Genomic DNA, 60,948 nt, shown 5'->3' with positions numbered 1-60,948 from the left:
GATCTTGCATCCTGGGCCTGAAATGAATGCCTGGTATTTTGCCTGGCAGTGCTCGGTTCTCATCAACAAGGTGGCATGGGTTCAGATATATCCTGTCGCTGGCAATTAATCACTCTTCTGACCCACTATAAATAGATTTAACTTTGTAATCAGTGTATATGGTAGATTTGAAAAGAATCCTACTTTACCGACTGTGATGTTGGCGTTCACATTGCCCGTGAAAATAGTGTGGTTATTGCCGTGACCTCTGGTAGGGCTCATTGGTATACTTCCGCAGGGTATCTACTAACAAGGCAGACACTGTATTTCCTGCATTTTCCTTTAAGGCTGCTCAAAGGTTTGGTTACTTGCATGACCTGTATTCAGTGATATAACACAGAGCTTCCTTATCCTGTTTGCCCAATAGAGTGTATAAAGCTTGTAGATAAATATGCATTTAATTTGCATGAATTATTAGTTTGCCAGAGAATTGTGATTTTTCTCAAAGATTCTGGAATGAAAGTTTATTGTTGCAGACATTGCTTGGGCAATTCATCAGGATGATAAGTTTGCATATAGCTGGAATACTTACAAATGTCATTCATCGAATTAGGGTTAATTAGGGAATTCATGTTAATTAGGGTCAAGTCACCAGAAAAGATAGATTCCTCTACGTAATATCATTCATCAGTGAAATTAATGCAGGGAATAGGAAGGAGAAATGCTTTTGACTTTACAGCCAGAGTTTATCAAGTGCTTTCATTAAAAAAATCTAGCTAGAGAAGGAAACAGAACATCAAAATTTCTGTCCACTTTGACAGAAAAAAATAATTATTTCACCAGGGTGCTACCTATTATTTAACGCAAAGTACTACTGAACAATGACAGAAGTGTTTATTTCCCATACGTGAAGAAATAGATTGCTCCAGACACCAGCGACGTTACAGAAAAATTCTTTGACATTCCTTCAAAACGCAGGCCGGGTTAGCACAGGATTGTCACCATCCGACGCTCTGAATGGTGCCCATTCTCAATAGCTGCCACACAGTTTCACAGAGGACAGAGGCTTCCCTATTTGCATTTTTACTGCGTTCCCGCTACTTATGAAGGGAAGACTAAGGAATGAATGGGCATGGACTGCTGATTTATCCCCAAGTACAAGGCACATTGGCAGGATTATGGAGCTGGTGGTGCTGCTGCCTTACTGTCATACACATAAAAAAGAATGAGTAGCAGGCAAGAATGAAAATCCGTCTCATAATTTTCATCTTTTCCTCTTCAAACCTGCCCCTGATTTTGAAAGATCAGATAAAAGATTATGCTGTGGAATACACACATCTACATGCACATACATATTTTCTGTGCTTGACAAATTACTGTAACCAAGAGGGAACCAGCAGGCACAGCGCCACTGCCGTCACTGGAAGGTGGCAGTGCTCGGTCTGTCAGAGGGCCAGGCCTGGAGCTCTTTTTTTCCTTAAGCCTATGATAAAGCACACAAACGGATTTTTTCTGCATCTATTAATCACCTGAATCTTTCTAATTTAAATGTCAGCTGCATAAATTACTTCTCATGGATTAATGAAAATGAAACATGCTCTTTGTATTGGAAAGTACAAGCACAACACGTTCTCTATAGTTTTTATTCTAATTTCAAATCGTTTGTGTGACTATAGAATAGATAAGGCCTCATGATGTAAATGCCAGGTGTTTGTTTGGTGGAACTAGGATGACAGAGGAGGGAGGAAGCAGTCATTTCTGCCCTTGTATTTGTAGGGCTAGGTCACTCTGGTACTTGGCAGTACCCAGTGAGGTGCTACCTTCTACTCCAGAAGTTCAGCTTTTGTTTTCCTTTATTAAAGGATAAATCTCTACCTGGAATGGCTTCCAGAAAACTTAAAAAAAAAAACCCATGCAATGACAGTAACCCTCCTTGAGCTCTATGCATGAATATGCTGCCAGTCCACTGTAATTAGGTTGGAAATTGTGAACATTATTCCCTTTCATTTTTGTGAAGTATCATTTCAGATGGCCACTGGAGATAACGCAAGCGCCAGCTCCATTTGCTCATTATCTCCTTACGTAGCACCAGCAGGAGGGATCACTTGTGTTAACAACTTGCTCTCATGTCTCCCCACGTCTCGTGTCAGTGCTATCAGCAGCCGGCAGCTGGGGAACACCTCCCTCCCTTTAGATAGCTCACCTCCCGGAGAAGTTGCCTGGCTGACGTACCTGCTCGGGAAACGAAACCCCACCGCGGGTATATACTGAGCTCCATTTCTGGAGCCCAGGGAGTTCAAAGAGCAGGCATAGCGCTGGTGCCAACGCCAGCCCCGTGCTGGCCAGGCCTGGCCACGGTGACTTGCACAGGCTACGTTCGGGGCCAGAGGGAGGACGCCCTGCTCGAGGTGCTGTTGGAGAACCTCCATGCCCAGGGAGCCCTCGAGGCTCACCCTCAGGCGCTCAGACCCGCACTGGGCAGCAGCGGTGAGGTTTGGGCTGGAGCCTGGCCACCATGTCCTTTTCTGTCAGCCCCTTGTCGGTGACAACCTGTTGGAGCTCGGGCGGGCGGCGCAGTGAGGAAACGGCGGCCAAAGCCGGGGGAGGAGGGCTGATGGCGGCACCGAGCCCCTCAGCCTCAGGCAGTGTGAGCTGCCTCCTCCCCAGGGTGCCCGCCCAGAGGGACGGGTGACGCGGGCATGAACCTTGCTTCAGTGCTGGTGCTGGGGGGGTGAGCAGGGGGGAAGGCGGGGGGGAAAGAAGAGGAATATATATGTGGAGGTGTCACCTTAAAACACAGCCGCCCTTCCCCCACACCCTGAAGCAGGAAGCGCAACAAGCGCGTGCACAGCGCCCGAAGTGTGTCCCTCTCGGCTCCCCTCCCCGGCGGCCCGCCCGGCAGGAGACTACACTTCCCGGGAACGCCGCGGGAAGGTGCAGCCGGCCCGCCCCGCCCCGCCCCGCCCTCCCCCTGCCGCCCGGCATCACGGTTCCTGCAGTCTTCGCGCGCCCACCACTCCCGTCCCCGCGCTGGGCCTTCGCGGCGGAGAAGACTACAGTTCCCGACTGCCCTCGCGGCGCCGCGCCTGCGCCGTAAGCCTGGAAGTGCGAGAGGCCGTTGCGTTGCGGGCAACGACTGAGGCGGCGAAGAGGCAGTAAGCGGCGGCGCCGGCGGCTTCCGCGTTTGCCGGGGGGGCAGGCGGGCGGGGGGGCGAGGAGCGGCGGCGCCGGCGGCAGCAGCGGGAGGGCGCTCGGTGGATGGGCTGCATCGGTTGGCGGACGGCACCGGCGGCGGCATCTGTCAGGCGCCGGTCGTTAGCCGGGGCGCAGGGGATGAGCCTGTGAGGGCGGAGAAGCGCGGGTGGGGGCGAAGCCCGGCCGGAGCAGAGCGATGTCCCAGCCTCAGCAGCAGCAGCAGCCGCCGCCGCCGCCGCCACCGTCTCCTCAGCAGCAGCCGCAGCCGCCGCCTCCGGCCGCCTCCAAGAAGCGGGACCGGCGCATCTTCTCGGGCACCTGCCCCGACCCCAAATGCCAGGCGCGGCTCTTCTTCCCGGCCCACGGGCCGCAGAGCAGCGGCAGCATCGAGTGCACGGACTGCGGGCAGCGCCACGAGCAGCGGCAGCTGCTGGCCGTGGAGGAGGTGACGGACCCCGACCTGGTGCTGCACAACCTGCTGCGAAACGCGCTGCTGGGCGTCAGCGGCGCCGGCCCGCCCCGCAGGAACACCGAGCTCGTGAAAGTCATGGGCCTCTCCAACTACCACTGCAAGCTCCTGGCCCCCATCTTGGCCCGCTACGGGATGGATAAGCAGACTGGCAAAGCCAAGCTCCTCACGGAGATGAACCAGGGAGACATCTTTGACTGCTCCCTCTTGGGTGACCGCGCCTTCCTCATCGAGCCAGAGCACGTTGAAACCATCGGTTATGGAAAGGACCGCTCTGGCAGCCTCATCTACCTGCACGACACCCTGGAAGACATCAAGAAGGCCAACAACAGTCAGGAGTGCCTCATTCCTGTCCACGTGGACGGAGATGGTCACTGCCTTGTCCACGCAGTCTCACGGGCACTTGTTGGCAGGGAACTATTCTGGCATGCTCTGCGAGAGAATCTAAAGAAGCATTTTGAGGAGAATCTGAGTCACTACAAGGCACTTTTCCATGACTTTATTGATGCAGCAGAGTGGGAGGACATTATCAATGAATGTGACCCTTTGTTTGTTCCTCCAGAAGGTGTGCCAATGGGCCTTAGGAATATTCACATCTTTGGTCTAGCCAACGTGCTTCACCGGCCTATCATCCTGTTAGACTCCTTGAGCGGAATGCGAAGCTCTGGAGATTACTCAGCAACGTTCCTCCCTGGTCTGGTACCTTTAGAAAAATGCATGGGAAAAGACGGCATGTTGAACAAGCCGATCTGCATTGCATGGAGTAGCTCAGGACGTAACCATTATATTCCTCTAGTTGGAATAAAAGGTGCTGCATTACCTAAACTGCCTAGGAAGCTGCTTCCTAAAGCCTGGGGCGTTCCTCAAGACCTCATCAAAAAGTACATCAAGTTAGAGGAGGACGGTGGTTGTGTTATTGGAGGAGACAGAAGTTTGCAAGACAAGTACTTGATGAGGCTGGTTGCTGCAATGGAGGAGGTTTTCATGAGTAAACACGGTATCCATCCCAGTCTTGTAGCTGATGTTCATCAGTATTTCTACAGAAGGACTGGTGTAATAGGAGTCCAGCCTGAAGAAGTCACTGCAGCTGCCAAAAAAGCAGTGATGGACAACCGCCTTCACAGGTGCCTCATCTGCGGGGCCCTTTCAGAGCATCATGTTCCTCCGGAGTGGCTGGCCCCTGGGGGAAAACTCTATAACCTGGCAAAAAGTACCCACGGCCAACTAAGGTCTGACAAAAATTACAGTTTTCCCCTCAACAGTTTGGTGTGTTCTTACAACCCTGCAAAGGATGTGCTGGTACCAGACTATAGCCTGAGTAGTTTGACTGCTTGTAACTGGTGTCACGGTAACTCAGTGCGTCGTGTCAGAGAAGATGGATCTGTTTCTTATTTGGATGGAGACAGAACTAACACTAGGTCTACAGGTGGCAAATGTGGCTGTGGATTCAAGCACTACTGGGAAGGCAAGGAATATGATAATCTCCCTGAGGCTTTTCCTATTACTCTAGAGTGGGGTGGAAGAGTGGTGAGAGAGACAGTCTACTGGTTCCAGTATGAAAGTGACACATCTCTGAACAGCAATGTGTATGATGTCGCCATGAAACTTGTTACCAAGCACTTCCCTGGTGAATTTGGTAGTGAGATTCTTGTTCAGAAAGTTGTCAACACGATATTGCATCAAACTGCCAAAAAGAACCCTGATGATTATACCCCTGTAAATATCGATGGTGCTCATGCCCAAAGAGCTGACGATGTACAGCAAGGACAAGAGTTAGAGTCACAACTTCCAACCAAAATTATTTTGACTGGGCAGAAGACAAAAACTTTGCACAAGGAGGAGTTGAATATGAGCAAAGCTGAAAGAACTATTCAGCAGAACATTGCAGACCAGGCTTCTGTAATGCAAAAACGGAAAAGTGAAAAATTGAAACAAGAGCATAAAGGGCAACCTAGGACTGCTTCTCCGGGGGCTGTTCGTGAGGGGCCCTCATCTGCACCTGCTACACCAACAAAAACCCCGTATTCTCCAACATCTACAAAAGAAAAGAAAATTAGAATAACCACAAATGATGGAAGGCAGTCAATGCTTACCCTGAAGTGCACGACCACCTTCTTGGAACTACAGGAAAGCATAGCGCGAGAATTCAATATTCCTCCCTATTTGCAGTGCATTCGCTATGGCTTTCCTCCTAAAGAGCTTCTGCCTCCCAAAGAAGGCATGGAAAACGAGCCCGTTCCTTTGCAGCATGGTGACAGGATTGCGATAGAAATCCTGAAAGGTAAAGAGGAGGGCAGGCAGTCTGCTTCAGCACACTCGGCCCATGCCGTGAAGCATGAAGACGTTGCTGTGACTAGTAAAATCTCATCGAAGGAACTGCAAGAGCAAGTCGACAAGGAGATGTATTCTCTCTGTCTTCTAGCAACATTAATGGGTAAGGCTGACTTCAAGTTATGCTTTCAAATTGTATTTTTAAGTGGAAGATCACGTTTTACAAACTGTAGTTACATACATATCTTTTTTTTCTTTTTTTCCTTTTCTGTAACCATGGAGAATGCTGGTTCCTCTGTTCCTCTATTAGAACATTTAACATGCTGTCAGTGGTTTGTTGAGTGTTGTGACTTTTAAAAATGTGTACGTGAGATACTTGTTCTTTCTTTGCTGTAAGGTCCGCTTTTAAAAATTGCTGTTTAGAAGTTGCTGCATTTCCTCTTCTGTCTCTCTGTTTGTTTTTCCTGTCTGTCGTTAGGCGTGCATCTGATGTGTATGTGTGTGGGCCACATGCTCTCTTTTTTCCTACATCTCCCTCAGGTTTCAGGAAATAAATTCAGAGCAGAGGTGAGAAGGGGACACTGACTGCCTGCTCATTGGAAGTTTGAGGACCAAAGTGCCACTTTTGTAGTAGGATAAAGCTCTGGCCTTTCTCTCCACAGGGAGTTATGTTGGTTTAAGCAAATCAACACAACACTGTATCCTTAGCTATCTGGCCTTTCTAAAGAGCTATGAAAAAAGTATTAGTTCAGAATGTAAGCAGAGGAGAAACTGAAGCCAACTAAATGCACATTTGAATTCCAAAGGTGACATAGTTGCAAAGCTATGCTTATAAATCGTCAGTCACGTAAGTCTTGACTGTCATCTTTGGACTCAAGAGACTTGGACCTTCATTTGTGTTCTTCATCAGGTTTCACAGTTCTTGCTGTTTACTGGCAGGAGGTAGAGCAGTAATCATCATGCATTTAGCTCTATGAACCATTTGAATAGTAATGTTAACAGTTTTTTCTGTGGGAGCCTTCTCTTTTGCTGGAGGGATTTGGTGTGGCTAAAGCATGTGATGTTTTAGAAACGAAACAATTACATAAGCCCAGAGTGGTATGTCAGAAGTTCATCATGCAGAACTCTGAATCTTTTCCAAGCCTGATTATTTATTTCTGTGTCTCTTGCAAGATAGAGTGCTGAATCACTACCCACTTCGTCACACAGACGTTTACACCGCAGTTCCAAAGTGCAGGAAAAGGTTAGGTTTAAAAACTGTCTTAATTTTGAGATGAAGCTTAAAGGAGTGCTTTCCTATTTTCTGAAAAGGTAGTTACTGGCTTAGAAAAAGCTCTGAGGCGCTTTAAAAGTATCTCAGTGACTTCAGCATTTTTTTACGAGTGTTTATCTATAAACTGTGAGCTGATCTTGTATTCAAGAATCAATTTTTGTCTGAGTCTCACTGCTGTTAGACGCTACTTTCAAAGCACAGGTTAGAATAGAATTTACCTCACCCTGCCCTGACTGCATCCATTTCGCATTACTAATAGGAGCAGCAGTGTCAGCAAATGATAAACCAACCAGTTTTAATAACTTAGGCAGCTACTGAATAAGACACTATTTTTATATAATCAGTTTTCTCATCAGGGCTTCATTTTCTTTCAAAGATACTTGTGCAAAACATCTAGACGGTTGACTACTTACAATTGTGATTTTTCAATGGGGAAACAGACTCTGAGAAACTTAAATCCTTGCACTTTCGTAAGAGCATTGGGGTGGCAGTTCCTCAAGGTGGTATGTTCAGCCTTTCTGAAGCCTCCGTGTTCCTCAATTATGTTTCTGTATTGCTAAAAACCAATGCTGCAAAGTTGTGAGTCAGCTTATCCTGCATGCTCTTGCTGTAACTTTGTTCTGCTAAAAGCATTCATCTAATACAGTCAGATTAGAATGTGTAGAGGGGAGATGCTGTTGAAATAGCTCTCTGAGCCAAACACGCTTTGCTTCCCCCCCTCCCCATGCCTATAGTGAAAGTGTGTCTTGAAACATGTATAACTATTCATTCTCGATGTTTAAAAGCTTTTCTTTCACACAGGATCTCCTGTAGGCAGACTTGATGCTTCTTTCATATTTCAGTCACTAGAATTTTTCTTTTCTATTCTCAGCTAACTTACTAAATTTTTTGGCCATGTTCTTTAATTTTTATGTATATCTTAAAAATAACCCTTGGGAAATTAGATACTGAAATTTCTGGACTTCATAGCTTTACAAAAAATCAAGCATGATATGTTTTCTCCCTTATTTTTGTTTAGCTCAAAATACAGAATTCTGTAACAAAATGACAAACTATTTTAATTTTATATTAACATAGTTAAAACATTATATTTTTAAACTGATTTTATATACATCCGTGCAGAAGCACTCTGGAAACATGCAGGCCAAGTATGAATCTATTTTGATTGTTTTGCATTGATGAATTTGTCAGTGCACAAGAAATCAAAATAGCCAGCTTTAAATGAAATGTATTAATTGATACCAGGATTTGCCTGGATTTGAACAGCTTGTTTTTAAGCCAACTGCAGTTCCCTGTAACCTGTGTTTATCAACTGAGCTTTCAGTTTGTTTTGCACTCCTGCACATCCTCTCTGCTATACAAAGTGATGGTCTTGGGCTTCCACTGGCGTAGGTTAGTCTGCACCTGCTCTTTTTCAGCAGTGTGTGGGGCATGCTTGTGGATAGGATAGTCTTCATTTGTTGCCATACCTTAGTGTTGTGGGGCTGAGGTCTGGTCTGAGGGAGCGTGTACTGGAGCGGGACTAGTGCGGAGAACATCATCTCTTTGATAAATGCAGTGTCTTGAGAGAGTTTTTAATCTAACTAAACGATCACCCAAATTTCACTTGTGACCTGTAAACATCTTACTGCCATGGTAAACAAACCCAAAGCAAACAGTAAAACCCAACTAGCAACAAAAATGTGCAAACCTCAGAACATAGTTTAGTTGAATCACACGCACACTAGCCTCTGATCTGGGAAAGTCCAGTTGTAATTGCGGGTTTTTTTGGTGTTCCAATCTGAGAACAGATCCAATCTCTTTATCAAAACAGCATGGTTAGTTTGCATTTCTTTCAGTGGCTGTTGCTTTTGTTTTGTGAGCCCTGTTCTCCGTACTTTTCTGCATGTAGGCCTTGTTAGTGTTGCATAAAAGGCTATCTAAACAGCAATGCTTCTCTGGTGCAAGGCTTGAAAAATCGTGCCCGGAGTGAACAGGAGGTCTTTCCTCAGAGAATGCCACTAATGTGTAAAACTGGGCGTCTTCTAAAAGCCTGGTGGTTGTCTTGTGGAAGGGAAGAGAATCCTTCAAATAAGAATGGATTGCTAGGTGCAGCTGTATGTCCTTAGTGTGGAATCAGCCACTGTGTGGCTGCTGGCTGTGGCCTCCCCAGGCTTCAGTAAACTGACGACTGTATTCTGTTACTTATCAGTGTAGTGGTTGTTTTGATTCCTGCGGGCAGTATTTAAACCATCAGGAAGAGTTCAGCTTGCTGCTGCTTGGGGGAAATGATGAGCCACAGCAGTGGTGTTCTGGAGCCCTTGTGTATAGGGATGTGCATTTCAAAACGTAAGTGAGAAAAGGGATGCCGGGTAGCAGTGAACAGCTACTGAAATAACAAAAACATGAGAGAGTGTTATCAGCTGTGATTGTCCTCCCTCCATGCAGCTGTTCGAAGACGCAGGAAAGCAGTGGCTGAAGTGGGGAGGAAAAGAGAATGCTCCTTTTAATGTATTTTTTTTTTTAACTGGATCAGTGAGAGCTGTAGGAGAGCTTCAAATTTATTAGCAAGTCAGTAGCGTGGAGTTACCAGGATAAAGTAAAAAGACAAGACCTCCTTCTTCAGCAGATCATGGAAAATAAGAAAGATGAGAGTTGGTTTTACTTGGATGTTCTTGCTAGGAAGTGAAGGCCAAATCTGTGAGCTTGATGTGCAAATGAATGCAATGAACCAGAGCATATATGGTTCAAGGGAATGCGTATAAAATTAATCAGATTGTGTAGATCTCCTGTCTGTAAAATGTCTAAAGACAAAACACGATGAAGATATGCTGCACCTTTTTGTAGAGAATAGGGACTTGAATTAACACCTGAAGTGGAGAGGTGAGCAACAGAATCCTTCTGGTGGGGGGACAGGTGAGCAGGGGAGTGTACAGAGTCCCATCCCTGTTGAGGAAGGGAAACAAAAGTTGAAGAGTGGCTTGAAGGGTTTCAAAGCATAATGTAGCAAGTAATGCTACTGTCACGAGGGTGATATGTTGTCTTACCTGAGGTGAGTGGGATAGGAGAGTAGCCACAGTTACCTTATGGAATATGCAAGAAGGGATTTAGACGTGCCCTATGTTCAGTACGTGAAAGCTATTAAAAAGAACTTTTTACTCTTATTTTGCTCTTAACAGCAAGCAAAGAATTATTGGTGGGTAATGTTTTACAGCATCACACATTCCAACTGTCTATTCCAAATAGTGAGTGCATCCAGTTAACTTTAGTTGATGATTTACATTCTCCAGTTTTAACAGAAAATTGAGACACATGGTTATTGAGATTTTGATGGCTAAAGAAGGGTTCAGTTTCTATTTAAAGTATCTTAGTATGTTCCCTGAATGTTTGATACAAAGTGGGAAGAAGCAATTTTTTTGTGAAAACGTATACAGGCTGTAGTTATTTCTGCATCAGGAGAAAGGAATTTATCAGTACTTTTTGTTTGCACTACTTTGACAGCTGCATCACATGTCAGTTTTCTGAAGCAGGTGAGTGGTTAGCAAAATGAGGAAAAGGGTATAGATAAAAATGCAGATCTGAACCGATTTGGCAGGTGCTGTTAGGTCACTAATATTCTGTCATTGCAACCTAATTTTTCTGGTCTTTATATTCCTTTCCTTACATAATCTAGGTGGGTTGTTTTTTTTTTTTTCCTCTCAGTGGCATTTAAAGTTGTCACATTTCAATGCCATTTTTGGCATCTTTTGAAAAATGCCAGTTACACAGGGCTGCTGGGGCCTCGCAGTTGGTATTTTGTTTCTGACTCTCAAGAAAAGGAAGATAGGGACACAACTTCTAAGCAGCTGCCTGTGTGGATGTTTGTATCTTAGCTACAGTGTAAAATCTGCTGTATAGCAGCTGTGGAATTGAGATCTGATTTTTGAGAAGGTATAGGGATATAGAATTGAGGTTTTAATGTGCAAGGATATGTGCTTGAATTTTGGAAGCCTGTTAGTCATTTCCTAGTTTTATGTTGAAAGCATGGGTAGGAGAGGAATGGATTCTCTTGTGTAGGGCCTGGCAAAGAACCAGGAGCTGCAGCTTGGATCAAATCAAATTTGGGAACCTTTGTACTAGAACATGTAGGATATTTGACTGCAGACTGTGGTATGTTTTCCTGAAAGTTTCTCAGTGTCCTGGGCTCCTGTTCTGTAGATTTGCAGCAAGATTCAGATTCTTAATCTGAGTGAGGATTCAGCTTTTAATTCAAGGAGTTATGTTTTCAGCCAGTCTATAATGTTAAAAAAGCTGGCTGTTTAATTCTAATGATTGTGCTTTGTTTTTACAGGAGAAGATGTTTGGTCTTATGCAAAGGGGCTTCCTCAATTGTTTCAGCAGGGTGGAGTATTCTACAGCATAATGAAGAAAACCACAGGTATTTTTTTTGTTTTTGTTTTTATCCCTTCCTTCCTGTGTTTTCAAATCCTTAAAATTGTAAATTGGTATTGAGTCACCTGTAAGCATAAATACATTTTTATTTTATTACCGTGGTACATTTTCGTTTTCATAACATTGTAGAGCTCCTTATGCTCCCTCAGAGAGCCTAAGACTAGGGAATCTGACTAAGACTAGTTCATTCAACTTCAGTCTCTTCAGAAATTTTCTTTACAGCCATACATCTCCATTTAAACTTCCTGAATTGTACAACCAACTTCAATAAGTCAACTGACTTTTTTTTTCTATTTTTTTTTTTTTTCCCCTGGAAAGATCAATCGAAGAGATGATCTTAGGGCCTATTCCTGTTATACTTTAAAACACTTAACTGGATAAGCAGTTCATCTTTCTAGTGAGCTTCTTAGTAAATATTTTATACAGGGGTGCTGCATGTTTTAAATTTAAATGGTTGGTTAAATTTGTCTTTCATATTCCTAAGATTGTTATTCAAAAGCAAAGCTGTCCATCCGCTTCTCGCACTGATAAATGTCACATCTTGGACTATGTGCGGAATAACCAAGCAAGTAGTTAGAGAATATTTGATTTTTAGATGGCTTTACAAATACTACCTACAAAGAATAACATCTCTTTCTTTAGAGAAGAAAGTAGTATTCAGTTATTTTCTCTCATTTAAGGTTTATTCTCTTATTGAAGTCTTTGCATTGATAGTTTAGCTCTTGTGTTTTCATCTATAATAATGATTCCTTTGCTGCTTTCTTACTGTTTGATTTTTTCTTAGGCAGTTTTATCAACCTTAACTTAATCTTGATTATTTCTGGAAACAGATATTTGACTACATAATTTCTATTCTGTTTGCAGTAATTAAAATGCGTGGTATACGCAGTGTACACTACCTGTCACTGAATTATTAGCCTGGGTAATAGAATTAGCATGCGAGTGTCTTATAGCAGATTTGTTTACTTTGAGTTTTCTTTCTTTTACTAGCTTGTACAGTAAAGACTAGTGTATTGTTTGTGGGAAGTGAATTAGTTTAAACAGTGCCTGATGGAAAGGATATTTTGGACCAATTAATGACTAGCCAGAGTTGAGAAACTAAACTGAATTCAAGGGATTTTAACCCAACTGGTCATTAACTCACAGAAAATGCCTGACTTAAAAGTAATTTTTGCCAACTGACGAAGTAAGAACTAATGCTGTGGGAGATGATATTCAGTATTTGAACATTATTGCATTTCTGTGTGTGCAGGTATTTTACAGTACCTTGGTAGGTAGAACTACTATTTCAGCATTATCATACTTGTATGATTTTAACGTTTTATGAGCTACTAAATTTCCACATTAAACAATTACAGTGTGCAACAATCTAACTATTTTTTCCACTTAAAGCAACTCCTTACCTATTTGTAATCTTTTAGTTAATGTAATAATGCAACTATTATACTGGAGTTTTGGAACAAAGCTTTCTATCAAGTGTAGGTACTGTTAATAAACTGAAATTTGATTGAGTAGATTTTGTGTAAGATCTTATTTTGAGATTTCAGGATTGCAGTTTCGGAGGCAGTTTTGGTCTATCATAGAAGCTGTTACAGCCCTCTCTTTTGCAAATGAAGGTTGAGCTGGTAAATTATGTAGTTAAAATATATTTGTTCTTCAGGCTAAGTTGGGAATGGGTGTTGGGGGTTAAATTTTGTTCTGTGTGTGTTTTGGCTGTTTGGTTATTGGTTCCCGTGGATATATAAAGAAAGGAGCTATGTATGTGTCTGAAGTTCTCAAAGTAAAAATCTAATCTGTAGATTCTCTGCAGCTGTGTGTGATTCAGAAGCTGTGGAGGATGAGTGAGATTGGTCAATTGGTTCATCAGTATGAAAACAGTTAATAATGTTTCAAATTGAGTGACCTTTTTCATTGATGCCCAGAATACTTGTTTTGACTGCATTGTATTTGATAACACAGAAATAAGATTTGCTTGTTGTGTTTCTTCCTTCTGCATAATTTCTGGTGTTTTTCTTCGAAAATTATGAGAGAATATGAGGAAAAATCCCATTAATTTACCTATTCACGGCACTTTCAAATTTTTTTTTTTTATTGTAGCTCTCCTTGCATAGCTGGTAGAACTGAAGAGAGTTGTTGCAGCCAAGTTTTCATCTGCAGATAGCTTTTAAGTCACAGAAAGCTGTTGTCACTGAAGTGATACGTTACTGTGTTTACCACGACCTGTATGGGACAGAGTTGAAAGAGTTATTTTGTATTTTATGATGATAAACTGGAAAACCAAATGTTGCCCATTTTTGACACAGAGCAGCTTCAGAACTTAAATTTGTCTAGTGAACTCTCAATTTTAGCAAATTGATCAAATTGTATGCGGGACAATGAAACAAATGAAACAGCAGATCAAAAATACTATGCCTCATGTTTGTTCTGTAAAGGTTAATAGTTATAATCTCCAGGACTACTAAACATAGTAAACTAGAAATCCTTTTGTTTATCTAGCAATACTTCTTCTCTGAGAAGAAGACAAATAGCAAATTTGAAATTCCTTAGGCTTAGCAGCAGTTGTAGACACTGAAATCCTACTACAATTCTAACTAGTATAGAAGTGGTCTTAAAGAGTACTTCTCCAGATAGACAGTGATTTGAAATGTGCTCTTTGGCAGTTTCTTGGGTGGGTTTGTTAATTTGTTTGTTCTCGTGTGGTTTTGGAGTGGGGTGGTGGTGGTGATGATGGGGTTTGGCTTGCTTTCTGTTACTGCAAGCATATACTATTTCTTTAACTTTTATTGTATTAGAACTGCAAATCCCAGCAAGGTGGTTATTTTATCTAGTAATACTGCAGTCCTGTCTCTTCATTGGAATCACCATAGAAGGCTGCAGCATTTTAGGAGTATACTGTGATTACTGCCATATGGCATATGAGCCTAAATTGTTTTTCTCCCGCAGTAGTAAGTTTCAGTGTGGGGTTTTTTTTCACATACTTGATGCAATAAGCTGAGATACGATGATTACTGTGCATTCAGAGCATGCCTTAAAGTATATAAGCACTTTGAATAACTTTTTCTGTCTTTATAGGTTTGGCTGATGGCAAGCACTGTACTTTTCCACATCTGCCTGGTAAAAACTTTGTGTACAATGCAGCAGAAGACAGATTAGAGCTGTGCGTGGATGCTGCTGGGCACTTTCCTATTGGTCCTGATGTTGAAGAGTTGGTTAAAGAGGCCTTAAGTCAAGTGCGAGCAGAAGCTACTTCAAGAAGCAGAGAAGCAAGTCCTTCGCATGGAATGCTGAAGCTGGGTAGTGGTGGAGTAGTGAAAAAGAAATCTGAACAACTCCATAACATAACTGCATTTCAAGGAAAGGGCCATTCCCTAGGAACTGCGTCTGGTAGTCAACAACATGATCAAAGAGCCAGGGAAACACCACTTTTAAGAAAGCATAGCACAGAAACGGACTTCAGTCCTTCTGCTAAAATTGAGCCTTCTGTATTCACAGCTGCTTCTGGTAACAGGGAGCTTATCCGAATTGCTCCGGGGGTTGTGACAATGAGAGACAGCAGGCAGCTTGACCCCACTTTGATAGAGGCACAGAGAAAAAAGTTGCAGGAAATGGTCTCTTCCATTCAGGCTTCAATGGATAGACATTTGCGGGATCAGAATACAGAGCAGTCAGCATCAGTTGATCTATCTCAAAGAAAAGTAGAGGCAGTGAGTTCAACTGCTAAAGCTGGGAGCTTTCAGGCTGGCTTACCCGAATCGTTTTCTGCACCAGGTGGTACTGAACACTTGAATACTGAACCAACTGATGGTAACATGGTGAATTCTGTGGGAACAACATTCCCTGCAAGGTCTAAAGCACAAAAGGGAAATTCTGTTGAGGAGCTTGAGGAGATGGATAGTCAAGATGCAGGAATCACTAATGCAACTGAGCCAATGGATCACTCTTGATAGGTTAAAATCTAATAAAGGTAGAAGAAATTACTGTTCAAATGTAATGTTTATTGGCTGGGCCACACAAAGTGATTAGTTACTAAATCTTGTATGTATGTCAAAGATTATATCATCTTATTCAGTGCATGATAAGCAAGTGTGTGATTGGCAATAGCTTTCAATATTACCATACTGCTGCCCAGGCTGGCTCTGTTACCTGTAAATTAGTTATTAGGAAATGCACTGAGATGAATATCTGCTGTAAATGTGGGTTCTTGAAAATTCTTTGTAATTTTTAATTCCTTCAAAGTCTTAAAACGTAAGCCCGTGCAAGGTTCTTACCATGCTAATTTAGGTTACTGGAAAGGCTAGAACAGGCAAAACTAGAAACGTGACAAAGTTAATCCCGTCCCAGGTACTTAATTCCACTCAAAAATACAGTATAAACATGAATTATACATAAATTTTCAAAAAGAAACTGAAACTAAACTTCTTCTAAATTTGATAATGCAGCATATACAGTACTTTAAATACATTGTGCTGGCACTTCCTCTGGTTTAGAAACTTTCTCATTCATACAGCTGTATACACTTGTCAGAAATCTTGGAATAAGTGTAACTTTAGTAAACTCTCTAATTTCTGCATAGTGTCAGTTTAAGCAAGTTAGAAAAAAGGCTACTTAGTGTATGATGAAGATAAAGTGAATGTGTTGTGGTTACGTATGGCTGTCTGAGCCAACACAACCATTTTGGTGCTCTGTTAGTAAGTGATAGCATGTTCTTATTTTCTTCCAAATACTGAGCTGGTCAGATGGTGTGCAACTACAGGAGAGAAGAAGTTGGCAATTGAAAGAAACAATAAACGTTCAATGGCAAATCCATGTCTTTTAAAAGACTTTGATTGCTAGTATTGGTTAGTAATGGCAAAAATTAAATAACAGCTGTCGTCTTCAGAGCCAATTAACAATTTACTGGAAGGAAATTGCTCTCTAACTTCCATTATCCTAAAGTGTTCAGTGATAATTGAGCTTTTGGAAGCTCACTGTTTACTCTATGGAAACAGCATACATGCTGGTTCAGTGTCCATATATGAAGACTGCCGGCCTCAGCCTCCCTTCAGTCTGTGATGCTGATTTCCCAGCATCAGTGATAATATAGCTGGTATCCACTGAAGTAGCATGTTCATCAGACCTGTTCATTAGTGCTAGTTCTTAAGAAGCAGCCATTCTGCTTGCTCCTGAAGGATGGAATGTGTATCTGATACTGCACTTGGCTTCCTATCTTCATGATCATATTTAAGTGCACTATTGCTGCTTCCTCTAATGGTAAAGTAATGTTGAACGGATGAAAGATGTTAATACAGCTTCAAAGGAATTAAGAGCATTTACATACTGAAGTCTGTGTTTGTGCACATGTGGGTTTTTACCAGTTCACAAATGTTGTTTGTATTGTATATGTTTGTATTCAGAAAAGTCTCCTCACTTTTTACATTTCTAATCACTTAAACAGTTCTAAGGATTAGTATGATAAAACGTCCCATGAGGGAGGATTTATTTTTGTATGTAAAAATTAACTGAAGCAAATCACTTAAAGAATAGCCCCATTTTGTCCAAGAACATGAAAATGCTTCTGTCAGTTAACTTTTTATGTAGAGGGAATAAATATTTTATGATTTAGTACACTACTTAGAGGTAAAAAAATAAGAATCACCTTTTCACAAATAAATGAAAAATTTTAAGATCTCAAATTGCTAACTTGTAAGTTAGCAACTTGGAAGCTTGGAATCTATGAAGTAATTTGGCTCACCAGAACTGACCTTGCTGATGCACTGATTAACAGGCAGGGCTTATTCAATGAGAAACAGGATGCACATGCAGCAGCTGGAAGCCTGCCATGACTTCTGAAAACATTTAGTCTCCCATGAATCAGTCTAGCTGTCTGAAGGCTATTTCTATATAGAAAATGTTGAGTAGAGGCTTGTGCTTTGTCACAGCGTGAAGTTTAAAAAAATATAGCTGTGGCGTGTTCCTGGGAAGGGGTTGAAGTCAGGAGAGGCTGAGAGGAAAGAATCGCCTGGATCTCTTGCATTTTAGACAAGGTAACTATCACTTAGACATTTTTAACCTTTTCTTTAGAAAAAGAAGTCTTCCTTGGCTGAAAAAAGATGAGCAGTGTATATGAGAGAATTCTAAGTTTGAAATAAATGGAAATATTTATCGCACGTCATCCTTGTTTCAAGGGAAGATGCTTACTTCTTTCATGCCTTTCTGGTAAGACTGCAGAAGTTTGTGTGCCTTTTACTGTGTAAAAAGGAAGGCTTGGTTTAATTTTGACACACTTCCCATTTCAGCAGTAACTTGACATTTTTATTCTTATCTAAATAGAGATAATCACAGATAATAGTTCTGTTTGGCTCACCCTTAGTGTCACTTTGGGTCCACTCAAGTCACGTGCATCAGAACTCTCCAGTTCCTAAAACAAAATGATCTCAAAAAGGAATGGTAAAATGGTGTCAAAGTCACAAGATCCACTGATGTGAATTCCTCTGGCGTAAAGCAGGCTTGTGCATATTTCTTTGCAGTGTTCTTATTTTGCCTAGCTTTCTCATGCATTTAAATACCAGTGTTTTTGAGAAAGACGGCTTTTGATACTCTCAAGTGAAGCTGAAGTTCATCTACATGCTGGTGAGATGTGTAACTGTACAGGAGAAGTGAAATAAAGAACACTGAAGTGTAAGTTTGAACAGATGTTTCGTTTGATTGCTAGCAGTGGATGCAAACGTAAGTTGAGGCACATCTGTGTGCCTGTCTTAGGAACACCATGTGCTTGTTAGATGTACCTGTTAGAATCAGGAAAATGGTGGTGGGGTACAAGGGCAGGGAAGACATTGACTCATTGTGGATGTGAAGCCCTGTCAATGGGACTTCTCAAATGGTGTGAAGAATGCCCGTTTGTCAACAAACCCCCAACTTCTTGCTACTGAATTGCCTCTGGACTTAAAATGTGGTTCTAAATTCTTTTTGAGTACCTGCCTCAATTACTTTCTTGTCTAGTGGCCAGCCACCTTCTACACAGTGTCTCATGGCAAAGATGACTTAAATTATTTGAAAATCCTAAACTTTACTATGGCTTAGTGTATATAAGCAAATGAGAGATGATTACTGAAAATACAGGCCTAGTACACAAAAAAAACCAAACAACACCCCCCCCAAAAAAAAAAAAAAACCCAAAAGAACCCAAAAACATCCCCAAAAAATAGATTGCTGATGAGCATATGGGAAACCTCAGGAGACCAGATCAGTTTTCCAGAGAAATGCAAGATTTTTACTACTTCACATGGCTGACAGCTTAGTAAGGTTGACTTTTTGATATCGCTGTTTCTCTGTGAATCGTTTGCATTTCAGCGAGGAAAAATAAACCAGCAGCTTTTCAAATTAAATCACGTATTTGGGATGTCTTCGCTGTTATAGTCACAAAACAGCAATGTATATCATTGGTTTTATGAATCCCATACAGTTTACTAGTCTGATAGATACAAAATGTGAGCTAGGCGTTGCCTCTGACAGGATGCTCTAGCAGCGTCACAGAGGGACGGTGCCACAGGGCTGTATGCCAACGGCCCGGTACAACAGGCGTACTTTCAAGACTGAAATGCTTAATTTGCCATCTTTCAAAAAGTAAGAGTCTATTGTTACCATCACAGCTCAGCAGAGCTGCTTGCTGCTGTTTCAGTGCACTGAAAATGCCAGGTAATAAAATTCATAGTGTGCTTACAATTGGGAAAGCGATGCTCTATCTGAAATGTATGAGAAATGAACGATTTAAGAAGGTGCCACTGTTATCTCTACATTTGTTTGGCTTCCATTTTCAAATAGCAGAGTTGACATGCTTTTGTAAAATAGTAATAATATGAAGTTGATTCTTCTGTTAAAAAAAAAACAACAGTAAGTGGTTTCTTTGTTTTGTTTGTGGATATCAGTTTAGCTTCTTAAAACTGAAGAAGTTGCTTAAGATCTTTGGAATGCAGGATTCCCTCTGAGCCCTTACGCCTGCGGTTGAGCAATAAAAGGTTGAAACAAGAGTAGTATTTTGAGAATTATTTTACGTTTAATGAGGATTATTGCCGAGAAATGAAAGAGTGCACTTTTAGGAGGGAATGCTATTTAAAATGTATAAATAAGAATTAAAATAGTGTATATATTTAGAAAACAAACCTTTTTAAACAGTAAGTGCTTTACATGTTGAATTAAAAATAAATTAGCATAGAAACTATACCATCTTCACAGTACTGGCTGTTATCCAGCACACTTTGGTTTGTTTTATTTGTGATTGCTGTACTAATTATATTTGATTTTTTTATCTGTAATGTAACAATAGTGTATTATAACAGTATATAGTGTACTATACTACACTTCACTGTACAGTATTTGGAATTTTCTTTGATTGCTATATTAAAACTATAAGTTAAAACATCTTTGGTTTTATAAGGTGCAACTTTTATCTAGCCTTTCACACATTAGCTTGTTTAATTAACTCTGATTTGAGTTTTAATTATATTAACTTCTGCATTCAACATATAAATTGCATTATACTTGCATACATGAATACTAGTACAGAAGTTGAAAAACTGGTACGCATCTTAGAAAAGTAAACTCTGATGTCATCCATTTTGCTTTAGTTGTATTTCTGTTTAAAAGAAACTTTTTTTAAAGAAAAACTCTTTATGGAAAAGGCTTTTTTGACCTCATGTCTATTCTGAATATTTCATGAAACACATAGGACGTTTGAATGTCAGAAATTTTTAAAAGGGGTTTTTATATATTTGAGACCAAAATCTGAGATCTGAATCTTTTTTCAAAGTTGTTACCAAGAGGAAGGTGTAGAAAAACACCTGACCAAGTCATACATGACATTTAAGGTATCTTGCAATCTGTCGTTTGAAACATTGGTCAAAATGTATTTCAAAGCAAAATTTTAATGCATGCATGTAAAATGCAAGTATGAGTAGTATAATTTGGAAGAACTAGGCTTTTGAAAATTTGGCAATACTCAAAAGATGAACATGAAGATATTGACAACTACTTAAATTATCTCTGTGCTTTTTTCACCAGCTACATGCGGTACTTTGTTTCAAAATTGGCTGTAATCATAGCTTTTGAGCCTAAAAAGAAGTCATAAAATCCATCTGCAAAACTGTGCGTTACTTCTTCCTGTATTTATTGAAAGGCTTTAATTCAAAGTGTGCTAGCATTAAAGCTTTCTATAAAATGATGGGTGTAAATATATGGAGTTAATTTTGATTGCATGCCACATCATGAAAAATTGAAAATTATCCTTTGGAAGATTTGTATTTCAAAGGCTTAAATGGTTAATGCTAAGCTAGAAATTTACTCATCTTTATTAATGCAGTGTTTATAATCTGAGACAAAACCAGTACTGAATGGATGAAGCAACCAAGTTAAGAGTGCTTTCAAAGTGTTTTCATTTTTCTTCTGCTATGAACGGTACAGTCTTAATATCTGTCTAATTTTTTTTTTTTTTTTTAATTTTAGATTGTAGCTGTTGGGTTTAGATTTTGGTTTTGGTTTTGGTTTGGTTTTTCCCTTAGATATGTCCGTAGCAAATCTAACATCCCTGCAAACCCCAGCTTCCTGCCAGAACATGACCCCTCACAACATAATTTTCTCCCTAGGATCAGGGTGGCAGTGAACCTCAGATGTTTATCAGCATGTGCACTGAGTTGTGGAAGGTGCTTTTGGTATTACAATGAGTCAATTCAAACACGTGTATTGACTTATCATAGAAACCGTGTCACTTTGCTTGATGTGGAGTTCACTGAGGCATTGGTACATGTTAGCTTCTACTGATGTGTGATGTTTTGAGTATTTACTACTTAACGATAGATAAAGAAAAGTAGTAGTGTTTGGATTCGTGTTTGGATTCATAGTAGACTTGGTGACCAAGCTGACGTTACAGAAACCCTGTTGCCACAACTGGTTTGAAATGGGTTATTCTGATTTGAATTACTGAAGTTGATGTGCGCTGAGTGATTCTGAACTTTATTCGTATTGTCAAAGGCATTAGGCTTCGCTGTAAGCGTGACCTCTGTTGCAGTAACTTGCAGATACTTTGAGAGGCTTCAGAAAAGACTGTTACTCTCTGTTCTCTTAATGAAAGTCATTGATTTGATGAGATAGCTGCACAGACTTGTGTTTGGACTTTATCCACCTCTTGTTGTTTTAAACGACTACCTGATTTTGTTTTCTGCTGGAAATAATACTTCTAGTGGCTTCTCTTTCTGGTAGCAAATCTAATTTAACTTCTAAAGTGATCCTGTAGATCTGAACTGAGTCTGTGCTGTTTGGAAACTTGTGTTCAGTAAGTAAAAATTTAAAAGACTAAGATTGCAGGTGGAAAGTAGTTACCAGGAATTAGAAGAAGGTTTAGTGGGTGCTATGGTTCTTACCAGCCAACAGTCCGTGGAGCCTGGCTGCGTGAAATGCAGTCGTTTCTCAGAAACTTCTTAGGCATGGTTCAAGCGACTTCTTTCAGAATAAGAACAGAATGAGAAAACTTCATTTTATAGGCTATTTTGTGAACTCAGTACACAAAGTTTTGTTTTTTTTTTTAAATGAAGCTTCTTTCAGATTGTCACATTGTTGTATAAATGTAGATAGGTACTTGCCAGACACTGCCTCCTAATCCTAACCTCTCTCTTCTTTCCCACACGCATTTGTGCAGACTCTGCAAATCCTAAAGAGGTCTCTTCGGATGTTGTGCTAGCTTTCCCATTTGCTTTTCATCTGCCCTTTGGACTTACGTACTGAATCATTTTTACCATGGACGTTTTGGTAAGCTTATTGTCCTCTGTTTATACTGCTGCTCTTAGCGACAGTATGAGGCAACAGATAAATAATCCGATTTCACAGAAATGAGACTGATAGCAATGAAAACCTTGTTAGAGTTCCTCTGAGATCCATATATATGGGACAGAAAGGAATGAAGGGAGGTTTCTAAGAGAGCAGAGGACTTGTGGACCTATTTGGGAGAGGGAAGAAGATACATAAGGATTTATCAATGATTCTAAAAATCGCCTAGTAGTTCTGTAGGGCAACTGTGTTCCATGTTGTTCCATCTCCAGGGTGATTAGCTGTAGAAGCTGCAGTGGCTCACTCTGAATCTGGGGATTTCCCTGAGATCCACCTTTCTTTTCTCCTTGGAGCAAAAGCTGCCCAATATGTATTTTTCCACCCACTGAGACAGAAGGGGTGAGACCTCACCAGTAGTTGCCACATGATGGTGTAGGGTTTGTGGCAGCAAGAAAAAAGCCAAAACACAAAGAAAAAGCAAGGGCCTAACTTAATTGTGGGGTATGAAATAACTCCTATGTTCAAATCTGCTCAAGTATTGCTCAGTACATACCCAAGTCCTACATCTGAATATTACACATACAAGAATACTACTTTTTCCCCACACCATGTCTTTCTTAAAATAAGGTCTTGGCTTCTGAAGACAGATGCTGGAAATAGCAATTATTTTTGCAGACAGCAGAAGGGATGAAGGAAATAAGGGTCAAGAGTACCTGCTTCCTTTCAGTTTCAAAATAAGAAAGTTCAAGGTGTGGTACAATGGAAGAAACTAAGTACCAGTATTTATTTCTTTACTCCCTCTGTTTCTCTGAACACTAACTTCTTTATCCTGCCATATTCACTGATGTATTTTTTTGTCTTCCTCCCTGCGTTTGAAGTCAGCCGAGCCAAGTTTGGAAACTTTGAACGATCTCAGGTGTCTAGTAAGTCAGCAGCCCCAAAATCCCCAGTTATCTATTGTCTATAAGAAATAGATAGAAATACAAAGAAAAAGAAACAGAAAGCTGAAAGTTGTCTTTTTATTTAATGTTTTGGATCTTTCCAACCCTAACCCTGAGGTTCTACATTTGAAATTCTCATACACTCGCATCCTTGCACAAACTCAGAAAATATATTTGCAACAACTAAGGACCTTTCACAGTCACTTGTTGCTGACTGCTGAAGTGGAGCCAGGATGGAGGTGTGCTGTCAGTCGCATCTGTAAGCACCCTCTGCTCGCTCTCCTCTCCTCCTCCTTGAATTCTACAGGGCATGGGAGAGAAACTGCCTTGGAAAAAGAGATAAACTGCAGCTGTGCAAGCAGCAGAGGCCAGCATGTCTGGGATTACTGGTTGTGATACTGTAAGATTTGTCTCTGTGACTCCTGTACTGTCACCTGTGTTAGGAGTGGGAAGGAGAGTCTTGTTGCTAGTTTGGAAGGTAGGGGATTGTTTTTATAAAGTGGTTTTTATTTTAGAGTTAGAAGGCCAAGCCAGTGCTTTCCATTTATCACCAGGATACTATTGAACTTAAGCTGTTTGCTTGAATCTAGCTCAGGCTGCTACTGGGACACCATTGCTGCTGCCTGAGTACTGTTTACCCATGTGAATGTTTGGTGGGCTCAGCCTAGCTCCAACTGCTTTACAAAGCCCTTGCATTAGGACTAATTGTTTACTTCTGGGTTTGGCAAAATGTAGAGATTAAGTTGACTTCTCTTGCATCCGTAGTGATGACTTTCTAGGGCGTAATTCCAAAACAGCATGGGAAAAGGTGTACTGCTAATATGTGATTAACAGGTGACTTCCAAATGATCTCTTCAGTCTCCAAAGTTGTATGTATGTTTGTGAAAGGAGCAAATCGTTTTTTAAAACACTTACATGGCTGACTAGAACTGGTAAAATTATCGCTTCCTGGTATCCAAAATAAACAAGTGGCTTTTGAGAAATTAGTGAAGCCTGTTAATTTAGATCAATAGTATAATCTAATCTTGCAGCAGTATCATTATTATTTATTGGGATAGTTGATAGCAAGATCATAGGTAATGTCTGAGTGTAAATTTGGGATTTTTTTTCTCCCTTTTGATTGATTCAAGGCTGTTCCACTTTTAACCTCTAAAAAGTAATGTTTGCCTATATAGTGCCTCATATAAATGAATACCTGTGCCATTGAAACCATAGGCAAAGTGATTGCCAATCAGAAAGGAGTGCTATCAGTGTAGCTGCCACTGTATTTGTATAAGCAGGTGAAGTGAGGCTTAGGACTTGGTTTCTAAGTGACAGTGGCCATCAGAGCTGTGCACTGACAGTTTCCTCACACTCTGTGCAAAAGACAGTGTGAGCTCAGCATGATCTCAGTTTCTTCTCAAGTCACTGCCAGCTGAGGATTGCCAGAAGCAGAGATACAGAGCAGCTCATGAGATCTGAAATACAATCTCATCCCTGAGAACTACGATTATCCTACAGTAACTAACTTGTCCTTTGTGTACATGCCTGAGTGGATCCTAGCATAGGTCTCTGGTAAGGCTATATGTCCCTGGAGCTGCTTTATTGATCTCCTGAACTTGGGAACTGCGGTTGTTTTTTTCAGTCCAAGGTTTGATCCAAAGGCCACCTCAGAATTCCTTGAGTAGTTGTACAGCCTTTTTGAGAAGTTGATATAGGCTGCTTTGGGAATGTCCAAGAGGATGTTTTTTTGTGCACAATTGTTATGGAGATTAATGCAGTAATATAAATTCTAAGCCCATCCAGATATAGTCAATTATTTCGATGTCTTTGTGATATAGTAGTCTTTAAGCCTTACATTTCTACATTTCCACCTTCCCTACACTAGCATGAATAATGTAGACCTGTCAATATAGTAAAGCAAAATTCATGAAATCACAAAGTACATAGAATTCTTCTGTGTCATGGTTAACAGAACACAGGCTAATTGAGTTGGGCAGAAGTATTAGCACTTTTTCGCCTCTCCAAAAGGCTGTATAAATACATTGAGTCAAAATGCACAGTGCTTGCTAACTCTTCTGCGTGAAGTGGTTGATCCTGTAAGACTTAGCATTTCAGGAAAACATTGTAAGAAGCATTTAGAGAGAACTCCAGCAAAAGCAGATAATTTTCACAAGCCATGAATATAATATTGCCCTTCAGAAACTTTGATACAAAGAAGTTTAAAAAAGGAAAAAAAGACAAAAAAAGATTAACTATGACTCTCAATGCACACGGCAAGTTGAAATTGCTCTGAGCTGCAGCTTCACTGAACTGACTGTGACATGACTCAAGTACAAATGACAAGCTGAGATCTTCAGTACTGAGACATGGAGCAGAGCAGATGCAGATAATAATGTGCTGTCCATATGGAGAACTATTTTAATTTAAAAGAGTATCTGGTGGATATCCTCATGCTCTTCATTGGGGATTTCTCCAAATATGGGGAGGAAGCTCAACCCCCATAGGTCAGATGCAAGCAAGATCACTTTGGGCACTGAATGAGCGGTACAGTGACATTGAATCTAGACCAAGTCAAATAGCTGGGCTGAAGACTTGTTGGATGCGTGTGGTTTTGGTTGACATATTTGGTGTTTCTGCCAGTGTAGAGCTCTGAAGATTGCAGTCACTAGAGGAACAGATGATGAGGCATTGAAGGCTATTAAAAGGAAAATATCTGGTAAAAAGCTGTAGGTCCGCCTGTGCCAGTTGATGTTAGCAATCATTATGTGTTTCTTTTACTTTATAGATCTTAGCTCTATGAGACAGGCAGCAATTGCTTTTGAGTTGGGAAACTGTTTGCTGAGTAAATAAGCTGCTTGTTTTCCACAATGCAAAAAACTAGTTCCTGAGTTTGCCTCGTAGGAATTTTGCTAGATTCAAAGGTTGAAGCTCTCATAGCAAGAAGTCAGTTGCGTGCCTTGTTGATTGTCCATGCTGAGAATCATCTTCATAAAGACTCTGAGTTCCTCCGTTGTAAAGTTTCCAGACAACTTATAGGGAGATCAGTTAGGATAAACTGATTATTCTTAACTTCATGTCAGTGGGGTTAAGCCCTGTGCCTTCTGGGGAATATCCTTGTATTGCTTAGTTGTCCAGATAAATGTTGAACTGGCTGCCTGAATTCACAGTGAGATTCTGATTAGCACAGCAGCAAAGAATTACAAGCTTTTGCACATGACTTCAGACTTTTTCCATCATTTCAGCTCTGTGACAATATAAAATGGGATTGTGACTGGTATTTTTTTATTCACTAAAGGTTTTGTCAGGGAATAGATGGAACTCTCACAGAATTGGAGCAGCAACAAACAAGCCCAGTAACACACATGGACTTAATGTAGGGCCTGATAGTGTGGTACTTTCATACTACTACAGCTGTGTGAAATTTTTTGAAGCGTCAGCAGTGCACAGAAAGGGACCTGTTTCCCAGCAGGAACAGAGTTGCTGATCTGCTGTTGGTCAGGGTCATAATGAATGCCTAAGAGAATTTTTTTTTTCCCTGCAGATCAGCAGGAAGCTTAGCAAGAAGGAATAAATAATGGGGAAAATTACAGGATGGTCCATGTCTCTTCCAAGGTGCTTCGCCTATCAGATCATTTGCGTAAGAATGTGAGTGTCCTGCCTTTGGAAGTGGGATGCTCACTGCTGCTACCACTTGGGGAAGACTACAAAATCCAAGCAGGATCCAAATACTAACAAGTGGTTCTAGTGATGTTTGGTTTTGTTTTGTCAGGAGACACAACTAAGCAGTCCTAAGGCAACAGGGAAGTGGCAAAGTGCTACTGGAACTATGCCCACGGTCACTCAAGGTCCCTGAGCTTGGAGTGATGGTGACGTTTGCCTCATCCTGCTGCCGCGAACTTGCAGCAGTGTCTTTGTACCTGGTCATGTTCTTCAGGTCTAGGCTGGAATCGAGCTCTCCTTTGTCACAAGGGAGTCTTGGGAAGGACAAGCAAAGGCAGAAAGCAGGTCTTGTGTAATGGGACTCAGATACTGCATGCTGCTGAGTGTCCTACTAGAAGTCTATTGAGGCTGAGCCTGATGGCTTGTGGGCTATGACAGCCCTGATGGGATGGGACAGTCCTTGAAAATGGCGGCATCTGGAGATGTTCCATATCCTGCCACAGAGAGAGACTGACAGTTTGCATCTTCTTTGGGATGCTCTTAAATGAACAGTTGGAAAAAATAACTTGTAAGGTCTCTGACGACAGACGTAACTAGACCTCTGGCTTAGTTTTGTGAAGCTGAGAAGAGGTGGAGAAGAGGATGCATCTCCAGCCTCTTTTTGTCATGTAGGAGTACAAGAAACTCGGGACATTAAACCTTGTCATACAGAACAGTAATACATACAGAATTTTTTCTTAAAAAAAGTGAGGTGCGTATGTGCTTACTGATCTACTCCAAGAAGAATGTTTACTGGATGTCATAACAAACTACATTTTTAGATTTATTTTTTTTTTTTAACAACAGGATTTACTAATTTAGTAGTTTGACTCAGCTAATGCTTTCAGGATCTGTTTCCTACAAATTAAGAACACATGTATTACTATGGAAATATACAAGAAGGTATTTATTTAAACAACAATATTTTTATTTCAGTCTCCTTTCCCTTTGAATTAAATATAAATGAGTGCTAAAAGATGGCATTTCGTACCACATGAGGCTGACGACACAAATCCTGTCTCAGGGTGGTTTTTATCCCACATACTTTTTGATTACAGCTTTTGCAGTTCAAAGACTCCTGTCAGAGCTTTGATGTGGGGAAACCTGCTGTGTTGTCATCTCTGGATGCTAAAAGTGAATCACAGCGAACGCGGGTTGGTGCTGAACACCTATTAGTAAGCAGCAGGCAAAGACTACTTGTAAATAAACAAGTAAGAACCCCAAAGAATTTGATTTTTTTTTTTCTTTGAAAGATGCAATGATACGAGTTCACCTTTGTAGCAGTAGGTTTGTAATGCAGGTAATTCGGGGTTTTGTGTTTGTTTGGTTTTTGGTGTTTTGTTTTTTTTTTTTCTCCTCCTGTGCCTTAGGGGCCGTGCCAGCGCCTGAGGTTCCCGTGCGTCTGCGCAGGGGGCGCCGCGAGCCAAGGTTTCCCGCACGGATGTGTACGTCTATAAACATATACATCTGCATGTATGTATGTACAAACTCCATGCGTACAAGGCTTCACTGATAGAAATAACTTCCAGCTTAAGACTTTTGGGTAGGGGAACACCTAGAAGATACACAGGTTACACTCGAGTGTAGCTTGTGCTTCATGGCGGTGTTAGCTTCAGGAGGTCATTTCCTCTGTGGTGGTGGGGAACGATTTTCTGTAAGTAAGCCATTTAAAAATGTATTTGAAATAAGAAGCTGTATGCTGTTTTGATGACTTGTTTTCACCCTTAAAGTAAAAATCACATTAATAAAGGAAAAAGGTGATGGTTGGGCCCCGTGATAGACTTGGGCACCCAAGAAGTGAGCAAACGCTGTGGGTGAGCATCTTTAAACGCCGACCCCAGGAGTGCCTTCCTCAGGGCTGCAGGAACAGGGCCCGGCTCCTCTCTTTTCGGCTCCATAAATGCCAACCCACCTCTTTACGGCAGGTGCTCACACCCTTTTCTCCTAAGAGCTCGGCAGAATTCGTGTTTTTGTAAATACAGCCATGAGAGAATGTGGTGAGACGTTTGAGGTGCCATTTTTTTTTTTAATGCAACAGTAGTAGTGGCTAAAGCAGGTGCCGCGTACGCGGCGTGGCAGGGTGCGATGGGACCCTCGCTTCTCAAGCACCCGTGTAGCCACAGGGCATCGATGTTTCAGAGGAGGAAAGTCAGTGAGGGAAGAAGGGCTGGCTGTCTTCGCACCCCGGCGGCAGGGTGAGGGGCTGCGGGCGCCGTCCTCGCCCCCCGTGCTAACCGACCCGCCGGCAGCAGGGAGGAGGCCGGGGATGAGGGGACGGCCCCGCTGGGCGCTCGTCCTGGCAGACTCGGGTCGCCTGCTCTTTCAGGTCTCGGTCTGGAGCGGGTCTTTACGCCCTGGCTGTCCCCGGGGGAGGGGGCCGCGGTCGCCGTGCACGCCGCCCGTCGTATGGACGGGACGGCGAGGCTGTGTGCTGCGAAACGGCGCCTTCCGACAGCTGCCTTCGATAGCTCAGCTGGTAGAGCGGAGGACTGTAGAGGCACCGCCCCGCGGAAATCCTTAGGTCGCTGGTTCGATTCCGGCTCGAAGGAAAAGCTTCGTTTTGCGCCTCGCGCGGGGCGGCCGCCGTTTTTTTCCCGTTCGGAGCTCCCCGCGCCGCCGTTGCCGTTGCCGCCGGCGGCGCGCAGGTGCTCGCGCCGAGGCGTTACGGGGCAGGCGAGCGGCCGAGAGCGCGCGCCCGCTCCTCCCCGCCCTGCCGGCCGGTGAAACTCGCTCCCCCGTCATGCCTCGCCCCCGCCGCCCCTCCCCCTCCCCGCCCGCGGCCGGCGCGAGGCTCCGCCCGCCGCCCGGGTCGCGTGCGGCGGCGGCGGCCAATGGGGCGGCAGTCCGCCTGCGCAGATTCAAACGGTGGCTCTGGAAGGAGGCTGGGCGCGAGATTCGGCGGCACCGACTGAGCCCGCCGGTGGTGGCGGCGCAGCCCGGACGGCGGGGGCCGGCTGGCAGCGGGGGCCGAGGGAGCCGGGCGGGGCGGGGCAGCGCAGCAGCCCGCGGCGGGAAGGTGCCGCCGGAGCCCGTGGCACTTCTGACAGGAGAGGGGAGGCACAGCCGGGCGAGAAAGGGGCAGCTGCGCGCTCCGTCCTTGCGGGCAGGGGCCAGGCCGAGCCATGCCTGACGCGCCGGGTGCTGGGTCGGGCCGGGGCTGAGGGCAGCTGCCGGGGCGCTGTGGATCCCGCGGAGCTCCGCGGGGAGGAGGGGGCCTTCGAAGGAGCCCTGCCCGCCTCCAGCCTTCCTGAACCGCTAGTGCCCCTCTCCGTACCCCGCCCGCCCCGCTGCGCCGCCCGGCTGTGAGAGAAGGAGCCCGGGCGGGGGCTCGGGGGCTTCGCGCCGCGCCCCGCTGCCGTGGCGGCCCCCTCTATGGTGCGCCCCGAGGATGGCGAAGAGACCGCGCAGGTGAGTGTGGGCTCGGATCCGGGCCCGGCGCGAGGATCCCTGCGCCGTCTGTCCCCCGCCCCTCCCAGGCGGTCGCTGCCTTCCACGCCGCCGTCCCGCGCCCAGGTACCCCCCCGCGCCTCGGGATCGCTGCCAGGTGCCGCTGCCGCCCCGCCCCTGCCGCCCCTCACCCCCCCCCGCCGAGCCGTGCCGGGCGCTGCTCTCGGCCTCCTTCCCCCTCCCCGGCCTCGAGTGTCACTGCCCACCTCCCGCCCTCCCTCCCGCCGCCCGCTCGTGCCTCCCTCGCCCGGCACCCGCACAGGTATCTGCCTTAGGAGCGCCAGCTCTCGGGTATAAATCTCGCCTCTCGCTTAGAGGCTGCTCTTACTTCTGTGCTTTCGCTGAGACTGTCTTTGTTGAAACTTACCTAGCCAGCTCCTCAGATTTTCTTTTCTGTGGTCACCGAGCCTATCGGTAACAACTACACTGCCTCCGCAGTAGCTTTTCCTGCTGGTTACTTTCCTTCTGCTGGAGTAATTTTTCTTCCTTTTCTTCTCCCGAGTAGCTTTGGCACAGCCTCGATGTAAGGTTTGGGGCTGTTCGGTTAAAGTTCATGTTCAGGCCTGCTGATTCTTCCAAAATTTTAAATGCATCTACCTTCTCTGATTTGGCATATTCTTTGATTGAGGATGTCATGATCTAGCATGAAACCTTCCTGAGAGAGAATGTTTTCCTCAAGAGCTTCAGCAGCAGCGCCACATGGTTTTGATACACCTTTCATTTTATTGATATGAAAATGGGTGTGTCTTTACTTTGTATTCAGAAGGTGGGTCTTGGAGAACCGTTTTATTGCTATAGTTATTCTAAATAGAAAATCAGTTTCTGAAAAGTGATAAAGAAAAATGTAAAGGGAGGATTAGGATTGAGAATACTCAATAATATTGATGTGTGAGTTACCTATGGCATCTGGGGTTTACAACGACTCTATGCTTCTAAGAGAATCGGAGGTGGTTTCAAAGTTGCAGATATTAAAACTGCTTCTTCATTTTTGCTTGATATGAAAAAGGTTAATGAATTAATCTTTTCTTTTTTCCCATGCAACCAAGTAAGCAATGCTTTGAGTATCTAGTTGTGTAAGGTCCAAACATTCATTAAAGGGCTCTGCTTGCAGCGGTGAACTGCTGGAGCTGTCTATACGTAGTTACCTGCAAACATCAGCTCAGAGAGAGAATGTTTCTTGTCGCTCCTAATCTGCATTTGTAATTTAAGAGACTTTCATCTGTGGTATTGCAAACAATAGTTTCATCGGTGCAAAGCTTTAGCTTGTATTATCTCTCGTGGCTACGGAGTGCTTTTATGAAATAATTGAAAATACAACTGGTTGTGGATAGGAGAGGAACATTTGGTTAGAGATCAGTAGCTCTAGAGGAATACTGTGTCAGCGTGCGATGATGATATCTCCAAAACTAAATCACTGTAGTTATGAGTTTGCATAGAAGTGATTTCAAGATTGTTAATCTAGATGTGGAGTAAGGAGAAAGTAAAACTGTGTTGCACCAAATGGAATTAAGTTTAATTCTGTTAAACTGGTCTTGGTTTTTGCATTTGGAAGCTTAGGTTTTTTTCTTTAATTGTTCTTGAGTCGGAATTACAAAGACAGCTAGCACAGAACTCATGGAATACTTACTTTATTGTTCCAGATTTCTTATATGATGAAATTCGGTGGCCGCGTTCCACTTCTGTGCAGTATTTTAGCACAGTTTCATAACTGCAAAAGAATTGTCAAATGAACTATAACAACCCAACATGTTTGAAAATCTTTTCTTTTTAATCAAAACCTTAAGTTAGTAGTCCTAACCATTCATGTATATTTAATTTATAGTCTACTGGTGTACTAGTCTTAACAAGACCAAAGACTAAATGATTATTCATGTGGAATCAAGGTGCAAGGGAGCTTAGTGCCCACTCAGCTGGCCCACAGGCCTGTGAAGTGCACAGAGGTGGCTGTGCCGGTTTGGCTATGGGACACACATGCCACTGGAGAATTTCAGGTGCAGGTTTCTTAACCGCCGTTGCCGGCGGGGACCCCACGTTGTCTAGTGCTGGTGCTCTTGTCAGCATGGAGCCCTTCTTCTTTTTAAAAATCCTCACAACTTTTCACGTAACTGAAGGCTCTGTTCTTGAACTAGTTTACTGTGCAGTGGGTGAGTAAGGAGGTCATTTGACAAACAGCTTAACCACAAGATGAAATTTTAGTTATAAGTGAATTGTATGCCTTGCTTGGTATGAAACAAGATTGTAATATCAAGATATGCTCCTTATAATACCAAGGTGTACTCTTGAAGTTTGTTGAGAACCTGTGGATAAGAGACAAAAAACACAGAGGTGGGAGGGGGAAGAGAAAACTAGTTACCTGTGAGTTTAAATCCTATTTTCTTAAATCCTAAGCCACTTAATGCAAAACTCTTACAATCATTGTGTTGGTAGCTTATTTTTTTCTAAGTACGGTGAAGAACTTGCTGTTGACCTTTGGACAAGCTTTCTGCTCTGCATTTCACTGGCCTCACAGGGTTTTAATACGTTTATGTGTTACTAACTATTTCTACTGCATCATGAAGCTAAGTAGGGCAAATCCAGATGTGGTGTAGGATGTAGGAGCAACATTAAATATGCTGAGCCTGCAAGAGCTGGGTACATACTGTCTTGTAGTAATGCTTTCAAGTAAGTAGTGCTCTCCTTGGATGACCATACATTTGCGTTAGCCACAGAGGGCATGCTCACTGCGTGTGAAATAACAAATATGCACAAATGGTTGGTCAGCATGCCATGTGGGCGAATTGCATGTTCTGGAAAATAATGTAGAGATCTGCCATCTAATTGGTTCTTAGGATACCAGCACAGGTTAATCCCGTTACTGGAAAGGGATTTTTTTAACCTTTGCTTGAAAAACAGAAGTAATTTTCAAGGCTGAGCAAAACTAACAAATTTAGTTTTGCATATGAATTTATGATGTTTATATCGTGCTTTATACTGATAATAAAAGGGAGAAAAATTAAGATTGCGGTGTGAAACTGCTTGTAATTAAAGCTGTGCGTTTGGATGGGAGTCTCTTCTTCGCGTCTGTGCTATCACTAGTGCAGAGGAACTGCTCGTCTCGTTGTTAGGCCTAGGCTTCCACGTGTGTCTGAATTTATGCTGTCTAACGTGACTCATGCCCTATAAGTTTAAGTGATATTTCCATGAAACCTTTCCCCGGGCTGCTTGTTCGCAAGGCTTTGTTTGTCAGGCTGTGCAGCATGCGTTTCTCCAGTAGATGGGGTGTGCTCCACATGGAGTCTGAGGGGTTACCTGGCTTCCTGCCCCTCTGGCTCCTGACTCCGGGGGTCAGCACTGACACGGTAGTTACTTCTTAATGGAATATTTCTGTCTTCAAAGATTTGTGTCTAATTCCTGTAACGTGGAGGCAAGGCTTTTATTCAAGGCAGGAGCCCACTTAAAATCTCAAGTTGATGCTGAATGGTTTGACACCCTTGTGTGGGGTGTTTGAGTTACGGAGGAGGAACATGAATGTATTTTGTGGACTAGCAAACCACTTTATCTTATAAGCTCCTGATTCATAAACGTGTTACAAAAACCTGATCTTAAACACTAGGCTTTACTTGACTTGGAATGAATTATCTGTCCATATCCTGGTACGTGGCCTTGAAATTAAAATTAATTCTCTTCCTTTGACTTGATTGATATAGGCCACTGCTGGAGGCAGATCTTATGTTTGTGAAAATTCCTTATGTCATTTTAGAACAATATGTACAGATTGGAAGAAAGCTATAAGTAGTTAGAAAAAAAAAAGTTATTCAGAGTTATTTTAAACTCTATTCCTATCTTCTTTGCTCTTCTGTTGTACTCTACAGTGAGGAAGAGGATGACCTTCAATATGTGGATCATGACTATGAAGTTCCACAGCAAAAAGGTTCGAAGAAGATATGTAACAAGGTGAAATGGACACGTGATGAGGTAATACTTTTTTTTTTTTTCCTTTAATTTCATTCCTATATGATAGTGGTAGTACATGAAATAAGTTATTATTTAGTATCATATTGGGATAGCATGTAACATTTATTGGCTGAGGTTATGTCTTAACAGGATGAAAGGCTGAAGAAGCTGGTGGAACAAAATGGTACAGATGATTGGGCTTTCATTGCTAGTCATCTACAAGTAAGTTGAATCTCTGTTTCAGTTAAGTTCCCTTTTAATATTTATTTACTTTGATCATATGCCTAGTTTGGAAATGAGGTGAAATAGAAATCAGAAACACATAATAGTAAAAAATATTTTAAAGGATGCTTGTAAATTGGACTTGAGGTCTAGCTCAGACCTTGGAGAGCCTTATCAGCTCAGGCTGGGGCCCAAGTGATGGTCTGAAATGATCAAAAAAAATTGATGCCTTCTGTCCACACTTGCTGTTTGTTTTCATTCTGGAATATATTCCTGCTGCCTATTGGTTGCATCACTTGTGGTGGTTACATCTACAGTTCACAGGTTGCTTCTGAAGCAGTTAGGAGAGTGGGTTGCATCTGAAACATTGCTTGAAAGAGGAGGCTCAATTTCTTAAACACCTTAGGAAAAGCAAGGTGGTGTGGTGGTTGTTTTTTGGTCGTTGTTTTGGTGTTTGTTGGGTTGTTTGTTTGTTTTTTAACAGTGATGTCTGCTACCTTAACATATGTAAATCTTTCCACTCAATGATATCTTGAGTTGCCATGAATGGAACCTTAGTGAGTTTTTTTGAAGTTTCCTATTGACTCTTAAAATTCCTTGTTCTGTTCCAATGGTTAGGTGGAATGAGTAAAGGAGTTGATAGTTCAAACATTAAATGACTCCTCAGCTGTATGATCTGCACTGGTAGAAAATACCTGCAACTAAAATCGATGTTTGTTTCTCTTCTGATTAACTGTTATAAAATGCCTACTGTAAAAACATGGCTAGAATCTAAGGCTGAAATCACTACCTAGAAGTGGTATTGAATATTCAAATGTTACAAATAAAACAATTATACCCTTTTCCCCCACCTTTGTCGTTCTTATGATATTGAGTGGGATGATACTTGATGTTGGTGGAAGCAAGGACAGGTAGCCTGTGAGGTGGAAGCAAGGACAGGTAGCCTGGGAAGAATACAGAGAAATTGTCTGAGCAACCAGAGATCATGTTAGGAAAGCTAAAGCCCTGATAGAGTTAAATCTGGCCAGGGATATCAAGGGCAACAAGAAAAACTTCTATAGATATGTCAGTGATAAAAAGAGATCTAGGGAAAACATAGGCCCTCTCTGGAAGGAAACAGGGGACCTGGCTACCCGGGACATGGAGAAGGCTGAGGTTCTCAATGACCTCTTTGCCTCAGTCTTCACTGGCAAGAGTCCAGCTGCACAGCCCAAGTCACAAAAGGCAAAGGCAGGGACTGGGAGAATGAAGAACCACCCACTGTAGGAGAAGATGAGGTTCGAGACCATCTAAAGAACCTGAAGGTGCACAAGTCCATGGGACCTGATGAGGTGCATCCGCGGGTCCTGAGGGAGCAGGCAGATGAAGTTGCTAAGCCACTATCCATCATATTTCAGAAGTCGTGGCAGTCTGGTGAAGTTCCCATTGACTGGAAGAGGGGAAGCATAGCCTCCATCTTTAAAAGGGGGGAAAAAAGAAGACCCAGGGAACTACAGGCCAGTCAGTCTCACCTCTGTGCCCGGCAAGATCATGGAGCAGATCCTCCTGGCGACTATGCTAAGGCATATAGTAAATAAGGAGATGATTGGTGACAGCCAACATGGCTTCACTAAGGGCAAATCCTGCCTGACTAATTTGGTGGCCTTCTATGATAAGGTTACAGCATTGATGGATAGGGCAAGAGCAACTGATATCGTCTACCTGGACTTATCCAAAGCATTTGATACTGTCCCACATGACATCCTTGTCTCTAAACTGGAAAGACATGGTTTTGACGGATGGACCACTCGGTGGATAAGGAATTGGCTGGATGGCCGCACTCAAAGAGTTGTGGTCAACGGTTCAATGTCCAAGTGGAGGCCAGTGATGAGTGGTGTTCCTCAGAGGTCAATACTGGGACCAGTGCTATTTAACAGCTTTGTTGGTGACATAGACAGTGGGATCGAGTGCACTCTCAGCAAGTTTGCAGATGACACCAAGTTGTGTGGTGTTGTGGACACGCTGGAGGGAAGGGATGCCATGCAGAGGGACCTTGACAGGCTGGAGAGGTGGGCCTGTGAGAACCTCATGAAGTTCAACAAGGCCAAGTGCAAGGTCCTGCATGTGGGTCGGGGCAATCCCAAGCACAAGTACAGGCTGGGCGGAGAATGGATTGAGAGCAGCCCCGAGGAAAAGGACTTGGGAGTGCTGGTGGATGAGAAGCTCAACATGAGCCGGCAATGTGCACTGGCAGCCCAGAACGCCAACCGTATCCTGGGCTGCATCAAAAGGAGCGTGGCCAGCAGGTCGAGGGAGGTGATTCTGCTCCTCTACTCTGCTCTTGTGAGACCACACCTGGAATACTGCATTCAGCTCTGGAGTCCCCAACACAAGAAGGACATGGAGCTGTTGGAGCAGATCCAGAGGAGGGCCACGAAGATGATCCGAGGGCTGGAACACCTCTGCTATGAAGACAGGCTGAGAGAGTTGGGGCTGTTGAGCCTGGAGAAGAGAAGGCTCCAGGGTGATCTTATTGCAGCCTTCCAGTACTTAAAGGGGGCCTACAGGAAAGCTGGACAGGGACTTTTTACAAGGGCGTGTAGTGATAGGACAAGGGGCAATGGCTTTAAATTGGAAGAGGACAGATTTCGATTAGATATAAGGAAGAAATTTTTCACTCTGAAGATGGTGAAGCACTGGAACAGGTTGCCCAGAGGAGTTGTAGATGCGCCATCCCTGGAAGTGTTCAAGGCCAGGTTGGATGAGGCTTTGAGCAACCTGGTGTAGTGGAAGGTGACCTTGCCCATGTCAGGGGGATTGGAACTAGATGATCTTTGAGGTCCCTTCCAACCCAAACCATTCTATGATTCTATGATACAGTTGCATAACATTCTTGTGTAATTGGTTAAAAATTGACTTGAATCTGTTGAACAACTGTAACTTTTTATTGTTCTCATCATATTTGTGCAACTGTGGTGCTTCTGATTTTTTTTTTCCAGGTGGCAAAGTATAGATACCAGGGAATGAACTCAAAGCCTTTAAATTTAAGGCCTACATAAGCAAATATTATTCCTTACATGTACATTATGCCCTTCCAAAAAGCAGTGAAATGAGTGAGTGGCAAAGGAGAAAGATAACATCAAAAAGCTTTGTATTTCTAAAAAGTTTTATATTAATGTTTGGTGATACTGATCTGCAGGTGTCATATGGAGTTGCATTTATTAAATTAAATTGTTAGATCTGTTAAAAAGTTCTCCACCTGAAAACAAATGCTTCCGGAGACAGAAAGCTATTGTTCAGTTGAAAAAAAGCTCCCCAGCTACCATGGGGAACATGCATGGAGGATCAGATTGTCCATTGCAGAATCATTGATGTTGGAAGGAACCTCTCAACATGATCTAGTCCAAGCCCTCTGCTCAAGCAAGATCAGATCGAGCAGGCTGCCCAGAACAAGTTCGAGTTGGATTTTGAATATCTTCATGGATGGAGACTCCACAGCCTCTCTGGGCCACCTATTGTAGTGTTCAAATTACAAAGCCAGATAATAGAAGCTGGCCAAATTAGCACTTGCCTTGTTACTGATGGTCTTTTGCTGGGAAAATTGAGTGTATCTTGAGTTACTAGCATGTAAAGGCACTCAAACTGCCACGTTTTCAGAATCCCATTCCACTCTTGGGCTGGGCAGAAGTAAACCTTCCCTCTGTTCTGCCCGAAATAGTGAAGATGGCTTAAAGGTGACTCTCAAGAGCAGAAATGCAGCTTGTATTGTCTTTCAGTTTATTGCGGCTAAGGCAGATGTGAAACTATTTTATTGTTTCATCCTATTTGTTTTGCTCTTCTCCCCTAAATATGTCATGACTTGAGAAATGTCTGAAAGGTAAAAACACTAAAAGGCCACAATTTCAAAATTTTTCTTTTATTGAAAATGAGAACAGCTATCCTATATTGAGTCTTTTACAGCTTGTCTGCACCAGGAAATGATGTTTTGCGACAAACTCTAGTCTACTTTTAATCATACAGAGTGTTTACTTGTGATTAACTTGAAGATACTGTGATCAATATAATTTTAGATCTAACAGTATTTTGAGTGTTTTTTCTGGTCTTGCAGACTCTGTCTTGTTTAACTTCATCTTAGCATGGTAGCGTCTTTACTGGGTAGGCAAGCCCAGCAAAATTTTGAAATTGGTACTTGCTATCCAGTAGCTTGCACTGGAGAGAGTAAATCATCATGTCCCAGTGTTACAGAAGGCGTACTAGTATGCTGAGCTGGGGCAGGCTCTTATCTGCGTATTTTGAAGGATTGGACCAGCTACCCTGCGAGTCCCAAACTTTCCTACAGACAGTTTTTAGGAGGCTACGTGAAAGCTTACTTCTCTTTCATATTTCAAAAGATCCTGAGTGAAGCTACAGAAAAGCACCATCTGTCCTGAGCAGAAAAAGTAACGTTGTTTAATTAGTATGTGTTGGCTAAACTTAATATAAAACTGTTTTCCTTAACACTTTAGTAAAGAGCTGAGAATATATTCATTTGAGACTTAGAAAAAAGTTTATTCTTTTATTTGGAAGCAAAAGTATTTCCTTTAAAAATGTCTTTCCTTATATAGGTTATAGATAATGTCAATCACTTAAAATGCAGAGAAGGTGTGGAGTAATGAGGAGAAAAATAATTATAAGTTTTTCTTTAAAGAAGAGTAAGTTCTGAACTTGATTATCAAGTAAGAACATTGAAGTAATTAGATTAGAGCTTTGTGCAAGACTTTTTTTCTGGAGAAGAATTTTTATATACAAATGGAAGAAGAAATACTAAGGGAGAATTTAACTATTATACTTAGAACAAAGGTCTGAATAAGTCTTTTATTTTGAAATAAACTAATAATTCTGGCTAGTTAATATTTACAGTTTTATGTATTCAGGAGTTTAACAGCTACACTCGTCTTCTAAAACTATTTCAGAATCGTTCAGATTTTCAGTGCCAGCATCGATGGCAGAAGGTACTAAACCCAGAATTGATTAAAGGTCCCTGGACTAAAGAAGAAGATCAGAGGGTAATAACTAATTTATACCGTACTGTTTTACTGTAATAAAGTTGGCATATGACTGCTAAGAATGTGTACTGTTTCTTAAGTTTCATCCCCACAAAGATGATGTCTGATGCATCCTGTGACATAGATAATTACATTATATTGTGCTGTGTGAAAAGAAAAAAAATTGCAGCTGCTCTTAAGTAGATGGAATGTCTGGTCTGCTCAAACATTTAATTTCCCTTTGCTCAGATTGCTAGCTGAACTACTCTGATTTACAAAGTAGAGGAGATCTCTTTACAGCACTAAAGATCAAAGGTCTCGCTTACATCTTTTGTTCTTCAAACCCACCAGACTTAAACGGTGTGGGAATAGGGAAAATTATTTCGTACTCTACTGTTAAAGAAGCTAATAATGGTGCTTTAAGCTCCTTTACCCATCTCTGTTAATCTACACTGCAGCTTTTTGCCTGCAAAACCTGGACTGCCCTGTAGGGAGGTACACATGTAGCTTTCACACGTGATATTTCAGATCAACTGCTTATTCCCACTGTTACTCCCACTAGTATTTGTCACCTTGTGAATATGGTGGTCTTAATCTATTTTTTTTTCTTTTAGATTTCTCATCAGTCTTTTAAGTAAATCTTCTAATGTGTGAAAACACGTAGAAATGAGATGAAGGTTGGGAGTAGAGGTGTAGGTTTTTTCTTATATGTATGTTGTTGAAAACAGTCAAACCAAATGTCTTTACCAGCCTCTTTTTTGGTCTTCCCTAATGTCAGTTTGTGCAATGAATGACAGAAAGGAAGCTTCCAAATGAACATTTTTATCAGTATATACTTCTATTCTAAACACAGTGAATTTGGAGTTAATAAGCAATTTTTCTGATTTCTTGAAAAATAATTTTTAAAACTCCAAGTTACTGTCTGCCTCCTTAGGCCTAGTATCTTATCAAGTTGACTATTATAATCCTATTCTAAAATGTGAGTTTATCAGTGTTCTTAGTCTTTGATTAGGAAAGTTAGAGTTTGGAATTATAGCGTGCTTTTGTCTGTGTTCCAGGTTATTGAATTAGTTCAGAAGTATGGTCCAAAGCGCTGGTCTCTGATTGCAAAACACCTGAAAGGAAGAATAGGCAAGCAATGCAGAGAGAGATGGCATAACCATCTGAATCCTGAGGTAAAAAAGTCTTCGTGGACAGAAGAAGAGGACAGAATAATCTATGAAGCTCACAAGCGTTTGGGAAACCGATGGGCTGAAATAGCAAAACTTCTTCCTGGAAGGTGCTTTTCCACTCTATTTGTGTTAAATATGGAAATATGGAAAGCAGTCATTGCACAACTCTTTCCAATGTGATTTGTTAGAGAGCATCTGTTGAAACTTATGTCACTTCTGTCTTGATAGATACTGAAATTCCTAAGGATATTTTGCATTTGATTATGTATTTTTGAAAACCATAAACCTAATAAAAAGACCTCTAACACTGTAGGTTCCTTCAAAAATCCTCCCGTTGACCTCAAAAAAAACTGTAGTAGAGCTGAAGAGTAACTGCAAGTAATAGTGGAAGAATGTCTTAACATCCTATAACTTGATATCAAAATGCCTTCATTTAATATGCATTTCGGGTTAACTTTATATTTGGTTTAAGATCAGAAATTCTTCTATTTATTTATTTTTTGTGGAACACTTCTCGTTAAACAGGACACTTGAAAAAGAGAATCTTAGTAACTTTAGGAGTCATGCATTGCAAAGCTGGTTGTTTACCATGTAGTCTCTAAGTTAAGAGTGAATTGTATGCATTGTTCTCTTTATCTTTGTTTCAGGTGTGATTGACAACTTATATGCTTGTGGAAAACAAAATTTTATAAAGAGTTTAATGAAATAAATTTTTACCTTGCACTGATAATGTCCCTCTCTGAATTCAGTCTGTATATTCAGGAGGTGACTGTCTAGCTGTGCCTAAGGAATGTCAGCACTTGTTATGTTGGGAGAATGAGTCCTTAGAGATGTGTGTTTAAAAATTTGACATTTTAATTAAGGACACAATCCATGAATCAAGGATATCCTTTGGAGGGATGGGAAGGGAATGGATTGCATCTTACTAGAATTTCAGTGAGGGAAGATGAGTCTGTAAGAACAGAGGCATTCCCAATTCATTAACTTATTTGTTGAAAATAAATCCAAGATGAGACTCTGAGCTAAAGATTGGATCCTACTTAGAAGATATGTAAAGACTCTAACACTGATGGGATGAAAAAGGGGAGTACTTGGAGCTGAGCTTAAATGAAGAATGGGGCTTAAAACAGTTTTTATTTCCATGTACCTCTCTCTAACTCTAGTAATAATACTGCTAGTACATTCATACACTACTCTTGCCTTAATACTTGTCTGGTGTTAAAAGTGATTTCAGCCTGCTTGTCGAAGTGCAGGCTTTTTCTTTCCAAGAGGAGTGACAACAGGTCTTCTGCCATGCCTCCTTTCTCCATTAGATCAAGGGCACCAAGAGGTAGTGGAATGTTCTTCCACAAAGCTGCACATAAAGCTCTGAGCTGGGAATGCAGACTGTCATTTTTTTAGAAGATATGTCTTCCAGTGGCAAACACTAGCCCCAGTGCCCTTGCTATGCTGTGAGACAGTAGGGTGATTGCTTTAGCTTCATGTTCTGCAAATTTGTAGCAGAGGGTAAATAACATAGTGACAGAGAGCATATGATTATTCTAAGTATCCAAGAAAAAAGGTTCTCGTCCATGGTAACAGCCAGATCCAAGACTTTCTCTTTTGCTACTTTTAATTTCCTGCAGACTCGAAGTTTAGTGGAAGGAAGTTTTGACAAGAGTAGTTTTTTAGTCATTGTGCCAAAACCCCAGTGATAATAGAACTTTCAGTCCAAGCTGCTGAAGCTTTCTGGATTTGTGGCTTCAAATTAACCTGCTGTACAAACCCTGTAAATCGTGCCGTATATTAAACTTCGAGATACGGAAACAAGTCACTGTGTACACTTTCATTTTAGGACCGATAACTCGATTAAAATCACTGGAATTCAACAATGCGAAGAAAGGTGGAACAGGAAGGATATTTACAAGATGGTATAAATTCTGAAAGAACTAGTTCATCCGAACTTCTGCCCCAACCTTGTCTGACTATGGAGCACTTGCACACTCAGAATCAATTTTACATACCTGTTCAGACACATGTAAGTTCAAAATCCAGAATAATTAGTATTTCCCAGTTTCAAATAATTTATTTGGTTTGGAACGATAAACAAATTTAAAAGAATGAAAATCTGTTGAGTATTTCTGTGATGTTATTGGTAACTTAGGAATTGTAAACCACGATAAATAGTTCGTATACAATAAACTAGAGATAATTTTATAGCCTCTTTTTCTTTAGGGTTTGTAAAATGATTTATGTCTTTTTAGATTCCAGCATACCAGTATGCCTCACCAGAAGGCAGCTGTATAGAACATGCTTCAGCTTCTTCCAACTTAGTTCAGGTAAATTGTTAATGGGCATTGTAAATGAAGAGAGTATACTGTGTATTATGCTGTAAAATGAAGAGTTTAAAACTTGTAACTTCAAAATGTCTTTAAGTCTTTATCATTCACCTAAATTTATGTTAGTGTTCCCCTGTAAGTAAGCTTGCTAGCTTAATTGGTAGTTATAGGCAGGAAATAAGGAGCTGTTTATACATCCCAGAAACAACGATTGTGCTTATTTCTGACAGAAGTATGGCTTAAACATAATCTAGTAGTTACATCTTTAGGTTAAAATTATGACCTGTTAGTATTACCTAGCTTCTCAGAAATTTTGACAAGATTTTGCTACTTTATATATGTAATAAATATAACCCTATCTGAAAGACTCAGTTCAAATAACTTGCAGTGACTTACACTTATGGCTGTTCTTTTTTCTTCTCAATAGATTTTTTTTTTTTCTGACTGATAAACTTCCATCAATCAGTTGAAGATGCTCTTTCGCAACACTCTAATTGCTGAAGTATTGAGAAACTTTAAAACAAACAAACAAAATGGTTATATTTATTTCTTTTTTGCTCCTTTGGGCTCACTTAGAATATATCTGAAATTCCTCATGTGTTGCAGTCTGAATGTAGACCTTATTTGGTAATATGACTTCCGGGAAGAATTTTTTTAGATTTGAAATTAGTAAAAAAATTTTGACACAGAGAGTAACACATATTTTGTTTGTGCTAAATGTGTCAGAGGCATTCTGAAGAGCTCTGTACCTAACCTTAAGTTTCCCTGTGCAGGTCATCCATTTCATGTTGTATTTCCTTCCCTCATCTCAGTAAAAGAATACAAATCATAACAAAGTCTCATACAACCTTTGACACTCTGGATTTTTCCTATACAGAAAAGTATAAGATGCTTTCTGCTCCTTGAAGTCCTCCCTAAACTGAGGAGTGTAACTAGTTCTGAAACTCACAGCATATATCCTCACTTACCTATATTTACAGCAATAATAGAAAGTTTTAAGGAGCTTAAAAACCAACCAACCAACCAAAAACCAGTTAGTTTTCTTTTCTGATAGTAGTGGTAGGATTGCTCACGTAGACATTCTGTTGGCAAATGCTGATTTGAAACACTTTCTTGCCTGCTTATTGAGGATAAATAACTCAAAATTCTAGAAGGCACACGAAAACAGGAACTGATCTACCAAGGTGGCAGCATTGTTGCTTCTATTAAAGATAGCATTGAGTGACTTTTGGTTAAAAAGTGCAGCAGTGTACTGAGCGTTTACAAGCCATATTAGAAACCTGTTAAAATATTAGCTTGTGTATCACACTGACATTGGATCCATCTCCCGGTAATTGCTGGAGTTGTTTTGCTTGCGAGTAACTACCATATTACAAAATACGATACAGCTTGAACAGCCCTGCTTCTGCTATGGGTAGATTTCTGTTAAAAATGTAGCCATGTTATAATGTAGAATCGTTGCTGTGGAGGGGTGACAGCGGTGGAAAATAGTAATGGCTTCTTTCTTAAATTTTTCAGCAGTCATTTATTGATGATGATCCTGATAAAGAAAAGAAAATAAAGGAACTTGAATTGCTACTTATGTCAACAGAGAATGAAATCAGAAGAAAACGAGTGTCTTCTGTAAGGACTGTAAACTTCTATAAATATTTGACTATGCTTTACTGAGATTAGTCAGCAGCAATTTAGTAATGGATGTTTGGTTTTGTGTGGTGTTTTCTCACTCGATCTTCTAAAATCAAACCTATGGCTATTGGGTTGTAAAACAAAGTCTATATATCAGAATGGAGGCAAATTATTTTTAGTGCAGTTTTCTAAACTGTGAAAACGGCAGAAATATGACATGCAATTTGGCAGTTGTTCCTAAGACCCGGGATTTTAATCCTCTTCAAGAGGAGGCACGTTTGTTGATATCACCACCATTCAGTTTTATAGATCAGCAATACGATGATCTGTTCAACGGAGAAAGGTGAAAAATACATAGATTTTCCCCTATTTGATTTCAAAACGTCCTGTAGATTATATTTTTATCAAACTTCTGCGGGAGTGCTTGCAATACCTGATGTCCACATTTGGACATGACAAACAGTATATAAATTTGCATTTACATGTACTTCAGTGGAATGAGGGAAACTTGCAGATGACAGTCACTTATTTCCTCAGGAACACAGGGATATGAAAAACATCTGATACCTAACCAACCCAACCGTGTTAATCACTAATTTAGATTACAGATGAACTTCCCGTTTTTTGTGGTGGGGCTATTCCTGGCATTCTCTTGAAACAGTGCAATGTTCTGCTTATCTAGTGGAATCTGCTTTGCTTCTAGATTTTCAGTGAAAATTAAAATCTGTTTCTTAAGTACTAAGCAGTGTACTAAAATGGGATAACCATTTAAAAGTTAAGTAAACTGTCAATGCAGATCTGCGTTAAAAAAAACACTGTATCAAACAAGATGTATTTCACATCCTAGAAACAGTTTCTAATCTTAAAATGTGCCTGTGTTCTGTAGTGACAATGACTTTGTAATATACTGATGTAATATACTAATATACTGATATACTTCCTGTAATATACAGGAAACTTGCATCAGAGATGGCTTCCAATACAACCCATAATTATCTAAGTTATAAGCATGTATAAGATAGGAATGAGAGTTAAGATAAAAATCTTACACAATTTGATAATGTTGAGTATGCTAATGTAAGAAGACTAACTGCGTTAATGCAAACAGATAGTGTTTGAAAAAGCAAAAATTAATAGTTATGTTTAATCTTTCCACATACTACTTTTTATTTTCCTCCCCGCAGTCACGTAATTGACTCTTTTCAACTTCTAAGTTGAATGAGATTAACATGTTTCTTCATACTTTTTAGCAAGCTGGAAACTTACCTTGTTGGTCTGGAAGTTTCATCATGGAAGATTGCGTGTCTAATACACTAAATAGCCTTGAGGAACAAACAAGTGAGTTCTACAGCATGGACGAGGCCCGCAGCATATCTGTTCAGCAGAATTCACCACCTAAGTATTTGGCTGTGGAAGCAAATACAATGTTATCGTCCCTACAAACCATTCCAGAATTTGCAGAGACACTAGACCTTATTGAATCTGTAAGTCTGTATTTATTCTAAAAAAAATGTTTATTTAGGAATATCAAGTTACACAATATGTGTAAAATACTCTTAAAATTACCATATTCTGTAGTTGTCTGTAGTTTCACCCATATGGAGTGATTTGGTTTATTGCCTGTTTTAAAAGAATTGTCTTTTAAAATATTCAGTGTTTTAGGATCGTGTGAAAGATACAGGGAGAATAATTCAGTGTATGGCTTCTGGAGGTAGAGCGCTGTTAGATTGGCTTGGACGTTGTGAAATGATCTTGGATAAGCCTGCCAGTGTTTGAGCGTTTCACATCTTGCCTCATAGGATCCTGTAGCGTGGGGTGACGTCACCAATTTTGAGCTTTCAGAGGCTGTTGCATCTCCTGTCAAGCCAGCTCCAGTAAAACTAATGCGGATTCAACACAATGAAGGAGCTGCTGAGTGCCAATATAATGTCAGTGTTGTGCTTGATGGCAAAAAACACAGTAGCGTCAGTGGCGAGGAAGAAGCAGTTTTTTCAGCAACCCCAAATGTAACTAAATTCAGCAGTCCACCTACTATCCTAAGAAAGAAAAAGAGATTGCGTGTTGGGCAATCCCCGGTTAATGAACTGAATGATGGCTTATGTAATGATGCCATCAATGTTGCACTAAAGCATACACCAGTGAAAACACTACCCTTTTCTCCATCACAGGTGAGTTTATTTTTAAATATGGCTGAACTATGAAGACTACTGTGGGTAGATAATAAATTACAAGTACTTTCTTCTCTAGTCATACGTTGTAGCCTAAACGTGTTCAGAAGCTTCTTAAAACACCTACGTAAGGGTAGATATATTAAAAAGAATTTGTTAAATAGCCTATTTCCTCTGTTTTGAAGACTAACTGGGCGGGAGGGAGGCAGCAACTTATGTCTCAGCTTACACTTTCTTATGCAAGTAATTGTTGATAGAGACCTATTGTCTTTGTGACCTATTTAAGCAGTAGGGATTTCAGGGAGAAAATCAAGTTTTCAGTGATAAATATCGCAAATGTCTTGGAATATAAGTCAAGAATAGTTTATTGGAGTTTGCCAGTAAAAGCCCTTCAGATGTATACATATAACTTTTTTTAGTGCTCAGTACAGCGGTGAAGTTTTGTCCTTTAAGGTCGCTTAGTTTTTTTTAACTCTCTTGCACTTAGTTTTTCAACACTTGCTCTGGAAATGAACAATTTAACCTTGAAAATCCTGCATTTACATCGACCCCAATCTGTGGGCAGAAAGTTCTTATTACAACGCCTCTACACAAGGAAATGACACCAAAAGATCAAAAGGAAAATGTGGGGTAGGATTATTACATTAAACGTCTGGTGTGGTTGCTCAAATAAAAAGTTTTTCTAAACATTGAGAAATTAGTCTACCTGTATGCATGCTGTGAATGAGTTTTAAAACCCCTAACACTTAAATACTGGTGTACAAACGGGCTTCCTGTTTTTAATTTAACAGAAAGTGACTCATACTCAGATAAAATTTTTACTTTTTAAAAATACTGAAGAAAATCTAATTAAAGGTTAATATACCTGGGGTTATGCTGTGGTGATCTTAATGCTTCCAGATTTATGGTGGTGATATACGTTGTGTAAATTAAGGTATTTTAAAATGTTTCATAGATACATTTTATTACATTGCTGTTGATAAAGTAAAATATTAAAATACATGTATGAACACTTTTCTGTGCTTGAATAGTTTTAGAACTCCCACAATTAGAAGATCTCTTTCGGGTTCAACACCAAGGACGCCAACTCCTTTTAAAAATGCTTTGGCTGCTCAGGAAAAAAAGTATGGTCCTCTCAAACTTACGGTATGTGATGACACTGTTTGTTTTCTTCTTTCTTAGAGTCTAAATGCCCTCTTATCTTTGAGATATTGTAAGCCTCAGCAAGATCTTAGAAAGCATTTTCTAACAATGCTGTTATTTCAATGACATTCCATCTTATCCTAGAGAACAGCTAGAAAGTGGATCAAAAATGTTTCAGATTTTGTACGTTAGACTGGTGCCCATCAGTGCAGTATGGAGGCGTTGTCTTTTTGAATAGTATTCAGTATGTAAAATCGTTTGATCCATAGTAATCTTAAGTGCATTCGTTCCTCATTTGTGAATTGTTTTAAGTTTGTGTAGCCTTGCTAACACTGTACCTCTTATGAGGTGGTAACATGTTCGTCTGAGATTTTAATTTTAATACTTTAGCGTTCTGTTTTTCAAAAGAAAAATTGTAAGTGAGAGGGTGAATGGATGTGGGTCCTCCAACTGGATAATCTAATACAGGCAAACTGGTGTGGATGAATGTGACTGACCACGTTATTTTAAGCAACTTTCACAGTTGACTTGAAAAACTGCTTTATCCTCTGGACTATGTAAGAGCTGAGTTGTTTTCTGGTTTTGGTTCTTCTACAGTGATAGGACTGAAACTAGATGTTTACCACAGCATGCTAATATTCTGAGAATTTTTCTGATGGGAAGATGTTTGGAAGTGTTTTTTCCTTCCTAGGGGCTTACTTGAGTGACGTCTACGATTTTCTTCATCCTAAACCCCAAAATCTTAAATAGCAATTCATGATTTCTCTGATTTCTTCTGGCTGTAACAGAAGACTTTTTTTTTGATTGACTATAAATAACGTTACTTTTTTGTTTGTTTGTTCCAAATGAATTAAATTTTTGCTCTCTTCCTAGCCTAGCTAAGGTATGTTAATGCATAATAACTTTTGGAATTCAGTAGACATATGCTTTTCAAGTTCTGAAAAAATTCCAGCCAATATATATTGACTACTTCTTTTCTGCAAACACAGAAGGTAGCTCAGACTTTGCCACAGGGCTTGGCACCATCTGTGTTACCCTATAGATTCACAGTCTCTCACTATGCAAATGGAGTGGTTTGGCATTCCTGTTTCTGTCCACTATTAACCTCCTGTTCAAAATCAAATTTTGAGGGCTTAAGGGAATTCTTCTCCTGTTGGTACACAAAGAAGCCATCTGTATGGCTTCTGTGAAATTCTGTAGTGTACTTAGGACTATCAATGTCTTATTCAAAGATTTGTGTTAAGATTGATATAAATTCATTTCCCAACAACAGCCATACTTTTATAGTAGTTTTTCAGTATGTTTGTGTGCATGTATATATACATATCCTAAACACACACATACATATATTTTTATCCCTTTTGTCAGTGGATAACCATTGCTAATAAATGCAAACAAGTAGTTTGCATGTCGTCTTCAATGCTACCTTGCATTTTTTGAGGCACTGTGTGCATGTATGTGTTTTATCTGGCTAGAAATAATGTGGAGTAAAATGAATAAAAAAATCTGCATAGCCTTGAAATGTTGATCTGTAGTTGTTAACTACAATAGCTTAAATCCTTTTATCTGTTGCTATATTTTGCAAGATCTCTCTTCTGGCCTGCATTAGCTGATAGTAGAATATGGTAAAAACTAGCAACTAATAGACTTCCTGTATTTTCTCCACCAATTTTAATTAACTTAGTCACAGCCACTGGCTTTCCTGGAGGAAGACATTAGGGAAGTTTTGAAAGAGGAAACTGGAACAGATATATTTCTCAAGGAGGAAGATGACACTGTGTATAAAAGCTGCAAGCAAGAGGTAACATTACAATAAAAATTCCAAATAGGAAATAACTGCATTTAAATAATATTTTACAATATTTCTCTGCAAAATGTTTATTGCAGCACAACTCTTCTAAAAAAGTCAGAAAATCTCTGGTCCTAGATCCTTGGGAAAAAGAAGAAGTTGGTGCTCAGCTTTTAACAGAAGATAATAATTTAGATGTACAGGTAAGTATTAAACTACTGGAGAGCATCACTGGCAGCAATATTAGTATAGCACTGAGTATCTTTCATTCTATCAACTAAAATAAAGTTGGATTGAGGCTAGATTCATGAATCTAGGAAGTGATAATCATCTTCAATTTGAAATACTACTTTAAGTTCTTAAGCAATACTTGAACATTGGGATTGAATTCATGCATGAATTCTTCCTTTCAGGCCTTGGCACAGTCAAGTAATGTGGACACTTTGCAGATTTGTTATGGCAAAGCTGCTTCCATGCTGGTTACCCATAAACTTCAGCATTTCTGGTGCGCTGAAGCTGTCTGTAATACACCAGGAAGATGGCGTTTGACCCTGCGTTTTGCATGCTTGACAGTCTGGCAGACATGTTCTGAAGATACCTAATTGCATATTAGGCAGCGTGTTTGTCCTTTTCCTGCTTCACAAAGTAGGAGAATACTTAAGAAATATCAAGCTTGTAGAAGATGAGGTTTGTGGGCTTCCTCTGCCTGAAGGAATTTGAATACTTCTGCCTTGGAGATGGGGCTGTTTTGGTCCTTCATTCCTTTAAAAAGTAGCCCAATATTTTTCCAATTGAGTGATTGTATAGATTAATCTTTAGTCTTGTAGTTTGTAGGAAAACTTTTTTCTAATCTAGTTCTTAAATTAATATACGTGTCTCCTTGTGTTTACCTTCACACAGGTTGTACAAGTGAATTACAAGCTTTTTTCTTTGAGTATTCTGTAGTTACCACTTTACCAAGTCTTGTTCTTAACAAAATGTAATCAGCTGTAGCATGGCTTTATATGAAAGAAACTGTCTACTCGGTAATGCTCAAATCATGCTAGCAGCTACTTGTTTTACTGTGCTCAGTATTGGCTATGAATCCCAGTACAGACCAGGCTAGTTCTTCAGATACTGTTCATTACTTTTTCTTTTCAGATTCTTTCCTGGGCTCTTTCTGGTAGTATTTGTTTTGTTTACATTTTGGCTTCTCTGATCACAGCAGTTGAAGACTACGTTTTTTGTTTTTTTTTTTATTAAATGCTAATTATCATTCCTGTTCCCTACCCTCTTTTTTGTCAATAGTCAGAAAATGCATATACCACATCTTTATTAATGATACCATTGTTGGAAATAAATGACAACAGATGTAACCTGACATCAGAAAACCAGGATACAAATCCAGCAAACAAAGCAAATGCAGTAATTAAGAAGAAACTGAATGCATGTGCTTCAAAAAATGTCAAAATGGAGAAAGCTCTTCAGGTCTGGATCCAAAGAATTCTGTTAGTTTTGTTCACAGGTTAACAAAGAATTTCTTTTTGGTTTCTGTCTGTTACTACTGTCTAGAATTTTTCAATTCAGTGATCTAGTTTCAGTCGATGTTTCCAGGATACTTATTTCTTGTAAGTTGGTCATTTGTCCACAAAGTCTTTATTCATAGCAAGTTCTTTGAATACAACCCTGATGTTTCACTGAGTGGCTTCTAAGATTTAAATGTGGGGAAAAAAAAAGTCAGGATAGGGTCAACCTACAAAACAGGTTTGGGTACCCAAGCCTAGCAGTAAGAAAACTTGACTTGGTGCAAGCCAAACCTCTATAGCACTTCAGTTTCTCAAGTTTGGCTGGTGCTTACTTCGTAATAAGCACAGTGGGATTCGTTAAGCAGAGTTCATCCACAGGTTCTGTTTGGTAATTGTTCTTGTAACGTGCTTGTTCTTGTACATCTGTTTATTTTCCATACTGTTAAAACTGTGGAGCATAGTTTTTCCTCTGTGTGTGTCTTGACCACTAGATTTAGGGAGAGATTCACTTTGACCTGACTTGGTACCTGTTCCAGTTTGCCCCATAAAGAGTTACTGTATAAAGCTTTTAAGTCTTCTCAGAATATGTTCAGCTCTGTATTCATTAAAAAAAAAAAAAAGAAGAAAAGGCAGGGCACCTGGAGCCTGATCTTCCATGTCCCACTGAATTGCTTTAATGATGATGTGTTTTTAAGTACAGAGGCAAAAGTATTACTTTCTGATCCTTTCTTTTAAGAAGAAAGAACAAATCTCATTTGTGATATTCCAAAAAAAGGATTAACTCCTTTGAATTGCAGCAGAGGTGAATACCTGAGCCCAGAACTATGCTCTTAAGAGTGCTTAAAAGAGGAGCTTATTCATACTATACTCACAAATATTCGCATTGAACCATCTTTCTCTTTTTGCTCTTTCCCCTGAGAAATTCCCTCTCAGTTTAGTGGCCTCTCTAACCACGAGTCCCTTCCATGAATCAAGTCCCGTGAAATTTACAGAGAAACTCAAATGTCTAATTTTTCTGTGCATCTGTATGTAGAAGCAATCCTTGGGATTGGTTTCTAGGTTATTGTGGGAGGAAGAGAATCTCGCATTCTTCATTATGCTACAGTCTCTAGTGTCAGGTCCAATTCTGCAAGTTAGTTTGAGATTCAATAAGTTATTTAAATGTGCAGAGTTTGCTTTATGGAAGAAGCTGGACTAGCGGCTCAATTATTCTTCCATTCATTATTTTTATTCCTAATTCCTTTGCCATTTCTAAAATATTCCCAAAACATCTGACTGTTCTTCACAGCTGCCGGCTTTGGTTCAGTGAAATCTTTCACAGTGTTCTTTTTCAGCTGCCAAACCATTTTGCCTTCCTTGGTGTCTCCAGACAGCTGCCAATAAATGTATTTTTCTGCCTGTTGAAATTAGCGCGTTTAAAGGGCAAGATATCCAAAGAGAAGATGACTTAATTAACTTCCCTTTTACGTATCAATGGTTGCACTAGTCTCTTTTTAAGTGTTTTTCATTTTGTGTGTTCAAACTTAAAGCGTAGCACAGATGCACTGCTGGGAAGCTCGATTAAGGGGTGGAGAGGGAGCTTTGTCACAGGTTTTAGGTATCGTATTGTAGAACTGAATCCTTCTCAGTAAAATACAGTATTGCTGGACTTTGATAGTTTATTACTACTCTGAAAAGTTGTATGAGAATTACTCAAGTGCTTTGTTTAGTTAAAAGAATCTTTTTAACTGAATTTTATTTTTTGCAGTCAAATTGTGAATGGGAAGCAGTTGTTTATGGAAAAACAGAAGACCAGCTTATCATGACTGAACAAGCAAGAAGATATCTGAGCACATACACAGCCACCAACAGCATTTCAAGGGCTCTGATACTGTGATGGTCACTGCAACTGACAACCGTCTCTTTCCATTGAAACTGACACAATGTTGAAGGCGATTCCAGCACAATACTTGTGAATTAAGTCTTTACTTTGAGACAGTCTGCCAAGGGAAACCTTAAAGCTACCTTAAAGCTTCCTTTCTTCTTTTGACTGACAAAAACCAGACATGAAACTCTTGTATTCTCTATGAAGGGATAGTACAAACAGTTCTGCAATGAATTTCTTAAATAGCAAAAAAGTAACACCCTAAAATATGATAAAGAATGTGTCATGGTTTGATGTGGGGAGGGGACAATGGTAAAATACATTGCAGTACTGACAACATACAGTTTTTAGGTCTATTTTTCATATTTATTCTTTTGACTTGCATTGCTTTTTTTCTGTTAGTGCATTTTCAATATAGAGTAGGTTTATAGGTTGTTACTGGTTTCCAAATGAGCGACATACGTGACTGAATGTGCTTTTGCTTATGTAGCATTTTTCTAGTATATAAAGAAACACAATGGAAAGGAGTATAAAGGAAGGATAGAAAGTTGCACTACTAATTTTTTTGGTATGCTGCAAAACAATGAAATTGACTACAGTGTTAAATATATTTATTTGCAAATGGTACTAGAAGTAGGCAGGGGGGTGAATTAGATTTTAGTGTAAAGCATCAGTATTTTCTTCAGAAATCTCAAAATGAGATGATTGTTGAATGTATTGTACAGTATGTAGGAACAGGGAAAATTTTGTAAATTGGAAAGGAGTCTGTTTTCATAATTTATTTTCATTTTAAAGCTTAAATGTAGATATTTATATGTATGGAGGTTGTCTAGAAGCCAACGTTGTTTCCTGTTAAAACAGCTAAAGTGAAAAAAAGGACAAGGAATGGCAGAAGAATTGCAGTGGTGAAGTGTACAAACCTATACTGTATGTTACATCTACGTAAGATTGCACTATAAGCCTTAAATCATGTTGGTCTACAAAATAGTTACAAGGTATACCTGTATTATACAGCAATTGTTCTCGTACCTTGTTTCAATATATTTAGAAAGGAATGGTGGGGTCCTGTATGTGACCCAGGAGTACTTCGTCCTGCATAGGAACTGAAAACGAATGCATTTTAAATATTTATTTTTTTTAAAAAAAAAAAAAAGAAACTTGGCACCTTGGATCTCAAAACAATTGTATCTGCACTTAAGTTTGACCATTATATACTTACTAAATGTTTGAAGAACAAAGAGAACATTCTTGTATTTATGAAAAATCTTTGTCCTTATTTTAAAGGTATACAGGTCACAACAGTTGCTTTAGTTGCCTATTTTAGGTATTTGCACTTATTTTATGTCTTTTTTAATTTTTTTTTTCTTTGAAGGAATGTTTTCATTTGCTTTTGTTGTAGAGATTTTTATGTAGTTAATTTTAAGCAAGCTATAACAGTGTGCTATCAACAGATACTGACAGATAAATAGCATTGTACACTGTAGTTTTAGTTATTTATGATTCAAACACTCTTCCTCTCCACTCCCGGGTGTGCTGCTACAGACGGTGGCAGAATCGGCTTGCTGCTATGAGAGATGGAAAGAGCGAGCATCATATGCACTGTATGTAAAATTACAAAAATGATGTCAGGTTCTCTAGTTAACTTTATGAGATCAACCAGTACTATGCAGGGTGTGGAAAGTATTCCTATCACTTTAATATCGAAGATGATAGAGAATAATTTATTAATGGAGGATTTTAACATGTGATGAGTGGCACAAGGAAGGTAATGCGTTATTAAACTTTTTTAAACATCTGAAAGCTTATACAATCCTTATTTTTAGGAGCTTTTGATATTAGATATTCGGCCTGGCTATGATAGTAGTAGGCATAAACATTTTTAGCGGTTTTTAATTCACATCAAAATTTTAAGAGGGGGGAATCCTATATAAGCAAGGGGATCAGAAAATAACCATCATGCCAGGATTACTCCTCACCTATGAAAAGTGAGAGGAGGCTATTGGAATTCTTGGCAGTACTAGATTTAGGTGTGTATTACCAGAATGGATTTAACAGCGACATTTAACGCTGGAAGCAGCATTTAATTCACACACAAAAAAAAAAGAAATAAGACATTGAGAGAGAATGAATATCTAGAATCTGGATGATATATTCCAGTAGAAGTGGTATCACCAAAACTCCCTATACCAAGTTTAAGCATAGATTTATGGTAAGTAGTATTAATTTGTTGGTATTGGTTGGATCGTTTAGTTAACTCCTACTTTGTTGCTTTAGCAGGAAGGTTTTAATCTTTCATATGTCAGGCATCTTTTATTACTTTTCGAACGTTGCATGCATTTGCATTTCTTTCAGTTTATAAGTAGATTGTACATGCAGCAGCCAAACTTGCATGAAACTTAAATACATATTACTCCATATTTTTGTTTTAAGGTTTGACATAACGTGCAACAAATGCCTTGTTTATCTTAGTTTTTGTTGTACTACAAACTTTTCTTTTATGTAAGAGAATCTCACATACAATACAGACCATATTAATGTCAGAAATAAAGCATCTATGTACCGGATTACTGTAAGTGCCTTTTATTTGGGAACTTAAACACTCGGTGCTCGTTAAAGCAAGATGGATGGATGGATGGATGGATGGATGGATGGATGTGAAACTGCAAGAAATCTGCCTTTTCTGGATTGGGCAGAGACAAACAGCAAACGTGGGACTCAGTGGGTTACACAGGAGGATGGAGTCCCTTGACAATACGTGCTTCAGCCTATCCTACTTGTAAGACTGCTGGTATTTGGTTATCAGTTCGTATTTGTCTTTCAAAGCTGAACAACCTGATCTAGTTGAAGATGTCTCTGCTCACTGCAGAGGGGTTAGGCTGGGTGACCGTTAAAGGTCCTTTCCAACCCAAACTATTCTGTGATTTCTGTATAGGAGACGGTTTGAGGGATGAAGAATGTTGCTAGTGTAAAGCTTTCTTACCTTCCTTTCATTTTTATGGTAGAAGTGATATTTTAGTATATGTGCCTGAGTGTTGGGAGGTAAATGCAAGTGTAAGCTATGCAGTGTGATTTTTTAAATATGTTTTGTTTCCTAACTAGTATTAACAAATATATATTAATCTGAATCATGTTAGACTTTGACTCTTAATTTGCGAGAAACATGAACATTCAATAGATAATATCTATTGCCTTTCCCAGATTTGTGACAAAATATAAATGACAAACAATTAAAAGAAGATAATCTGTTGAAGGAAAAGGACACGAAGGACTAACACAAGCCAATTCTTCAGAAATATGTCCTGGAAATCTGTATGACCTAGCTTTAAGCTGTATAGGCAAACTCTGTGACTGGGGCTTTGCTGGGGTTCTGGCTGCCATAGCCAGACCACTATATGAATATCCTGCAGACCTACTCGCATTTGCACGTGTGAAGTTCTCCATGGCTTGGGACAAGTGGAGTGGGCTGACTGTAGAGCACCTGTTCTTGTCATGGCTGGCTGCTGACGTCTGAAATTGGGGCGCAGTGTAGGTAGATGAAAGTGAAGTCTCTAGCGATGTGACTAGTTCATTATTCTGTGTCAGCTTTGCTCAGTGAAACAAAGTAGGGCGGATGGACAGCCAGTAAGCCAAACTCGGAAGGAACTACAACCCTAAGTTTGATTATATGAAGACTCTGGAAGCTCTACTCATGGGCCTGGCTTTTACTCGGAAAGAATGGTCTGTATAAGGAATTGATTGTTGAGAATAAGCCCAGTTCCTACTGCTATTGTTGTGATTTTACATGAGAATAACTAGTTACTAGAGTTGCACCAAACTAAAACTGATGCAGTGTTGTGAGTGAATCAAGCTTCACGAAATAAGGGTTTTCACACTGGATGTTAACTGGCCTGGTTGCACCATACCTGTGACCAAGCTCCCACACAATGCAAACAACAAAAATTCTGACACTGGAATTGATTCTTGCGTTTGGTTTTGTGGCAAACATTCAGATAAAGGTTCAGTACCTGGGCAGAAAATACACCGATGTCTTTGAATGCTAGGCCTCATTTAAATTTCGGGTTTTTTTCATAAGTTTCCGTGACCATGGATAAGCTGAAGCTTTACAGGCTTAAATGCTTACTTTCATGAGGAAGCTATGGATTACTGTTTCTCTGCCAGCTGAGCCAAAAGATTGGTCCTTCTTGAAGCTACAGCGTACTGGTCTGTGTGGCTTCCCCAGGAGACGGCCAGCTTATCCCTGGAGTGGGTTGGATTCTTGCCCTGCAGCTGAAGGGAACAATAGGATCCTTGTAGTTTTGCTAGCGTGATGTGTTGGAAGAACAGGTAAGCTTTGGACATTTATACATAATCTTACATTTTAATCTTACATATTTTATATATGTCCCAGTACTCATACCCACTGTGTTCCACCGTAACGATGATGAAGAAACCACAGTAATGCAGCTTCTGTTTGCATCTGGAGTAAGAGGTGTGCAACATGGCATTCTTCAGTATCAACTTGTGTTGGTGGTTTGGTTTTCTTTTTTAATTTATCTTTTTCTGCTGCTTCATTGCTGTATGTGTGTTTTGTGAAGCACAGAACCGAAAGGAGTCCTCTGAAGGTGCCTGCTCTTGAACTGCGTGACGCCGGTGATACAGTTGCTGTTGCAAAGGGAATTCTGTCTACCAGCTGCCACCTTTTACAGAAATTTGTGTTTCTTCTTCGGGTTTATTTTTAAAGACTCCTCTGGATTACTTACCTGACTTTTGATTTCCTGTGTCGTCACACTCTCTGATTACAGAGAAGATGGATGTTAACGGCCTTAGCACATGCAAGATAGGAATAGGCTGTGCATTAGCTGGCAGTGATGAACACCTGTGACTGTCCTGTGTCATAGCCTGAGGGGAAAGGGTCCTTTTGTCTTTTGGGGAAGGATAATTCTGCTTACTCAGCATTTTCTTCCTCATCGACTGTTGGCCAGTTGCTTGGTGTTAGTTACTCCTTGTAAAGGTGGTGTTTGGTGGTTGCCCAACCAACAGAACTTCAGAGCACGCTGTAGCGCATGTTATGCACTCTGCTTTAAAATGGACTGTCCCCCAGGTTAAGAAATATTTGCTCAGTTTTCTCAGACTACCAAGTTCTTAAACCAGTAAGAATGAAATAAAAAAATAATTTAAAACCCCAAACCCCATCAACAGAACAAAACCGTAAAACAGACAAAGAAAACTCAGAGAAAACTGCTCATCGAAAGACTGTGCTCATGAGCCGTGATACAAAGTGCCTCAAAAGTCTCTGTCGGAGCTCTATGAACAAAACGAGCTACGCGTACGTGCCAAGCTGAAAGACAAAGTTTGGAACAGCAATCAGCTTTGTAAACCGGAGCAGCTGAGGATGCGTTTGCCTGCGTGTGTGTGTGTAGGGATGAGTTGGCTGGATGCGCTCATCTGGTGCATCTGGTTTGGCGAGCTCGTGTTTGCGGCACCTCGGTGCTGGTGTGATCACTGCGGGTCAGAGCGGACTGTCCCAGTGCTCGGGGAAAGGGGATTCGCGTTAGCCCGAATAGTTGGGTAGGTGGATCAGCCGCTGGCAATTTACAAATGAATGCCGCGTTCTCTTCAGCCCTAGGGAAAGGAGCGGATCAGCCGTGTCTGGAGGGGCTGTGTCACCAGAAGTAGGCCAGTTTGTGTGTCGTCCTGCACTGGCAAACGGCCAGGCTTTGTGTGCTCCAGACACCAGATGGGAAGCAATTATGAGTGTGACAAGTGGGTCATCTGGCAGACACTCTGTGGACCTGCTGCTGCATAATTTTTGGCGGGAAGAGGAGAGCTTTTTCTTTTCTTCCTCCTACCCTCCCCCTTTTCTTTTTTTTTTTTTGTTAATACAACCTTCTCCTTTAGCAGAATCATAGTGACCGGGTATGGAGCACCCGGTGTTTGCTGAGTTTATGTTCCTTTTGTGCCCTTGCTGGTGCTTACCAGAGAGCGAGTTTTTCCTGGGCCAGCAGTGGGCAATGGTTACACTTGTGTCTGTACGTCGTGTAGTTTGCAAGTACTGGCCTGCAGTGCTGGCACGGATGTTTTAGCAACTTGGCAAACCAGGCCAGGGCAGGAGACCTCCGGCCCAGGACACAAGAATGTGGGAGCCTGGCAACTCCTCCAGCATGGACCTGGTTGTTCGACAGGGAGCCTGAGGGAGGGAGAAACCCGGCGCTCTTCAAAACTTCCCATCTCCCCATCGAGCCAGGTGGAGGGGATGGACCTTTCAGCAGCTGGGGCCAAGATGAGACTGTGTCAGTTTGTCCTTTGACCATAGTCACTGGCCTGTGAAAGGGGAGTTTTGCGAGCCTGGACAAATCAGCTTAGCTGGCTCCAGCTGAGTGTGACAATACAGCCCCTCGACCAAGAGCTTGTCGCTAATTGCATTGGGTAAATGTGTAAAATGTATTACATCTTCCATCGCTTTTGTCTGGCTGGCTGGGGAAAAATGACAAACATGGCCTGGGTCGCCCAAGGTCATGCTCCCAGGGTGCAGCTGGAGATGGCAAAGGTCTGAGCAGGAGCAGGGACCCCATGAATGCGGACCCCAGAGGGGAGAGCAGGCACGTGCCGCGGCGTAGCGCTGGCTGGCAGCAGATGCTTCTCCCACTGCGGAGCTCCTGAGGAGCATGGTGACAGGGGGTGGCATCCGACTCCCTCAGCAGCAGCAGCTCAGCAGCAAACGTGGATGTAAACACAGGATGGGGAGGATTTCCCCATACCTGAGGTGTTCTCAGCTCATGTGTATAGAGAATGGCCCTCAGCAACATGTCTGTAAACAGCTGGAGTTTGAATCCACCTCTGGAAATGACATTTAAAGAGTTTTTAGGTCCAGAGCCTCAGTTCAGCTCATCCTGTCAGTAGTTTTACACCTAGTGTTTCTTGCTGGTAAAGATTTGCCCAGAATTCATGAGAGTCTGTGTTTATAACCCAGCCTGGCCCTTCATCATGGGTTATTGTCACATTCCTCGTCCTTGAGAAAGGCAGGAGTAAGCACATATGTTTCTTTCATTTCCAACTTTAAATGAGCAGAGAACAGCAAGGTAAGATGAGGAAAAATGTTGCCCTGAAATATTTAGTGGTTGTAAGAACAATTTCAGGGGAGAAGCTCTTGTAGCCTCTGATTGTGTTCAGCTTCCCACTTCCCATGGTTTGGCGCCAGGCTCTGCAACAAGGGCAGCTTGAGCATCTCCCTTCCAGCCCACCTCCCTGCCCCGTGGCACCTCAGCTCTGCAGGTGGAAAAGCCGGCAGCAGGTCCCACTGTTGACAGCAGCCCTGGTCTACCTTGTCCTTCTGCTTCCTTCAAACTCTATTGCTAGAGGCAGCTTGCATTGATAGCAAAGGCATGTTCTGCAAAGGTGTTTGGAGCTAGCCCTTCTTAAACAGTCAAAACTGCACATAATTTAAAATGTTGGAAAAATTTGCTATGAGTGTGCAAGGTCTAACTATGATGGAATGGAAAAAAAAGATAATATTAATTTAGTTAAAATCTCTGGATCTAAGTGAGCGGGATCAGTGGCACCCTCAGGTGCCAGCATCTCTGTGTGTCTCCCAAGTGCTGACATCAGCAGGACTGTGGATCTGACTGACTGTTCAGGAGAGATGTCATGATGTTTGAGGATTAATCTACATGCACAGACCCCTGAAGTTCAGGTGGTGGCTGGACCATAGTACTTGCCACTGTAACCTGGTATCTCTATTTTTTTTTTTCCCCCTGATAATTATTTTT

The 60,948-nt window shown here is 41.0% G+C and overlaps 2 protein-coding genes and 1 non-coding gene across 4 annotated transcripts; all 3 read left to right on the top strand.

The window, feature by feature from the left end:
- Positions 1–3,370: 3,370 nt before the first annotated feature.
- VCPIP1 (valosin containing protein interacting protein 1) lies at positions 3,371–26,895 on the top strand. Of its 2 annotated transcripts, XR_015222080.1 has the most exons (5): positions 3,371–6,077; positions 11,497–11,583; positions 14,670–18,254; positions 22,264–22,373; positions 26,856–26,895. XR_015222080.1 is itself a non-coding variant. In XM_009990194.2 (3 exons), exons 1-3 carry the CDS (start codon positions 3,371–3,373, stop codon positions 15,539–15,541), a joined length of 3,666 nt encoding a protein of 1,221 aa, XP_009988496.2. In that variant the 3' UTR covers positions 15,542–18,724. The 2 variants fall into 2 exon arrangements, 1 of the variants encoding a protein (XP_009988496.2); XM_009990194.2 differs by lacking the exons at positions 22,264–22,373; positions 26,856–26,895 and having other exon boundaries at positions 14,670–18,724.
- Positions 26,896–29,471: 2,576 nt separating this feature from the next.
- Positions 29,472–29,562, top strand: TRNAY-GUA (transfer RNA tyrosine (anticodon GUA)). Its single transcript is given in 2 exon segments — positions 29,472–29,508; positions 29,527–29,562. It is a non-coding gene; the product is annotated as a tRNA-Tyr (tRNA).
- An 839-nt stretch (positions 29,563–30,401) lies between these two features.
- Positions 30,402–54,269, top strand: MYBL1 (MYB proto-oncogene like 1). The gene is given in 17 exon segments (XM_086608680.1): positions 30,402–30,421; positions 34,312–34,414; positions 34,544–34,615; positions 39,547–39,639; positions 40,677–40,897; positions 42,625–42,638; positions 42,641–42,807; positions 43,034–43,108; positions 44,627–44,731; positions 45,985–46,218; positions 46,534–46,902; positions 47,390–47,532; positions 47,934–48,048; positions 49,730–49,846; positions 49,933–50,037; positions 51,122–51,301; positions 53,087–54,269. Coding segments are annotated over 17 exon segments (2,262 nt in total). The 3' UTR covers positions 53,216–54,269.
- Positions 54,270–60,948: the final 6,679 nt, after the last annotated feature.

The sequence above is a fragment of the Tauraco erythrolophus genome, chromosome 3, assembly GCF_009769465.1.
Source record: "Tauraco erythrolophus isolate bTauEry1 chromosome 3, bTauEry1.pri, whole genome shotgun sequence".
NCBI lineage: Eukaryota > Metazoa > Chordata > Aves > Musophagiformes > Musophagidae > Tauraco > Tauraco erythrolophus.
Note: the sequence above shows the minus strand (reverse complement) of the source record. Positions and strands in the feature narration are given on the sequence as shown.

Excerpts from the sequence above, each read along its gene's own strand:
- VCPIP1 (XM_009990194.2), top strand. The coding sequence starts at position 3,371 with ATGTCCCAGCCTCAGCAGCAGCAGCAGCCGCCGCCGCCGCCGCCACCG. Across the intron at positions 6,078-11,496 it reads TCTTCTAGCAACATTAATGG|GAGAAGATGTTTGGTCTTAT; the intron begins GTAAGGCTGACT and ends TTGTTTTTACAG. Across the intron at positions 11,584-14,669 it reads CATAATGAAGAAAACCACAG|GTTTGGCTGATGGCAAGCAC; the intron begins GTATTTTTTTTG and ends CTGTCTTTATAG.